The following is a 72089-nucleotide window of genomic DNA, read 5'->3' on the forward strand; positions in this document are numbered from 1 at the left end:
CATACCTTCTAATAACGAACCAACTGATATTTTTTGAAGTTTATATTGGAATATTTGATAGTTTTTGGACAACCTAGCTGGTATATGTGAAGTTTATGTGTAATATTTTCAAGTGATGAATCAAGAACTTTGTTTATTTGATCCACATAAACATCATAAAATATCAGCTGGTTCGTTATTAGAAAGTATGGTGTTTATGTTGGATTTAATTAGGATTATTGATAGGATGGAGTGATTATTGCAGACCACCAATATGATGGATTATTGTTATGAAATAACCCTATTCTTTAACATAAAGTTCGGATACTTTATCACAAAGCTCAGATTCTACACCGTACAACATATACATCTAATTGTATAGTTCATGAATTGGACCGGATAGGTTTACTTCATTGGTTTTGGGCCGTAATTTTTGTTGTTAAAGAGTCCGTCTATTTGGGTCAAACTACGCCTGAAGCTTTGGGCCGTATATTAGTTAATTTGTGGGTCATTTATTTGGGTCCATTGTTTTTCTCATTCATTTGGGTCCGTACATGTAGCTAATAACAATCGGTCGGACCCTGTATCTAATTCAACAACGCAAGATTCAAGATACAGTAATCGTGTTCCATTGTCCGATATCACTAATGGTAATTTCTTTTACCTTAATCGTATATTACTTTTGTTATTTAGTGGCACAATTTCAAATAATATGCATTAATTTTCATTTGTATTTTTGTACATTTAGTTCAATATGATTTATTACTTTTCAATAATAAATGGTAATTTTCTAAGTAATTTTATCATATATGTTATTTTCTAAGTAATTTTCTAAGTAATTTTACCATATATGTAATTTTCTATAGTTATGCTTCTTCGAAACATCGACCAATCTCGCGGATTGTGCAACGACACTCGACTGATAGTGACAGATTTGGGATCACGTGTGATTAGAGCAACAGTTTTATCGGGTAGTCATAAGGGCGATAAAGTGCATATTGCCCATATTACACTTACTCCATCTAATTCCAGTAAGTTCCCGGTACAGTTTGACAGAACACAATTCCCTGTTGCGGTGTGTTTTGTAATGACAATAAATAAGAGCCAAGGACAGTCACTAGCACATGTTGGGCTTTATCTTCCAAGGTCGGTTTTTACGCACGGTCAGCTCAATGTCGCTATTTCAAGAGTCACAAGCAAAAAAGGATTGAAGATTCTGATTTGCGATAATGATAAACCCGTGTCCAATAGAACAAATAACGTAGTGTATAAAGAAGTTTTTGAGAAGCTATAGTTCAATTAACTTATGATTGTACCCCGTAACAGCTTTTTGTTGTACTTATTTCTTTCCAATTTGTCTACTTTTGTTAAGTCTTATAATTTTGAGACTTTTTTTTTTTCTGTATTTCTAGAATTCCGATATTAATACTACTATGAAAGAGCATCCCTTATTAACAACTATAGAATTTGACAAACATTATTTTGAGAATAATAATGTGTGTTGTATTACTCAATTAGTTGAGAATATATACAACCTAAGAGGTAATTGCTAGGTTAACCAGAAGATTGATATTTCCTATTTTACATAAATATGCTCCTAATTATGTGCTAACCATATCACTAATTATGTGCTAACAAGATTACTTAGCCAAAACCGTATGTACACGCAATATTCGGAGAATATTCCCAATACCCCCCCTCAAGTTGGAGCATGGGAGTCGAAAATGCCCAACTTGTCGAGCAAAACCGTGAACCGTGGACGACCCAGAGCCTTCGTGAGAATATCAGCCAATTGAGATTGAGTGTGAATATAACATGGTAACACCACACCATTACGAATATGAGTACGAATAAAATGACAGTCAATCTCGATATGCTTTGTACGTTCATGATAGACCGGATTGTTGGCAATGTGCATGGCACTTTGATTATCGCAATGTAGTCGAAGTGGCTGCTGAAAGCGAATACCAATCCCTGCCAGCAGCCCTGTTAACCATAGGATTTCGCATGTGGCGGCAGTCATGGCTCGATATTCGGCTTCAGTAGAAGACAAGGAAACCGTGGCTTGCTTTTTCGTTTTCCAAGAGATAGGAGTGCCACCCAAACAAACGAAATAAGCAGTAATGGATCGTCGAGTGATCGGACAACTAGCATAGGCCGCATCACAGTAGGCCTCGAGTTTGAGAGCCGAATCAGCACGGAAAACAACACCTTGACCCGGATGTCTTTTCAAGTATCGGACAACACGCAATGCGGCTTCCCATTGAGTAGTGGTCGGCTTTTGCATGAATTGAGACAGAATATGGACCGAATAGGATATATCGGGTCTAGTAAGAGTCAAGTAAATAAGCTTACCAACCAAACGCCTATACCGCGCACCATCTTCAAGAGGACCGTCTTTGGAAAGAGCCAACTGATGTTTTTCATCCATGGGAACACTCGCAGGTTTACAACCAAGAAGACCCGTCTCAAATAATAAATCGAGAGTATATTTCCGTTGACAAAAAAAAGACCCTTCGAGCTATGAGCAACCTCAAGATCCAAAAAATACTTCAACTTTCCCAAATATTTCATATGAAAGCATTTGTGCAAATATGACTTGAATTTAGAAATAGCTTCACTATTATTACCAGCAATTACTAAATCATCCACATAAACGAGAATATGAATTTCAACCCCATTTTTGCGGAAAGTAAACAAAGAATTATCGGAAGCGCTCATAATAAAACCGTAAGAAGATAACGCTGTAGCGAGTTTAGCATACCAACACCTCGGAGCTTGACGGAAGCCGTATAGCGACTTGCGAAGACGACAAACTTTACCTTCAAACCCTTTACTAAAGCCAGGCGGCATGCGCATGTATACTTCTTCCGACAAGTCACCGTGAAGAAAAACATTATGCACATCCATTTGATGGAGTTCCATTTCTTAATGGCGGCTACGGCTAAAAAAGTGCGCACAGTGACCATCTTAACCGTTGGAGCAAATGTCTCAGTAAAATCAATATCTGCTTCTTGATGGTTACCGAGCACGACGAGCCGAGCTTTAAATCGTTCCACAGTACCGTCAGAATTGTGTTTAATTTTAAACACCCACATACACCCGATAGCAACCTTCCCGGATGGTAGATCACTAATCGTCCAAGTATTGTTCTTTTCAAGCGTATTAATCTCCTCGGTCATTGCCTTTTTCCAACGAGCACCCGTTGCTTGTTTAAATGATTTGGGCTCGATATCTCGAGTTAAGGCTGCAAGAAAATGACGGTGTGGACGCGAAAATTTATCATAATTCACAAAATGAGTGAGAGGATAAGGACTACCTGAGACGGAATTGGCGGAGGGTGACTCTTCCAAGGACGTGTTAATGCAATCCCAACTGACATAGTCTTTGTGATTCTTATTTGGAAATGTGTCTCGCTTTCCACGCCCCAAAACTTCATCACGAGAATTGTCACTGCCTATCTCAGTACTCGGAATTATAACCTCGACATTATCAGACCGGGCATCACTGTTTTCGACAAGATCAGAAGCAGAACCACTGTTGTTTTCGCTAGTTCTGTTCGTAGCCAAAACTGTGTCAGACCCATTGTTGTTCTCGCCATTTTTGACCCCCTCAACAGAAGTAGAACTACTCGCACCCCCCCCCCCTTGTTTTGTGCAGGCCCCGCAACCAGACCAGAAGCGGAGTCATCATCAGGAATAGACGAATCCGTTTCAGCAACAACCTCATCATGGGAAATCGACTGTGCTTGAGGCGAAAATGGAAACACACTCTCAACAAACTTGACATCACGGGACTGAAAATATGTGCCTGTCTCAAGATAAAAAAGATGTCAACCCTTCTTTCCGAAAGGATAACCAAGAAACACACACCTCCTACTATAACTATCAAACTTATCGGTCGGATGTAAATTTTTAGCATAAGCCAAGCATCCAAAAACACGAAGTAAATTCAAATTAGCCGGTTTACCAAAGAGAAGCTCGAATGGCGTTTTCCCTTCTAAAGCACGAGACGGTGTCCTATTGATTAGATGTGCGGCAGTTAAGACACATTCACCCCAAAAATCAGTCGGTAAAGAACTTTAAAATCGTAATGCACGTGTTACATTAAGAATATGGCGGTGCTTGCGTTCAACCCGAGCGTTTTGTTGAGGGGTTTTGACCATAGAAGTCTCAAAAATCATACCGTGCTCATGAAAATAAGGAATTAAAGGTTTAAATTTCGTCCCATTATCACTCCTTATTCTCTTAATAGTGGCATTAAATTGACAGAGAATTAAAGCAGAAAATTCTTTCATGAGTCGAGTCACTTCATCTTTTGTTTTCATTAAAAACACCCATACACTTCATGAATAATCATCAACAAGAGTAAGAAAATAACGCGACCCACAAGATTGATTCGGATCAAACGAACCCCAAACATCACAATGTAAAAGCTCAAATAAATGTTCGGCTTTATTGGTACTCAAAAGAAAAACGGACCGAGTTTGCTTAGCCCGAAAACAAATATCACAATGCGTATTATTATCCAAATAAAGCTTAAAATTCCAAAAAGACGAAAGACACTCCATTGCCTTTAGAGATGGATGACCTAACCGTTTGTGCCAAAGATCGACATTCCCCGCGTCGGCGATTGCATTAACACGACTTGGTACGTCCATAGGCAGATAGTAGAGTCCATCGGCGAGAACACCCTCACCAATCCTCGTCTTCAATGTAGGGTCCTGAATCACACAAATTGAATTAGTGAATTGGATACATAATTTTTGGGAAATAAGCAACTGTGAGACGGACAATAAATTGCATGTAAAATACGGAACATAAAGCACATTAAATAACACAAGTTATCATTAATGCGTGCATTGCCTCGATGAGTAGCTTTCAAACGAGCCCCATTTGGAAGTCCCACTGCAAGAGGAGTAATAGGAACATACTCATCTAATAGATTTAAACTACCGCAAACATGGGTCGAAGCACCTGTATCGACGATCCAAGAGACAGTGCGCTTACCATGAAGACGGATGTGGTTTGCATCAACCGTGGGCTCACCGAATACCACATTGGTTTGAGCAGACGTCGACCCACCCGCCGAACCACCGGAGGCACTGGAACGCGGCTCTCGACCCTCGGGATAACCATATTTCTCCCAGCAATTCGGTTCACTGTGACCCGGTTTCTTGCAGTGAGAGCATTTGAGACGTGTCTTCCCCTGTTTTGCACCTTGTACAGCGAAAGCCATGGCTGCTGAAGAGCGATCCTGAGTTACTTGTCGCACTTCCTCCTCCTGCACAATCCGGGAATAAACAGAGTCCAAGGACGGCATGTGAGTAATATCCAAAACAGTGGACCGCACCGTAGCATACACCGGAAGCAAACCCATTAAAAATTGACGAGTTTGCCTTGTCTCCCGACGTTCGCGCAATTTAACAGAGATATTGCACTTGCAACCGGAACAGTCACATGTGGGAAGAGCATCGTAGTCATTGACATCGTCCCAAAGCTTTTTCAATCGACCGTAAAACTCCATGACAGTCTCTTCATCCTTTTGCTTGCACTCCGAAATCTCCGACTCCAAATGATAAATCTTAATGCCATTACCACGAGAAAAACGGGTACGAATATCGTCCCATAATTCCACAGCCGTGTCCCGGTAAGAAATAGACGGACGAATCGCAGGATCAATCGTATTGAAAATCCAAGCAATCACCGTGCAATTGGCCGTAGTCCAATCATCGATATCTACAGAGTCAGCCGCAGGCTTTTTGAGAGAACCATCGACAAATCCGAGCTTCCTTTTCGCCCCCAAACCATTGCGAAAACCCTTGGACCATTCCGCATAATTAGAGCCTTTCAGCACGACATGAGTAATTTTGGCTGAAACTCCATCGGAATTGGAAAGAGCGTAGACGGGTTTGGTGATATGTGGCGTAGAAGGAGACTGAACAAGATCGCCTGACATTTTAGGGTTCGGTTTTCTTGAAACCTAAACCTGATACCATATAGAATTTGACAAACGTTATTTTGAGAATAATAATGTGTGTTGTATTACTCAATCAGTTGAGAATATATACAACCTAAGGGGTAATTACTAGGTTAACCAGAAGATTGCTATTTCCTATTTTACAGAAATATGCTCCTAATTAATACTCAAATTAAATACGAAATAAAAAAAACTTTTTCCTCCTCCTTCTCTCTAAAAAACTCTAGCCTCCATCAATTAAATCTGGGGCTTCCATCGATCATTGATTGATGGTAAGCCCCTCAAATAGTTTTATTTATCAATTACTAGTATGAAATATTATGAATTAATCAATAAAAGTCTCCCTTTTGGTGAGATCTGTTTTTCCGTCTCTATTTTCAGAGTTTTTTCAGTCCTTGTCTTTCTAGGGTTTAATATTATTATTGGAATTATAGATAAGAGCGGTTTGTTGATGATTCATCATACGACTCTACAATGGATATGCGTTATTCGTCAGCGATCTATGGTGCCAGTAGCAGGTAAATTTTCTCCATCAATGAATCAAACGAAGGATCCCCTTAAAAGCTACATGAAGAGAGCGATACAAGGACGAGCCGAATTGTCATATCATGTTTTGAGATCCGTAGTTTTACAGGAGAAATTTGTCCTTTGGTTTCTATTAGAATTGTTTTCGATTATACCTATCTTTGTTTTATTAATGAATTGATCTTTTCCTTCAAAAAAAAAAAAAAGAAATATGCTCCTAATTATGTGCTAACCATATCACTAATTATGTGCTAACAATATTACTTAGCCAAAACCGTATGTACACGCAATATTCGGAGAATATTCCCAATAACAACCCTACTTCTCAACCCTAAACGACAACCCCGTGCAATTTACACGGGCATAAAACTAGTTAAGTTCCAAACTCATACCACCCGAGTATGATTCCTGATTCTAAACTCATATCCGTGCACGAAACAAACATCCCTGAGTAATATTGGTATTCGAAGACCAACTTGCGAGTAATAAGTTTTGGTTCGATAGTGGCTCGTTTGTAGGATCTTCAAGCTAGAACATAGGGAGGGCAATCGTGCTAACGACTAACGGAGTACAATCACCAATTAAACGCCTGCTGTTCTTGGTCACTCGCCTACTGAACTTGGTAGTATCCTCATTCCTCCGAGAGATTTTTTACGGAGAGCAATACCTCGTATATCGTAGGTAGTTTTATTATCTGGGCTTTGCCCCTCTATTATACCAATAAAAAAAAGGTCGGGTATTCGGAGCTGAATGTCCAGTTCACTTTTACAAACTGATTCTGTCACTCGTACCGGATCAGGTCGGGTATTCGGAGCTTAATGTCACTCGTACTGAATCTTTCTACCAATATGTTTGCTCCTCTCTTTTTCTTGGCTCTTACCTCTTTACCTCTCCTGCCCAGTGCCCACCCCTCTTCCCATTTTCCTGTAAGTTTTATTTACCATCTGTAAAGTTTAATTTTTTGCTGTCTTTTTTTGGGTTAAATTCGTATTAAAGAAGTTAAATAAAACTAGATGGTGCGTGGGTTTTAGATTTTGGTAGTATTTGTTTACCTGTTTCTTGCTACTTTGTGTGTGATTCGTAGTTTGTTTAGTCTTGGTAATAGTTGATTCAAGCAGGCAGCTTTTTATGTTATGTGGATTGAGAATCATGGCTGAAACGGAGGTATTGTGGACGATAAGGAGGGCCGGCCATTCGGCCAATGTCAAATGTTAGAGTTGAGGCCTGACATGATTAAGAAATGAATTAATTTAGTTAAAGAGAGGAGTATATATTTTCTAATTCTTACTATGACTATTGCGTGGAACGGTGGAAGTAAGCCGAGTTTGGGGGAATAAACGATTTAATCATTTCGTATTGGATTTTGAATAAGAAAATGAGAATCGGGAAAATGGCTTCCCCCCCACCCCACCCAAATTGACTATTTTTTAATGGTGTTCCAACTTTTAGGCTCTTCCAGTTTTGGTTCCCGGTTCTGAGAGCCTACTTGAATGCCCTACAGGGCTGCGTCTGGGATAAGTCATACTCCTTTGTCCTAAGCATTTGTTTACTGTTTTTTTTTTTTTTTTTAATTCTTTGTGAGGAGTACCTTAGTCAAAGTTAGACAGATGATTGATACGGAGTGTGTAAGTTCCAATTCCCGTCCCTTTGTTTTGTACCGACCTTACACGTTTTCTTGACGTCCCAAAATAAAAAAGGATTATGCTTGTAACATTGCTGTGCTGGATTTACTGTCAGAATGTTTTTCTTGTAAACAAGGGTTTCGACTTGAATGATTAATAGTTAGTTAGTTACGACTGAGGTGAGCTAGTTTGTTGCTTTAGCTATATGTGGGAAAATTCTGGCCTCACTTTGCAATAGCCAATAGTTATTCTGCAAAGTTATAGTATTCGTGGATGAAAGCCTGTGTGAATTTGTTTAATAGTTAAGGTGAGAGGATGACAATTCTTGATTAGTTGTTGTCTTTATCTGATTGCAATTGTTCATTTATGGTGTAAGCATTACGCAAGAGTTGATGCCATATCTGATACAATCAAAATAATCATGGAAGTAACTAAATAAGCACCTGGTCTTTCCTAATAGGCTCAATGTTTGTGACAGGACATCCCAACAACGGGAAATGCATATAATACATAGGACGTTTTTAGCTCTGAAGTCGGATCCATCGAAAACCAGGCTTGATTTGACTCACAAACAAGCCCATGATGACATTACGGTTGTAAATGGCAATGCTTCATATGCACGAAAGTTGAAACTTGACAATTTACGGCAGATGAATCTATACGAGGACTTGGCACAGAATTTTACAGATTTGGTGTGGCAGCTTTATTCGAGGCAGATGGTGCTGTTGATGAGGAAGTGTTGAGGCAATTTGAGAAGTGAAGGACAAAGTGAAGGGGGCAAAGTTAATTTTTGCAGAAGCTAAAGAATCATATGATAATCAGCTAAAGATTCAGAAACTAAAGGACACGATATTTGCAGTTTATAAAAAGTTTGTTAAAGCACAAAAGAATGGCGCTATTGCGAGTCACAGTGCTGCAAAATCTGTTCCTAAAAGTCTGCATTGTAGCTATGAGGCTTGTTGGGGAGAGGATCGCTCACCCAGAGAAGTATAAGGATGAGAGCCTAAGCCTGAGATTGGCGATCCTACACTTTATCACTATGTCGTATTCTCCGAAAATATCATTGCTGTATCAGTGATTGTTAACTCAGTCATGAAGAATGCTAAAGAACTATGTTTTCCATGTGGTGACAGATAGAAAGATTGTTGTAGCGATGAAAGTTTGGTTTGTGATGAGATCTGTTAAAGAAGGGGCTGCCATAGAAACTTTTGATTTTTTGAATCCATCATATGCTCCATTGCTTAGACAGATTGAATCAGCGAAGTCAAGAACTCTTGCTGTGGAGAATCGCACTGAGAATACTACTAGAGATGACAACTCGAAATTTAACAACCCTCAGTTCTTGTTGATGCTGAGTCACTTGAGGTTTTATCTGCCCAAGATGTATCCTAACCTGCACTGTGTTTTACTTTTGGAAGATGATGTTGTCGCGCAGAAGGATTTGACCGATTTGTGGAACATTGACCTAGCGGGGAAGGTCAATGGGGCTGTTGACACCTGTTTTGGTTCCTTTCTTAGGTACTCGCACTATTTGAACTTTTCTCATCTTCTCATCAGGGAGAACATTAACCCTAAGGCGTGTGCTCGGGCCTCGGGCTTATGGGATGAATATATTTGACCCGGATGCGTGGAAGAATGAAAAGTGCACAGAGCTGTATCATAATTGGCAGAACTTGGTGAGCTCATTGTTTATAAATTGCAAATTTTCTGTGTAAGACCGTTGTATAGGCAAAACGATCCACTTACATATTTCCAACACTCATTTATGCTCGCTACTAACCATGTATGTTGATTATTTTGAATCCATTTCATATAATTGTACTCCCTCCATACACCAATGATCTTTCCACTTCTGTAATATACGTGAGGAGGTTTGAAGTGGGAAAATCATTAGTGTGTGGAGGGAGTATTAATTATGGAGATTTGTTGTCGTCTTCTTTTTAAAGTATTCTCTCCGTCCCATTTATTTTCTCTAAGGGTGTGTTTGGATTGAGGGATTTGAGGGGAAAGGAAAGGGAGGGAGAGTAAGGGATTTAAAATCTTTAGATAGCAAATGAGGGTGGAGGGATCCATTTTCCCTCCTCCAAGACAAATCAAAATCCCTCCACAATAGGCAAAATTTGGAGGGAAATTGTATCCAAACACCCACATCCCATTCCCCTTCCCCTTCCCTCCCGTTCCCTCCACTTTTGTTATCCAAACACACCCTAAGGGTGTGTTTGGATAGCAAAAGTGGAGGGAAAGGGAGGGGAGAGGAAAAGAGGGAAGGGAAAGGGAGAGAAGGGAAGGGGAGGGAGAATGGGGTGTGGGTGTTTGGATATAATTTCCCTCCAAATCTTGGCTATTGTGGAGAGATTTTGATAAGGCTTGGTGGAGGGAAATTTGATCCCTCCAAATCTCTCCCCCTCCATTTCCCTCCACCCTCATTTGCTATCCAAATGAGGGATTTTAAATCCCCTACTCTCACTCCCTCTCTTTTCCTTTCAAATCACTCAATCCAAACACACCCTAAAGGTCAACAAAAGTCAACTTGGACCATTAATTTCTCTAAGTTTATGTAGTTATGTAACTGAAAATTTACCACGTTTAGTTTATCAAGACAATTACATTCAGATTATCATTTTAAAGAATTTGAAGCTATGGAGTATTATATTATATAGTATTGTTTAGAAAATGTATGTCAAACGTCAAATGGTTTAGCCATCAAAGTTAGATGGGAAACAAAAGTGGGAGTGAGGTAATGCTATGCTAATTTACAATATTAAGCCCATCAGTGATTCATTCTTGTTTGCAGTTACAATCTTATTCCAGAATGAAGATCATACATTGTGGCAGTCAGGAACACTTCCTGCTGGTCTGGTTACGTTCTACTAAACGACAAAGTCGTTGGAAAAATCATGGCATGTAATTGGGCTTGGTTACAATCCAAGTGTGAACATGGATGAGATTAGAAGTGCTGCAGCTATTCATTTCAGTGGAAGCATGAAGCCCATGGCTTGACATTGCTATGAATCAATATAAGGAGCTCTGGAACAAGTATGTCGACAAGACATGGAGTTTGTGCAGATGTGCAATTTTGGCCTCTAGATGGTTTACTTCTTCTCATTGCCGCAATGAGGTAATCAGTAAGTGTTCTATATAGTGAATGATTCTTCTGAGTTAATTTACGAGTGAGTTGTACCCCAGTTTCGTGTCTGACTTGTAACTGCTACAATGAAGAGAAGTTTACTTGTGATAACTTGATTGTTTTTTTGTGCATATACTGTTTTCGTTACATATCATGAGCGAAAAAAGTGCATAATGAGACACACACTTTGAAGAGTTCACATGGAGAATGATTGTGTCTGTAGATAGGTGTCTTAATTCAGTACTCCGTAATATATAGGCAACTTTGATGTGTGACAAAATGTGCTCTTCCAAATTCAATCTTTACCTGCTGTTGTATTTGCTTTTAAGTTTTAATTTGTTTTTTTTTGGCACAAATATTATTAGTAAAATTGTTCCAGTTTTCTAAATTTGAGCTTGGAGACCAAAATTCTTTTAGTCCTTGTTCTTTTGGACTTAATTTTACTTCACTTTCGCCGAGTCCAATTCAGTCCCTATAAGCAAAGATAAGTTCAGGTCATTTTTTTTCTTGTTTTTCACTTCAGTTTGGTCTTGTCGTGTCCGGTTCTTTTAGTTCATCAGTCCGGTTCAGATACTTGGAAAAGGGATATTGTTGGACCTTTAGTCCTTATTAATTGTTTTGATAATGACAGTAATGATTTGTATGTGGACTTAATATATAAACATATGCGTGTAATTGTGTGCTTAAGTTTTAATTTAGAAAGGAACAATTACAATGACGCAAGCTTGAAGTTTGGACCAAGGAGGTACAACTTCAAATACATTTGATCGATGCATTCAAGCAAGATCAAGATTGGACATCAACCACGAGACTCAAGATGAGAGACTTGTGAAGAGACGATTCGTTTACTTAAGATCTACTGAAGATTAGATAGTATAGGTCGTCATCCGGTAATGGTTTTACTTTGTTTGATTTAAAGGTTAATGAAGTTATGACCTAATAGACATAACTTCATTGCTAGACAAAAATGATGCGTTAATTTTTGGAAAATATATTTTTAATGGTTTATAAAAATAAGAGAGTATTTATTTGGTTGGAATTAATTAATTAGAATTTAAGTTAAATAAACTATTGGTTTGTAATACGATATTTATATCGTCATGCAGCCTAGGGCTTTAACTAAATTCTATCTCGATTTGTTGCGGGCTTTAGAAGCAAGAAAGGACCGAAGGAGGCCTTGGGCCGGCCGAACCCTAGGGAGGCCGAAACCCTAGGTGGCCGAAAACCCTAGGAGGCCAAATCCTTCTTCCTTCTCTTCTTACTTGTTCATCAAGTCATTTGTTTCCAGAACATTCCTATGCCCTAGTTCCAGAATATTCCAAACCCTAATTTACTCTACTATAAATACTCTCATTCATTCAACATTAATTGTTAACACACACATCTACAAATTTCAAAGAGAGAAAAATATTTTAAGCAAAAATCATTTGAGCTTTAATTCTTATTTTCATATTTGCTTATACAAAAATCACGCATCAAATTTGTCAATCACTCGAAGAAAAATCGTTATAGGATATTAAATACACAAGGATAGTATACTCACTCGCATAACGTGAGATTAGTATTTGTCGTTGTATTTTTCTTATTAACGTAAGAGCAACCTAGAGTATTTAGCGATACTCAATCTGAGTTATAATCATATAGTTGATTATACGAGTGGATTGGTAATTTTTGTAATCCGGAGAAAGGTACTAAAAATTATTAATCGAGAATAGTGGACGTAGGTTTCGACTTGTGGCGAACCACTTCAAAAATCTGTGTGTCTTTCTTTCTCTCTCTCTTTATTATTGTTATTTCGATTTTGTACTTATTATTAATAATTTAATTAGTTGATTTTAATCAATAAAATCAAATAATTAATTTATATCATATATTTCGAAAAAGCGGTCATCGTTTTTAATACTCAATTCACCCCCCTCTTTCGTATTCGATCAATAGACTCCACAATTGGTATCAGAGCCTCGTGCTCTTGATAGCCTAACAACTAGAGTTGATCGTTTTTTTTGTAGTCTATTTATCGCCTTTTCCATTTGCATTTATTTTTTATCAAATGGATTCCAAACACCTAAAGTGTCCTATATTCAATGGGAAGAACTATGGTTTATGGAAAAATATGATGACCCACTTCATTAAGGGAAACGACTGGGAGTGTTGGTTGATTATCAAGAATGGTCCGAATAAGATCTTACTTGCAACCAGTAATGGCACTACCGTCGAAAAGAAAGAAGAAGACTATATTGAGGCGGATTATAAAAAGGCTGAGAAGAATTCAAAAGCAATAAGTTTATTGCAAAACGGTATGATTGCCACTGAATTCGATCGTTTCTCAACCAGTTCATCTGCCAAGGAAATATGGGATGGTCTAGAATTAGCCTATGAGGGAACCACTGTTGTCAAAAAGCAACGTATGACATTACTAATGCGAAAATACGAGCTGTTTGCCATGGAGCAAAACGAGTCAGTTGATAGCATGTCCTCTCGCTTTTCTAGCATCATCAATGAGCTAAAGAATTTAGGAAAAACTTTTGACTCCGAGGAAATTGCTAGAAAAATACTCAGAAGTATGTCTCGCAGATGGAGACATAAAGTATCTGTTATAGAAGAATGTAAGGACCTAACTTCATTATCCTATCAGGAGCTACTCGGAACCTTAATGGCTCACGAGATTACTCTTAATCAGGATGAGGAGGAAGTTGGCACAAGCAAAAAGATGGCCTTACAAGCTGAGTCTAGCAAGATTAATGATTCTTCAGATATTGAAGATGAAACTGTATTGTTTGTTAAACGTCTTAGGAAAAAGCCCTTCTTTCAAAATCAAAACAAGACAAATAACAAATCAAAGCAAACTCCCAAGAAAACGTTTGAGTCAAAAGGGTCTTTCTCTAACCCCGGATGCTTCAAGTGTGGTGATATTGATCACATGATCAAAGATTGCCCTACATGGAAGAATATTAAAGACAAAAATCAACGTGACAAAACAAAGAAGGAGTTCAAGCAAGTCTTGATGGCTTATTGTTGGGGAGACTTGGACTTTGAAGATGGCGAATCCGAAGATGAAGAAGAAAAGCGCCAACGTTTGTCTAAGTAACGTCGGTCTTGACCTATTCTCCGAAAGCGACAATGAAAGCAATGCTTCAAATCTTTGAGAAGTGTCTTGTTGGAAATTGATTGATTGAGGAGGATGAAGAGGTAAGTTTTCTTGAACTTAAAAAGCAAGTTAAGAAACTTTCTAAGGATAATTTAATTAAGTATTTTGAGCAATCCCTTGATCATTGTCATGAATAAAGTCTAGAGTTAAAAGACCTTAAGGAACAGATTTTAGATATTCTTTGAGGAGAACCAACTTCAAAGCCAACGCCAAAAAGCTCAAATCTAAAGTTATGGTCATTTGCTCCGGCTATAACTTCGGACATGACAAATCTTTGAGAAGAACGCTCTTGAATCAAAAGTTAAGGCTAGTGATGCCATAACTTCGAGCTCAAACTTAACATTAAGAATCTTCAAGCTAAAGTTACGGCTAGTGATGCCATAACTTCGGAGCTTAAACTCAACAATAAGCATCTTCAAGCTAAAGTTACTGACTAGTGATGCTATAACCTCTGAAAGTGAAGAAAGTCAATGAGATTTTAAAAGATGAGCTTAATGGCAAAGATAGTGTGGTTTAGAACACAAGAGAGAAATTGTATTTCTCTCTAAGCAATTGGATGAAACTAGTAATAGCATGTCCAAACTTAAGGAACAACATGAAATTGAGAAACGTATCTTAAATGAACGTTTTGATAAATTTCGTGATAACTTTGAGAAAGGTAGCTCTTCCAAGGATTCAAATGAAGATCATTCAAAATGCGAAAAAGAAATTGAGTCCTTGAAAGAATTACTTTTACATGCTCGAAAGGTTCATGATAAATGGGAAGGAAGCACAAAGGTTTTAAACTTCCTTACTGAACAATCCGATAACAACATGAAGATGGGACTTGGTCATGAATGCTATAGTCGTAGAGACCATGATAAATGCAAATCAAATCCTTCTGAAAATGATTTCAGAAAAAGAAAATACGTTAATCTTCCAGAATACTTGATTTGCAATTACTGTGGCTCTACTGGACATATTCAAGTCAATTGTGTCAAACTTGCTTGGGATAAGAAAAAGAATGTTGAAACTGTTAAGACTTGTGATTTCATAGTTGATGGGGCATATTCTGCACCGCTGACCAAGTCAACATATTGAGCAAGGTCAAAGATATCCACAGCAAGTCAACGGCTTAGGCAGCCTAGCCGATGCAGCCCATCGGCCTGTCAGCCTGGGTCTCGGCATGGCAACTTGCCAGCCGGGGCACATACCCGCGTACTCACATCCAAGACCCCTCGGCGGTGAGTCAACAGGGCCCGCCGGCCTGCCATAGGTCCCTCGGCCGAGGGGTAGATCAGTCTTTCCACCTGCTAGCCACTTGGCCACTTGGCCACTACGTGACAAAAGGTGAAAGTCTATAAATACTCCTCAACCTTCATTGAGGAAAGGATCCACAACTTAACCTAAGAAACACTATTCATCTGGTATTATCTTCCTTATCTCTCTACAATATACATTCAGCCAAGTAACAACTTATCCCTTAAGTTTACTGACTTGAGCGTCGGAGTGAGCACGCTTGGCACAAAGCCAAGCCCTCAGTTCGTTCATTGTTGCAGGAGAGGCCGAAAGGAACGATAAAGACAAGAAGGATTCAACTCAAGACATTATTCTACAAGCAACGGGTGGTAACGAATATCTGCTCTGGGATTACACCCGGAACAATTGGCGCCGTCTGTGGGGATACGCTACTAGAAGCTAGTCACATTCATTCCCAAAAAAAAAAACAACAAAAACCCACCCAAAAAGCTAAGAAGATGTCGAAACAACAAGACGCAGTCGTGACCGACGAAACCGCATTCTACCAAGATGATACCTTCAACAATTTCGAGTCGTGCGGCCCTCCACCCGCGGAGTAATCCAACCGGAGTTCGGGATGCCAATAATACCGGACACGCCGCTGCCAGCCAACCAGGTCACTATCATGGGACATGTGGTTGACATAGCAAAACTGAAAATGGTCCTGGACCTAATTAGTAATACGCCTGCTCACACTGTCACGCCGACAAGAGCGGCGGAAACCGTCCAGGAGACCAGGGCCCAAAATGTGACTCCGAGAAAGTTGAACGAAGCACTAGGAGAAGCTGACCCAGTCAAGTCGCCGGGGGAGCCCAAAGTGGGCGTGGTAGACCTAAGTCCTTCCCGCGCTCATGGGAGGACAGCGTCCCCGCAGCACGAACGAGGCTTACCCCAAAGGAGCAGAGGAGTCCGACTCGGCAGAGTTGGAGAAGAAGTCCGAGTCGAAGAAGGAGTCCTTCCCGCTACGAGGAGAGGAGCCGGATTAGGAATGCGAGGAGCCGATCGCCGCGTGTCGTTCGACACGTGGTCGACGACCCCTCTCAACGCCTACGTCCTAGAAGTCCGGGTGCCAACCAAGCTCAAGTTGCCACCCCTATCATACAAAGGAGATAGTGATCCAGCCGACCACGCCGAGGCTTTCGAGTCTTACATGTCGGTATGGGAGCGGCCGATGAGGTCAGTGCCGAGTTTTCCCAAAGAACTTTGCATGGGATGGCTCAAAGTTGGTACAAAGGGATTCCCGACGGCTCGGTATACTATTACGCCGACCTAAGAGACGCCTTTCTAGCCCAAAGACTCTTGCAACAAGAGAAGAGCCGTGGAGACATCGGACCTCCTAACTATCAAACAGGAGGGGGCGAGTCTCTACGAAGCTATGTGAAGAGGTTCGATGGAAAGGTCCAGCAGATTCGAGAAATTAATCCCGAATTGGCGGCCTTCGCGGCGATGAAGGGCCTCCCGAGGGGAGACTTAAAAATGAGCTCATCAAGTGCGGAGGCCGAGCTTGGATGCGCCGGGAGGATGGCCGACCGGACCATCAAGGTAGAAGACTATCACAAAACTGGGTAGGCCCCGGCGAGGCCGAGCACTCGACAAGAAGAGCCACCGGGAGGACAACCCGGATGAAAGACGCCGTGACCACAACGGGTCACGGTCCGATGAAAGACGCCGTGACAACAACGGGTCACGGTCGATGAAAAGACGCCGTGAGAATAATAGGTCACGGTCGGACAAATCCGCCCAGAAACGGGACTCGACGGGCGCCGGGTGGGGTTCGGGAACGTACCACCAGAGGCGGTATAATGATAAAACCCCTCTCGTCGTATCGGCCGCCGAGGTCTTCGCCCTGAGCAAAAACGAGGGCCGAAGTGGGAGAGACCCCCAAGCCAAAAAGTGACGGTGACACGAGCCTGTGAGTACCACGGCCACACCGGCCATTTAACCAACGATCGGCATCCGAAGAATGCCATTGAAGAGCCGATCCGGAAGGGGAGCCTCGGCAAGTACGTTGCCAAAGGCCAAAAGACCGACGCCGACAGTTCAGGTAAGAAATCCGTCTTCGAACGGATAGGAGTGATCCATGTTGTCATCGGGGCAACGAGAACGGAGGGTCCGCCCATGGGCACAAACGGCACCTGAACGAGCTATATCAGGCCATCAACTTTGTGCCCAACACACGGCGATCCTCGCTTCCAACATCCCCGATATAACCATTGGAAGGAAGGACTACGAAGGAGTCATCGCTCCTCACAAACGACACACTTGTAGTCAATTTGGACATATCCAACCACCTGGTCAAGAGGTGCCCGATTGACACAGGCGCGTACACGAACATCATGTTCAGGGAGTGCTTCCTCGGCCTCTACCGAAAGTCAAGGACTTGAGCCCCCGCACCAACCCACTATACGACTTCTCGGGGCGGCACTGGTACCACCGGGATCAATCGGACTCCGGTGACGTTCGGCGAAAAGAATGCGGCTAAGAATGTCCTAGCCGAGTTCGTGGTCATCGACGGCTCGTCCGCCTACAACGTTCTCATAGGCCGAGTCACCCCGAGTGAGGCCGACGCGGTGATGTCCATCGGGTCCTAACACCGATGTATGTCTCGGACGGGGAAGCGCATAAGCTCGTCTCCAAAGACGTGACGAGGTGGTCAACGTCCGGATAGCCGCCGCAGAGGATGCAACATGCAATCCCTCAAAGTGGCAAAGAAATCGGAGAAAGGGAAAAGTCTATCCTTACAACAGGAGGGCGACCTCATGGATGTAACTAGCGGCTGACTAGGACGGTGTGCCTTTGATAGGCCATTAGGACGCCGGTAATCTCGGGAATACTCTATGTAGCGGCGGAGGTGTCCAAAACAGCTGTGGGCACCCCGACGCATGTTTTTACCTAATGAAAAATCGTCCAAGTCTTCCATCAAAATGTTAATTTTCCCCCTAGTCACTAGGAAGCAGCAGACGCCGACACACACTGTCATACCGACAAGAGCGGTAGTCTTTATCGAAGCGAGATGTCGGCTCACTTTGTCATACCGACAAGAGCGGCGATCTCCATGAAGAAATAGGCGCCGTCGCAGTCACCCCAAGTAGTAGACGCCACGGCGGTCACCCCAAGAGGTTTGACGCCGTCGCAGTCACTCCAAGTGGTAGACGCCACTAGCGATCTCCATGAAGAAATAGGCGCCGTCGCGATCATCCCAAGTAGTAGACGCCACGGCGATCACCCCAAGAGGTTTGACGCCGTCGCATCACTCCAAGTGGTAGACGCCACTAGCGATCTCCATGAAGAAATAGGCGCCGTCGCAGTCATCCCAAGTAGTAGACGCCACGGCAGTCACCCCAAGAGGTTTGACGCCGTCGCAGTCACTCCAAGTGGTAGACGCCACGGCAGTCTCCATGAAGAAATAGGCGCCGTCGCAGTCACCCCAAGTAGTAGACGCCACGGCAGTCACCCCAAGAGGTTTGACGCCGTCGCAGTCACTCCAAGTGGTAGACGCCACGGAAGTCTCCATGAAGAAATAGGCGCTGTCGCAGTCACCCCAAGTAGTAGACGCCATGGCAGTCACCCCAAGAGGTTTGACGCCGTCGCTGTCACTCCAAGTGGTAGACGTCACGGCAGTCAATAACAAGAAGCGAATCTTTGGCTCACACAAATCACACACCGACAAGAGCGGCAATCACCACCAGGAAGCAGACACCTCGATGGTAACGACCACCGCAGGTGATACTCGCAAAGCGTTCAAAATGCCTCAGAAGCGTTAACACGATTGAGATACGCACTCTAGACCGCCTCGGCCAAGCCGAGGCGGAAACAAAAGGGACACTCAATTAATAACGTAAGGAGACAACCCAGACGAAGACATAGACGCTAAAGTACAATTGAGACGCTCAAATACTAGCGCAAGAAAAAGAAGTGAGGTAAAAACCTCGGCCAGGCCGGAGGCAGAAGAAACGAACTCTTATTAAAAATGCTCAACGAATTACAAGAAATTACAAGGATAAGCCAAAAGACAAAAGGTTACAGGTATCATCTCCCTATGTCTGTTGTTGCTCGCCATCAGCAGCGGTAGCAGCACCTTCTTCGATGGGCAACCCAGCAGTTCCCTTAGCAGCCCCAGCTTCAGCAGCCTCAGCCTTAGCCTCGGCAGCCTCAGCTGCCCTTGCCCACTCGGCTTCCTCCTTGGCCGCCTTAGCCTTCTCAGCAAGAGCTGCTGCCTCCTCGGCCGCCTCTTGCTCTATCTTCACCCTCACCGCCTCCTTGGCCTTCTCCTCCACGACCTTCTCCTTAGCTTCGAGCTTGTCGTCAAACAGCTCGTCGAATTTGCTCCACGGAAAGGAACCTTCAAGAGGGAAAAGCTCCTCAATTACTTCCCTGGCGGGCGCCGGCGGATCCGGGTCGGAGCACGGGTCGGGGAGCATTTTGGTTTGGAGCATCTCAATGTCGTCCTCCTTTTGCCCGATGATGGCCTCCTTGCTCCGAATCACCTTCCCCGGATCTCGAAACCGTTCCTAAATTCATTCCTCTCTTGGAAATAGAGGTCGGCGTGCCTCGAACGAGGTCACACTTCGCCAAAGCTTTTCAACTTCGGCGCGCAGCAGTCTCGACCTTGGCTCTCTCAAAGAAGGACCTCCTTTTCGGCGTCCTCCCCGAGCTTTCTCTCGCCCAAGAGCGCCTCCTCGGCCTCCCCCCTAAGCCTCTGCTCATTGAGAAGATCCAGCTTCGCCTTCGCGGCCACCTTCTTAGTGGCATTAAGCTCAAAAGCGGATTGAGCCACGGCCTTCTCCTGCTCCATGATACGAGCACCGGTCAGCTCGTTCCACCTCGCCAGTCTCTTGATCAACCTCGCGCTTTCCGCTACAAGCTGAGAGGGGGAAGCCTTCTGGGATGAAGAGCCAGTGGCGACGTTTCGATCACCGACTGCGGTCGGGAAAGGGAAACCTTACGGGATGAAGAGTCAATGGCGACGTTCGATCACCGACTGCGCGGGGTTCTCCTCCACTTGCTGCTCAACAAGAGCGGCGGCCGACAATGGCTGATCTACCAAAAAAAAAAAAAAAAAAAAGAGCATCAGTATCAACATACATAGGCATGCCGAAGAGCTGTCATCGGCGGCGCCTAATGAACCAAGCTAAGTCGAGCCACGGGATAGATCAATACCGTGCTTGGCCTTCTTGGCCGAAGGGCGCATTTCCTCGTCGCCAGCGGGAGCAACGCGGCGGTAAAGGGTCTCCGCTTTCTTTTTACGGACAAGGGGCGACCCCCTCCTCATCGGAGTCATCCCCATTGGAGATATAAACGATCTCCACCGTCTCCTTCTGAACAGGGGGGATGGAAGGCGGAGCCGATGTCGACGCCATCACCGCCGAAGGATTTGTTTTTCGCGTGTGGCGCGGCATGTTGCTTACAACCTTCGCACCGGGCCTCCACCACATTCAAACTTTTCAAATTTCTTTGGTCCATAAGATCATTCGGCGACGTCCTACGGTCATGGGTCAGAGCCTTGGGATGCAAGTTAGCAACGGTTTTGTCTTTGTGCAGCCCCATTCTCCGGAGGATATCCTCAGACAAATCCGGTCCAAAGTAGTCTGCGAAAGAAATAAAAGCAAGAATTAAGTAGAAGAAATAAATCGAGGTTCGAAGAACAGGGAACATTAATGGCGATGGGCCTCATACCGACCCCACTCACCCCGTGCTAGGTAGGTATGAGGCCGACATGGCAGAGCGGCTAATCTGAAGAATGATCGCGTTGGGGAATCCATTTTTTCGGCACCCCACCCTTGTCCGCTTAAAAAGCCTCATCGCCGACTTCTCATCCTCTTTAAGAAGGACCTTGGCATCCATCTTGAGCTTCTTCCGCCGACCCATCCGTCATGCTCCGCCTTAGTCTCACACCGCAAATTCACCTGGTCTTTGAAAGGAGAGGGGCGGCGGATAGTCATCCAAGCACCTTAACATACACCCACCGATCTCTCCAGTCTTTGCAAGAAGTAAGTTTGTCAACAGAGACAACCTTTCTCCGTGTGCACACTGTACCAACCGACGCGCCGAGAGATTGATTGGTGGAGATAATGAAGCGGCGGAATAAATTCACCGTCGGGGCCTCCCCTTGAAGAGACAAAGCCACACAAAGCCGACTATCGTCCTCATGGCCAACGGATGCAGTTGGGCCACAGCGACGTTCATAGCTTTAATGATGGCCATGACGTACTCATTCAGCGGAAATCGAAGCCCGTACTCCAAGTGTCGCATGTATACGCCGGTATGGCCCGGCGGAGGGCAACAGACGGCCTGACCCTCCTCAGGGATAACAATCTTGTATCCCCTGCCAAAGAAGAAATGGCCCTCGAAAAACTTCTCACCGGAACAACTAGCCAACTTATGGGTCCAAGCTCGGTCAACGCGTACCTTACAAACGTCACCGTGATCCATAACGTACTGCCTCCCCTCTTTGGGACGAGCCTTTTAAGCATCATCACCAAAATCGTCTGCGTCATCATCGACATCAGAGTCATCCTCCCATTCCTCCAAAATCCGAGGATCGACTTCAGGAGAAGGAGACCTAGGGCCCCCAGGCCTTATCAGGAGGGCGTCCAACTTCTCCTCCTCATCAAGACGCGACGGGGAACCCCCCGACGCCGGTTTACTAGGCCCGGCATCAGCAGAAGACATGTTTACAATAAAAACTTACAAAGTTAAGAAATTGGGAGGTTTGTTTGTTTACCTTGAAGAAAAACACTCGCCGGAGTAACAACTCTGAGAAATAGAAGACAAAGAAGCCTTTGAAAGTTTAGAGAGAAGAAAATTTTGGGAGAATGAAATTGGTGACCAATTTCACGGAATAACTGCCCTATTTATAGGGAAAAACCCATAAAGAAGGACCAATCAATGAAATGACCCATGAAGCGTCAACCAATCGGCGTGCGTAGACACGTGTCGGACATGCAACCACGGGATGTCAATCGTTGCAACGATCGAACGTCAATCAATGCAACGAGTGACCAAGCGTCTTCAACACGCCCATTCGTATCTCTCCGCCTATCCACCTTCCTCAACAAATTCCCAAGCATCGTTCTCCGCCGCCACATGATCAACCAAGCTAAGTAGCGCCGGCGGGGCAATCAAAAACAACCGGCACTCTCAACCCTGGTCTCGGCCAGCGTCACTTTCTTTTCCACATCGGATGCCCTTTACGCATCCATGCGGAGGGGGGATATGGTACGGCCTAAGAAAAGACCAGGCCGAGGTAAAAGAAGCTGCCGCAGAATAAGCCGATGCAGAAAATTTTTGTCAAATTACTTGCGCAGAATATACGCTCAAACGTACATCGGAGCCCATACCACGGCATAGACTACGCTGGGGGCAAATTGATGGGGCATATTCTGCACCGCTGACCAAGTCAACATATTGAGCAAGGTCAAAGATATCCACAAAGAAGTCAACGGCTTAGGCTAGCTTAGCCGATGAATGCATCCATCGGCTGTCACTGGGTCTCGGCATGGCAACTTGCCAGCCGGGGCACATACCCGCGTACTCACATCCAAGACCCCTCGGCGGTGAGTCAACAGGGCCCGCCGGCCTGCCATAGGTCCCTCGGCCGAGGGGTAGATCAGTCTTTCCACCTGCTAGCCACTTGGCCACTACGTGACAAAAGGTGAAAGTCTATAAATACTCCTCAACCTTCATTGAGGAAAGGATCCACAACTTAACCTAAGAAACACTATTCATCTGGTATTATCTTCCTTATCTCTCTACAATATACATTGAGCCAAGTAACAACTTATCCCTTAAGTTTACTGACTTGAGCGTCGGAGTGAGCACGCTTGGCACAAAGCCAAGCCCTCAGTTCGTTCATTGTTGCAGGAGAGGCCGAAAGGAACGATAAAGACAAGAAGGATTCAACTCAAGACATTATTCTACAAGCAACGGGTGGTAACGAATATCTGCTCTGGAATTACACCCGGAACAATAGTAGAAGATGATGTCTCTACTATAGATGAACCCAACGACAATGAAGAACGTAATAATGAGTTTAGATGAACGCAATAATGAGTTTAGATGGACTTATGAAGATGATGTCTCTACTATAGATGAACCCTAGGGAGGCCGAAACCCTAGGTGGCCGAAAACCCTAGAAGGCCAAATCCTTCTTCCTTCTCTTCTTACTTGTTCATCAAGTCATTTGTTTCCAGAACATTCCTATGCCCTAGTTCCAGAATATTCCAAACCCTAATTTTCTCTACTATAAATACTCTCATTCATTCAACATTAATTGTTGACACACACATCTACAAATTTCAAAGAGAGAAAAATATTTTAAGCAAAAATCATTTGAGCTTTAATTCTTATTTTCATATTTGCTTATACAAAAATCACGCATCAAATTTGTCAATCACTCGAAGAAAAATCGTTATAGGATATTAAATACACAAGAATAGTATACTCACTCGCATAACGTGAGATTAGTATTTGTCGTTGTATTTTTCTTATTAACGTAAGAGCAACCTAGAGTATTTAGCGATACTCAATCTGAGTTATAATCATATAGTTGATTATACGAGTGGATTGGTAATTTTTGTAATCCGGAGAAAGGTACTAAAAATTATTAATCGAGAATAGTGGACGTAGGTTTCGACTTGTGAAACTGAACCACTTCAAAATCCTGTGTGTCTTTCTTTCTCTCTCTCTTTATTATTGTTATTTCGATTTTGTACTTATTATTAATAATTTAATTAGTTGATTTTAATCAATAAAATCAAGTAATTAATTTATATCATATATTTCGAAAAAGCGGTCATCGTTTTTAATACTCAATTCACCCCCCCTCCTCTTTCGTATTCGATCAATAGACTCCACAGATATGTTATTTGTGACTGCTCTGTAGTCGTAGATGGTAGATGTGATGGGCCTTCAGTACTAAATACTTGGAAAAGCGATATTTTATTTGGGTTAACTAGTGATGGACATTGCTATCAAATTTAGTCAATAGTTTCTGGAAAAGATGGAAAACCGAGTGTTTTGCTTCCAACTTACCTTGAAAAGCCGGACAACACTTCAAGCTGGTTTAGAACGTTGTCGAGGAGACCTGAGATTTTGGATTCAAAAGCCGAAATTTGTTGAGTCTGTGGATTACTGTGATCTTGGTTGTGATGCACAGCTAGTTTTCCTGAATTTTTCTGACATCGGATGAGTTTCAGCAGAAAAGCTAGGCTAGTAATCTAGTACGTTTGGAACAAAGCGAGGATGGATTTCAACTTTTTATCAGAGTATTCTCAGGGTAAACTAGGGGACTAATACTAAAACTATAGAGTTATGTGCCGTAGGTGCTCAAGGCTCAGTGAGGTTGACTGACTAAGGCGCTAGCCAAAACGCCTCGATGTGCCGTAGGTGCTCTTACAGGCAAGGTACAATCAGCTAGGCACACTAATATGCTATGTCAATATTTGTTTCTTCTAATTCTTTTATCTTATGCTACTCTTTGACACATAATCCTTAATGTTTTCTCATTTACAAAACTGTTTGCCTCGTGTCTATAAGGCGTGTGTCTTTCCCTCGCCCTTGCGTTCTATTGTCTCGTCTCAGTGTGCCTCACACCTTAGTTTCTGAGAGTTCCTATTGTCAACATTCTGTAAGTTAGTGATGTGTGACGACATAAAGAACATAAATGTTTATGCTTGTAGTTAAATATGTTTGCTGATATTTTATATGTGTAGTGATGTAGTGATGATGTCATTGAAGTGGATTAGTTCTTCAGGACCTTTACTAGTTATGTTGCTTATATTCTGTATGCAAGTTGGAAGAGCTCAATAATATCAGAGTCCATGGGTTGGTTTACCAAGCCTACAATTTGTTATAAAATTTGTTCTCGCACATATTTGTCGCAAAAGTTCGGGTAAGATCATCTCGGATAATAGGGTATTTTAAAGTTTGGAGCAAGCTTGATAGACCCTTAAATTGTCCTGTTATAAAGCCGTCTTGCCAGAATCTAATAGAAGGTACAATTAATTTTTGTTGTTTTAGATGGACGGAAGATCATAAAGTCGTGGTTTATGAACTACAGGCAATGATATAGTATTGCCACGACCATAGTCGGAAGCAATACCCGCCACATTTGTGGCGTGATTGCGAAGATGACAACATTACACTGACAGTAGCACGAGGAGGGAGGAATCTGATCCATGGCTTACATCAGTTAACACTAATAGCATTGTTTGTCAGAAGTGATTGTACAAAGGTAGGCTGTATGTCCCACAAAAGTGAGCATTTCCTGGTGATTTAACAACTAGAGCATAAACTGTTGCATGAGTTGTTGTAATAACTGTGCATAAAAGAGTATGAGAATATGCTCTTGCATTTATCCTTCAAGTACAGCAGGAATAATCTGTCATCAAATACGAAAAAACTCGAGGCCGTCTATCCTGAGCATTTGTTGAACTTTTTTGTTATGCTGACACTTGCAAAAGGGCTTTTTTAGTTTTTAATTCTCTATAAAGGAACGGCTTCAATTGCACACAACTATTAGTACTACTTTACACATTATCAACATTTTGTGTAGGTTATGATGGTGATCCAGTAATGACTTGCTTTTATAAAACTTATCCCAATTTTGTTGTTACGTCTAAACTCTAATACTCTAATGTGAGACGCTTTTATGTATAACTAAAACTTTTTAGTGATGCGTAGAATGTTAAAGGTCTTCAATATATGTACTTCGTACGTCTTATACAAGTGTTTGTATTTCTTTTATAAGAGTATGTCATTTTACCTTAGACTCTGTTCTTTTCGGTTGTACGTAATTTAATGGAGCTGCCCTGAACGTAATTTAATGGAGCTGAACTGAACTGAACGGAATGAAGATGAGTTGAACTAAACGAACTGAAATTAAATTCAAAAGAACAGGGCCTTACACTTTATATAGGAAAAGGCTTTGTGTTATTATATATAGGAAAAAAAACTTTACAGATCTGTAGCCCTTTGTAATATAAATGAATTTCAGGGGAATGGTCGAGGGGGACATGGAAAATCTTTTCTTTAGATAACAAATTAAATTAGGCAAATGAAAAAGAGGAAATGAAATGATTTTCCCTTATTGCAAGATAATCAAAAGTCTTGTGACACAAAAGGCCTGTTCTTTTCGGTCGAAAGACGTTGAACTGTATTGAATATAGCTAAGTTGAACTAAATAAAACTGAGCTGAACTGAGTAAATGAGATGAACTGAATAAAGCTGAATTCAACTAAATATAACTAAGTTGAACGAGCTGAGTTGAACTGAAATGAGCTCAAATAAAATCAGGAAAAACAGAGCCTAAGATGTTAAAGAAAATAGCACACCTAATTTACTCTACTGTATCCTCACCCTAATCCCCTTCAAAACTTTCCTCTCCCCCTACTAATAGAATATATAGGATATACACATAAATGATATGACATTAAATTCTAGATAAAGGCGTGAGAAATCTACTAAATCGTTAGGTTCTAAGAATACAAATTGGCACAAAAATAAAGACACTAAGTTAACTAACACTATATAGGAATACTGCTTTTAATCCTCTAATAGATGATGTGATTTCGTGTTTACTTCTATTTCAAGTTTGGTGTCATTGCGTTGTTTTTGATAAGTTTGTTCGAGTAACATCAATTCGACGCCTTGTTTTGTGAAAAGAGACAGACGAATTGGGAGAAAGTTTTGTGTATGTATTGATGATGTTAACAACCGAATACAACGATGAATAAATACACGTAAAACCCTACATGACATGAAAAACCCTATGTGACATCGGCCCATATACACGTGGCCCATATATACGAAAATACAAACACGATAATATATCGTAACACCCCTCCTCAAGTTGGAGCGTGGGGATCAACGACGCCCAACTTGGAAAGCAAATGAGTAAACTGGCGCACACCCAAAGCTTTAGTCAATAAATCCGCCACTTGATCACTCGTGTGCACATAAACGGGACGAATCATCCCACAAAGTATCGCTTCACGCACAAAATGACAATCGATCTCAATGTGCTTAGTACGTTCGTGAAATACCGGATTACGAGAAATATGTAGTGCCGCTTGATTATCACAGTGAAGCAAAGCCGGCACATCAATGGGGACAGATAAAAAATCCAAGATACCTCGTAACCATTTCACTTCACACGTGGCAACCGCCATAGCACGATATTCAGACTCAGCGGAAGAACGAGAAACGGTCGGTTGCTTTTTCGTTTTCCAAGAGACAAGGGTACCCCCAAAAAATACACAATACGCTGTTAAAGACCGCCTAGTCAGTGGACAACTAGCGTAATCAGCATCACAAAAAACTGACAACTCGAGACACGAACCAGTTCGAAACAACAAACCTTGTCCTGGACTACTTTTCACATAACGAACGACCTTCCGAGCTGCTTCCCAATGCGAAATACGAGGCTCTTTCATAAATTGTGACAAAGTGTGAACACTGTAAGCTAAATCCGGGCGCGTGTTAGTTAAGTAAATCAAACGCCAAACTAATCGTCGGTAACGCTCGGGATCGTCAAAGAAACCATCAGTGGCGTTGGCCAACTTGTGGTTTTGGTCCATGGGCACTTGATCAGGTTTGCTACCTAGTAAACCGGTTTCCGTCAAAATGTCGAGTGCATACTTCCTTTGGCAAATGAAAATACCGGAGGAGCTTCTAGCCACTTCAATACCTAGAAAATATTTCAAGGTACCTAAATCTTTCATATAAAAGCAGGAACTAAGATATTCCTTCACACGACGAATCGCCTCCACATTATTGCCACCAATCACAAGATCATCGACATACACCAAGACATATACCTCAACTCCTTTAGACCGAAATGCAAACAGAGAATAATCGGATAGACATTGTTTGAAACCATGGGCTAAAAGAGAAGAGGATAGTTTTTCAAACCAACAACGAGAAGCTTGACGGAGACCATATAAAGACTTCTTGAGACGACATACCTTTCCCGGTGAATCAACAGAATAGCCTTGTGGTAAGCGCATGTAAACTTCTTCTTCCAAGTCACCATGGAGAAAAGCATTATGTACGTCCATTTGATGCAATTCCCATTGCTTAGAAGCCGCAAGAGCAAGAAAAATACGGACCGTTACCATTTTAGCAGTCGGAGCGAATGTCTCAAAAAAATCTACTCCTTCCTCTTGTCTATTACCAAGCACCACAAGTCGTGCCTTAAATCTTTCGACCGACCCATCAGCTCGCAGTTTGACTTTGTAGACCCATTTATTACCAATGGTCGTCTTACCTTTGGGTAAATCAACGATGTCCCATGTATCATTGCGAATCAACGCTGCAATTTCAACACTCATGGCATCACACCAACGATCGTCCTTGGCAGCCTCTTTGAAGGATTTGGGCTCTATATTAGCATCGACAGCTGCAGCAAAAGCACGATGTCGAATGGAAAATTTATCACTAGAAATAAAATGTGTCAAGGAGTACGGCGTACCTGATTCAGACGAAGGGGTGTGATCATTAGAAGAGGGGCTACATTCATCGACCAACACGCGAGCACTACCAGTGACATACTCGTCTTCACTATATTTCGACCACGGTACATGCGGTCGTTTACCACGGCCATAATCAATGGCATCACTTGAAGAGGGATTGGATACATTCTCCTCCGTAGAAATGGGCTGCTCGGATTCGGATTCAGGCGAGACCTGCGGCTGCTCGTTCACAACATCCGAATCAATACCGACATCCTCCAAAATTAATTCCCCTGCTACCTCGGAATTTAAATTTTCGGCCTCAAGTTGAGGGACATGGTGTTTGTTACTCACTGTAGTATTGTCAAGGGAATATGGAAATATATTTTCATCAAAAACGACATCCCTTGAAACGAAAAATTCTTTAGTATCCAAATCGTATACTTCCCAACCCTTTTTAGCAAAAGGAAATCCAACGAGCATACATCGTCTACTACGACTCCCAAATTTGTCACCATCTTTACGTGGATGCTTCACGTAACATAAACATCCAAATGTACGCAAATTATCATAATTGGGAATTTTACCAAACAACAATTCATAAGGAGTACGCCCCTCAAGCAACAAAGATGGGGTTCTATTAATTAAATATGCTGCACTTAAAATACATTCTCCCCAAAAATCGATGGGTAAATTAGCCTGAAATCGTAAAGCTCGAGCAACATTAAGAATGTGACGATGCTTTCGCTCTACTCTTCCATTTTGTTGGGAAGTACCTACACATGTTGTCTGATGAATAATACCAAGACTAGCAAAATAATCCCTCAAACAAGTGAATTCAGTCCCATTATCGGAACGCACCACTTTCACATCGGCATTAAATTGCCTCTTTCCCATAACAACAAAATTACGTAACAATTGGGAAACTTCATTCTTGGATTTAATTAAATAAACCCAAACAGCTCGAGAATAGTCATCGACAATGGTTAAAAAATAATGACTCCCGCAAGATGAAAGAGTTCGATAATCTCCCCATAAATCAACATGAATTAACTCAAAAATGGTTTTGGCTTTATTCTCACTACTATTAAATTGTTCTCTTGTTTGTTTTGCACGCATACAAACATCGCAAACTGCATCGAAATGCTTATTATTGCTAACGAAAGGTAAAAGACTAACTACTCTTTTCGAGGGATGTCCCAGCCGTGAATGTCAAATGCGAGCATCATCAGTGAGCTTTCGTGCTGTCATAGCTCTCGGTCCACTAGCTCATCCAATCCGCAGGAATCAATAGAAAAGGCAAATCCTTATGATACACCAGATCCGGCTTGGTTATTGATAGAGTGAATAGATCTGCCATTTCTTGAAATCTCTCTTCAGATTCAAAATCGTGGTGTAATGTGTATCCCCCCTTTTTGTTTCGATCATGGAATAGATTAAATAAGTAAAAAAATGAATTTTTGTTCAAGAATGAAATCTTATCGGAACTGTCCATATCCGGTTCATCCTTCGGAACCATATCACATCCCGGATCTGGTGAAATAGGATGAATTGAGACGCTATTTTGTAAATACGTAATTATCTTGAATATATTAATCATTTCTTTATTTTCCGATCGCCTGGAAGGGGCAAAAGAAACAACAAGATGTTTCTTCAACAATTTCGGATCTCTAGTGGGCTTCTCAGTAGGATTTGAACCCAGATGAAGTTCTGAACATCTGCCAGAGAAAAAAGAACGAATGGATCTTGTAGGATTCTCAAGAAGTTCTTCGATTTCTTCCGTTTAGTCCCTCGAATTAAATATAGCCGCCCTCTTTGATCACACTCCCCAATCGTCTTCATCGACACGCGGTCCTGTATAATACACATTTTATTAGTGAAATTCACAGTGCAATCAAGTTCGAAATTTAATTGATAAATAGATATTAAATTGCAATGAAATTCGGGGACAAAAAGCACATTCGTCAATCGCAGCTCGTCATTTACCACGGCAGAACCCTTTTTTGTTGCCTTTGAAAATTTACCATTAGGCAAAGTTATCGTACAAGGATCAATATCTTGTACGTCTTTCAATATTTCAAAACAACCCGTCATATGATGCGTAGCACCGGAATCAAGCAACCAAAAAAAATCATTGTCCGTCTTACCATTCATACGCGCGTTCGAACTAGACGCCTTGGTATGATTCACAAAGGCTTCCCATTTTTCTTTGGGTACAGTCACAAATTCTTCTTGGCCCTCGGAATTTCCATCATTGACGCGAGCATTATTAGCTCCTCTTCCACCTCTACCACCGCGACTACCTCCACGGGTCCTATCCCTCCATCCTTTCGGATATCCGATAATGTCAAAGCATCTGGCGCGGGTATGACCATATTTATTGCATTTATCACAGTGTGGTCGAGTAGCATCTCCTTCTCTGTCCCTTGCTTCCTCCGTACGTCCAACGGTCCCTGATGGTTGAATTTTTGCAGCAAAACCGACTGGGTCAGCTCTGGTTTCACCATCACGAGTCCCTGTCACTCGGCTTTTCGCCTTTCCACGGACTCCCTCTTCTTGTATCAAGATAGAGTAAGCCCTATTGAGGGAGGGCAAAGGTTCCTGCAACAACAAATTTGACAAAATGGTGGAGTAATCAGCAGCGAGTCCCAGTAGGAAGTCGTGTAATTTACCTTGATCACGCTTCTTTTCAAGCTGTTTATTAATTCCACATTTACATCCGCCACAATCGCAAATTGGGTCTTTATCATACTTATCGAGTTCATCCCAAAATCGCTTAAGCTTTCCAAAATACTCGACAATTGACTCATTGTCTTCTTGTTTGCAGCCTGCAATAGATGCCTTGACACGGTGTAGTTTCGGTCCGTTCCCAATGCTAAAACGCTGCTCTATGTCATCCCATAGCGTCTTAGCTTCTTCAACATACGTAATCGACGAACCTAGACCTGGTTCAATCGTGTTGAAAATCCAATTGACAATCATGGCATTCACCATGTACCAATCCTCTAGATCGTCAGAATCATCGGCCGGCTTCTTGATGGTACCATCAATGAAACCCGTCTTCTTCTTTGAACGAAGCGCACCGCGCTCGCATCTTCACAGCCCACTCATCATAATTATCCCCTTTCAATTCTACCACAATTAACTTATCGCCGGATTTGTCGGCGGTTGAAAGGAAATAAGGACTCAGTTTCTTTGACATATCGTCGGATTCAAAATCGAAATCCGCGTGTGTATCGTCAGACTCGAGGTTAGAATCTGCGTGTGTTTCTTGATCACCACCGGTGTCTGAATGAGATGACTTATCACTCATACGATGCTAGTAACCCTAGCTTTGATTACCATGAAAAGAGACAGACGAATTGGGAGAAAGTTTTGTGTATGTATTGATGATGTTAACAACCGAATACAACGATGAATAAATACACGTAAAACCCTACATGACATGAAAAACCCTATGTGACATCGGCCCATATACACGTGGCCCATATATACGAAAATACAAACACGATAATATATCGTAACATTTTGAACGGCCTTAGTGGTTAAGATTGTTTATGTCTCTAACGTCAAATCTGAAAGTAATTTCGGAATAGTTTCTTTAAGTTTGTGTAGGTTTTTCGATTGACCAATTTTGGATCGAGTCAATTTAATTCTGAATAGATTGGAAATGATTTTATTCCGATTTAATCCAAATACAATTTTGATGAGAAATTCAAATATACATCAAATCAATTTAAACTCGGCTCTTTTTACAAATTCAGCTTAAAAAACACACACTTAATCCTTATGTAAGGTGGACGACACAAGTATATTGTAATTACTTCTTCACTAATACGAATGATGATTTTTTATGATTAACTCGTTCTGCCTAGAATTTGTATAATTGCCTTTACAATTTGGAACGCATTCAACAATAAAAAAGCGTAATTTATTTTCGCAGTATGTATTTTACTCATTTCAGTACTTTTTACCCAATTCTAGTGTTTGGTTAGAGGTTTTTGGAATGGAGTTAGATACCCAATGGATTTTAATTCCATTCTAACCCTCTCATAACCATGAGTTCACTTATGTTTCTAACTCCATTCCATCTTATTACTACCTCTATATCTATTCCAGGTCGAACCAAACACATATGAACAGGTATGAGGTTCTAACTCCATATCACTATGGTATCACAATCCATTTCATACCCTTCCAATACTTGGAACCAAACTACCCTTGGTGAGATACTCCATTTGTCGGCAATTTTTTTTTTCTTTTTTAAATTGCAAAATTTAAAGCTGCATTATCTATCGATGCTTGCAATGTTTCTATTTGCTGCAGCTTAACCACCCAAGTGGCCAAGTACCCAATACCTTTATACTGCTTTTTTCTGGTACTAAATTAAATTGCTTTTGTACTGCATGAAACTAAATAATGCATTAATAGTTCTTTAATTCTGCGGTTACTTGTGGCCTTTACTTTGGAATTTTTTGTTTTGTTTTTTTCCATTCACTCCCAACTGCGTTTTAATTGTCTTTCCTTCGTTCCGTGTCGCCGCGTCACGCTGTATTGCTCTCCATATATAGATTATCGACAAATTTGGGTGGAATTTGAGGGGGAAAAAAAAAGAGTAAACTATCAGGAATGTACTACCGAGTACTAGAAATCACCGATCTAAATCCTTATAACAAACAAAAATCCTTGATTTAGTCCCATCCCAACAAGACTCACTAAAGACCCACATATACGTCTTAAGGTTAAAATAAGTCAAATATGATAAATAAGACAAAAGTGAAATGCCTAGGGAATAATAAGCCGTTTATCGTATCTAAACTAGTGGGTTATTATTCGACCCGCCTTAATCTTAGGACGGAGATTTTCGTGTTAAATGAGAATTTGTAAATCCCATAAGAACACGGTTTGGTTAGGGATCAAAACAAGACCAGTAACCAAACCGTTTTTAATGGTTTTAAATTGTTTGGTTAATCGATTAAAATTGTTGTAAACGCTTCAGTTTTTCAGTTTTTTTTTATTCGGTTACTGCAGTTCAGTTTTTTATGAACATTTGGACACCCTATGAACTATAGATCATGAATTTTGATATCTTCAATTCTAAATTTTTAGCTAGTAAAATACGTTTTCAAAAACTACAAAACAAAACTACGTGACATCAGTGATCATTTTCCCTCATCTATGTACGAAATTTGCACTTCCGCATATAACTATAAGCAAGGGTCAATATAATTCTTTATACGAGGGACTATGGAGCATGTAACTATGTACGGATGTACCTAATTAAATGCCGTAGAAGAATAGAAAACCCCCGTGGCATTATATATGGGGGCCTTAATGCAACGTCCTTTCCTAATCAGCATGCTTTTGTAAAATTACTACTACCTCGGATCTAATTCTAATCTCAGAAGCTAATTTAGATCATTAGGCCGATTCAACCATGAGAACAAAACAAGAATTTTCGATGAATCCCTATCAATAGTTATCTTTTTTCTGGTACGAGAATTTCAAAACAAAGATAACAAATAACCGGGAAATGATAAGTATTAATAGCTACTCTAAACTCTAATTATACAGTATTAATTACTCCTAAAGAGACTAAACACGAGAGCCGCAAGTACATAATTCTAGATTATTATTATTATTATTATTAGCAGAAGCAAATTTTGCAGTAGGTGCTGCAATATAGGTAGGTACATCATCTCCGGCCATGATCACCACAATCTTAGGCTTAGTGTCAAACTCGAAGTCAACACGGTCTCGTGTCTCGGGCAATACCCAGGCACCACCAGAGTCAGGAGAGGTGGGTCGCTTTCGATAGGAACAAACGAGAATAAGCAATGCCGTAGCAATTAACCCCATAATTATAACTAGTCCACCATATAGATATGGTGTTGGAGAATTCCATCTCCATGTTACTGCCAAATTTTCAACTGTTTTTGTATTTGTTTCTATCATTTAATTTTGCTGTTACTTTGTTTGTTGAGTAATTAGTAAATGAGTAATGCAGTTGAATTTAACAGGTATTCAGGGTTCTTGTGTGTATTTATAGGCATATACAAGCCAGAGAACTTGTGAAATGTGTTCAAGGAAATTAATTTGTTTGCTGTTTTAATTTACTATTTTACCCTTTTTACAAGGAAGATTCTCTATGATGCTTCTTTGATCCTTGGTACTTTTATGAGTTTCATAGGAGAGTATGACTTTTTTACTTAAAAGAATGCAAAAGTTGATCTCTTTTGATTAGCTCTATAATATAACAAAGCGTCTTGCTTGTGACGGACAATATCCGTCACAAGCTGAAGACCTCTCACAATAAAGCAAGTGGTTTGGCAAGTGGGAGGGAAAATGGAGCACTCATACATATTGCCACTTGCTTCTTGTGAGAGGGATACTATCCGTCTTCAGCTTGTGACGGATAGTGTCTGTCTTCAATGAGATTTTGTGATAATATAAAAAGGTTTTAGAATGTACGGTGTAATTCACTAACTAATGATATAATTAATAATCTGTTACATTTTGTTTATATGTTTAGTTAATTATGCGAGAGAAAAAAAAATGTTTTGAAAATAATTTGAAAAGGGAGAAATTTTCTAGTTAATTAGTCGATTAGTATATTTTCACTAAATAGACTATACAACCAGTTGTATTGGTTGTATAGAAAAGAACCCGAGCTTTAGAATTATTTAGTCGAGTTTAGACTTATAGATTATGAGCTTTGTTTAAAAGAATCCGAGCTCCATTATAAAAATATTGAACTTAAAAAATTATAATGAAACTCAAAAATAATATATAGGAGCTCAATTAAATTTTAATTTTTGACATCAAAAAATTAAAATATAAATAAAAACATATAAGAGCTCGAAAAAAATACACATAAGCTCAACAAGATTGATTATGGTTGTACACTGCTCTTGTACAACCAGTTGTATAATAGTATTTACTGTTAAAGATCGTGTCTGAGTGCCTGACACATACTCTCTCCGTACCAGACCAAAGGTAACACTTACTATAAACGGACGTACCACACCAAAGGTAACATTCCTTATTTGGCCCACAATATTACCAAATTATCCTTATACTCATTTGATATTTACACAAAATGCCATTACATACCCCACCTACTAACCCACAATTAAACCAACAATTACATACCCCACCTATTTTTCCCTCTTTACCCTTACTTTTTCCACATTTTCTTAAATACTCCACTTTTCCCTACGTTACCTTTGGTGTGGTACGGAGGGAGTACATGACATATCCAACAATGTAAGTTCATATAGCACATTTTCACCCGAAAAGTTAGCCAGTTCGAATAGTTTTAACTCATGAACATAATGATAGTATCTTCAATCTAATTTAAGCATCAATTCTTTCACTACTATTGAAGTGTTAAACGACAAATTAAGCATAGATAACCAACATTTTAAAAATCTCTTATTTAAACTAGTGAAAGGGAAAAGTGAACAATATTAATTAATATTAATTATGGTCTTTCCGATTCGAACCAGTAAAACTCAAGCACGAACTGGAATAGGAATCCTGAAAGCACTTGTACTAAAGGATACAGATCAAAATGTTTTAATTTCGATTTCAATCCAATTTTATAATCTAAATGGACTAATGAACACCCCTTAGTTATTAGCCATTAAGCTCCATGGAATCCCATAATGTATGACATAGGCCTTGCACACTTTACGTATTGTTGTGTGTTGTCTACTCGAAAATCTTTGTAACAATATTGCCGTTTGTAATGAATGTTGCTAGTGAATAGGATTAAGTTCATGTATACACTGATACAAGCCACAAAGACCCGCTTAATTCTTATTGTTAATTGTTTGGAATGGTTTTTTGGTGTCAAATAATCAGGTGCAACTGTGTGCAAGGCCATTATAATATATGAGGGTGGAAGATTTGAACTCGTAACCTATCATCACATTATCTTCATCTTAACTACTAAGTTAAGATCTCTTTGGCATTGTTTAGAATGTTTACATCTCTTGAACAATCTTTATCACCCATTCATTCAAGAGTTCAGATTGCTGTCATATTAATTAGCTTTTTAATTATTGAATTATGAATTTTTCTTATTAAGCTTAGTATTATTCTGAGACTTGACTTTTTTGTCGGAATTGCCACGTTGGTAATGTTCGCCAAAAAATGGAGATATAAGATATCATAAACACAAACAAAATAATTAAAGATAGTAGTTTTAAAATTAAAAATGCTTAAAAAATTTCACCAAAAAAAAACCTTAAATTATTAAATAAAGTTTGTGGTGCAACCACAAACTAGTTTGTGGAGTATTGTGTTAAGTATTCCTAATTCACTCGTCTCAAATAGACTTAACAAAACAATTCTATCATAATGACTATGATCAAAATTGACTCAACTCAATCCTAAAACATAGGACCGGAATTCCGAAGGATGCTACCCAAATTGACCTATTAAAATATAACATAGCAAAAGTGACTTTACATCTAAAATAAGTAATTTGAAACAAAAGCTTTACAATCACAACCTGACCTTCAACCACCTAATCCAACTTGTATTCATTAGCTTCATATCCTTACCTAACACAAGCTACAATCGGTCTGAAATTGAATGAACACAAAATGGTACTGAAAAATTAGACTTTGTAAAACTGACTCGAATAACCCTGACTCGAAAAACCTAACCCACGCCCGAATTAAAGGCTTGAAACCCAAATTGACCCGACCCTATTTAGCTCGACCCAAATATTTATCATTGTATTGATTGTTATCCCCAAATAACTTGATAACAATCCACCCGAAAATGACTTGAACCCGAAATAACCCGCTCCAACCCGACTCGACCTGAATTCTTTCAAACCTAAATTGAAATTGAACGATCCGGACCTAATCCGATTGGATCGTTTGCAAGGCAACACTAGTTGTAGAGAATATAACACAAATTGAATAAGCAAATAAGTTAGACAATAATATTCCCACTAATGGACAAATATTATATAATAAAAACATGTAGCACCTGGGATGAGAGAGGCTCCCTCTTTACATGGTCGAGCCGTCGCGTATGCTTTTCTAACCAATCAATTTAATTTTGGAAAAAAAAAAATATTGACATTTGGTGCTTTATGTGAACAAAATGTCCTTGTTTGTGTGATGATGACTTTACACTTTACACATGTATGCTGATGCTCAATACTGTTTATGTGCCTTTTACTTTGCCTTCAAATTAATACTCCCTCAAAAAATGTTACTAGTGGAACTGATGCTCATTTCTGCCTTTATTTGTTTCTACTTGCGTAGAAGCTTCAACCCCAATTCAACCACTCCCTCTTGTAAATGTTTATCAGTGGAAATGATGTGGAATATACTTTCTAGATATTGGGATCTACCCTCTATTTTCTCTGTTTTTACTAGCTAACAAGTCAATGGTGGAGGGAGACTCGATAAGAAAAAATCGTATGAAAAACTCGGTTAAATACAAGTAGATTTTGACGTAAGAAGTTCAGTTTGAGGACAGAGGGTGGATTAGTAATCCAGTCACCTAAAAAAATTTCACTATGATTTAGTTAATAAATTAAATCAAATTCGATAAGTTTTACTAAAAAGAAAATACTCCCTCCCAGTCACTATAATGTTCTCTCTTTTCCGAAACGGATTATTCAACTAATGTTCCCCTTTCTATTTTTAGAAACTTTTACTCTTATTTTATTCATTTCTCTCTCAGATCATCAAACCCCACACAACTCTTTTACTCCTATTTTATTACTTTCTTTTATATTTTGGCCCCACAATTCTTTATTTAACTACTAATAAGAGCATCCACAATGGTAAGCTAGTTACTACTAGCTTACCTTTGCCACATAAGATTTTCAAGCTAGAATATTTTTAAGCTACAAACTACTACAATGGTAAGCTACTAGCTTACTGTGGTGGCTTAAATGCACCATATGTCAACTACCTTCCACAACACTCTTTTAATTAATACATTTACTTATTTTACCTAGAAAATAAAAATTGAAAATATTTAAGTGTTGTTTTAATTGGTACGGAGTAGATTTTTTCTTGTGGGCCCATTTGAGCTACTACATGGAGCTACTAGCTCAATTTAAGCTAGTACATGTAAATTTAAGCTAGTACATGTAAAGTGCTCCAATGGTTAAGCAAGGAGTTTGAAAACTTTTTTATTTGCAAGCAAGTCCTTTTGCTTAACCATTGGAGATGCTCTAATTCATCCCTCTCTCATATCACCAACCCCATACAACTCTTTTACTCTTATTTTAATACTTTTCCTTAAATATTGTGCTCATATCAAATGAGAACAATATAATGACCGGGAGGGAGTAATAAATAATGTTGTGATACTACATTGTACACATCGTTCAACTTTTGTTTCATAACACCAAATTAGTACCATATATTCGTTTTACAACATCATCGAACTATAATTTTATAACTAAGTTACCCTTAAATCTAGCTACTACATACTTTTGAGGATGATATTTTGTATGGCCCGGAAAAATAAGTGCATCGATTTACATACAATGAAAAGTATAATTTGTATTACTACTCCTACAAATTTTCAATATGGTTTTATAATCTTTATTCATTAGTTATGGGGATTTGGTCCAATGATAAGATGATGGCACTCATACACTATCCTAGCTTTGTTTTTCTAGAAAAAAGACATGTTCCAATTCAACTACAAATATGTGTGCCTTATCGACTAATATTATGATTTTTAGGAGTACATATGAAAATAAAAAATTACTATGTAGTAATTATAGTAGACGTAAAACTTTGTCCCAATTAAATTGTAGCTTCAATATATGTCAATGATATGAAAACTCTCACTACAAAATTAGATTGAATCAAAATTGTGCTCAACTAAAAGAGATACAATTAATTAAATAACTCTAATTGAATCAAAATTGTGCTATGGCAGCACAACATCCGATAATTTCGTAATTTTGTCCAACAAAAATGTAAAAATGGTTAGCAGAATACGCGATGCCATTCCTACCCTCGATTTCTATTGCTTGTGCAGATGTCAAGTAGCTCACCTGGTATGACATGAGTTTAAATCTAGTTCGATTATATCAAAATTGTTATTCCAGCTTCCTATACACGTAAACAAAAAAATTACACTACCTCTTTATCAACATCGGGTGATACGTTGATAGGCAACCCTATGTATGTCGGAGCGTTGTCGCCGGCCATGATGACAACAACTGCATGCAAATATAGGACCACCTTGCTCTTTGGAGAGGTCCCCTGATTTGTATGATCATGGTCATCAGAAGAGGGTTGATTATTTGTATTAGAGCAAAATAGTATTACAAGTGCTATGGCAATTAACCCTAGCATTATGGTTAACCCACCAAATAAATAAGGAATTGGTGAGTTCCATTTCATTGTGATTTCCCTAGCTAGATGACCTTGATTGTGTTGTTTTACAAGCTTCAAATTAAATTAATTATTTATAATATAATATTAGTTTATGATTGAATAATTATGATAATAATAGATTAGTGATTTGAAATTGTTATGATTATTGGAAATGATGTGGCATAATAAGTTAAGAGTTAGTGGTATAGAGACTCATTTAAGCTAAGGGTTTGTTCTTATGAGCTAAGTTAACTCCCACCAACTCATAATGCTATTCCCATATCTTTTTCTTGCCGTATATAGCAAGTTTTTGTTAGTCAAGTTACAAGTAGTTATGTTGATCACAACCTCATGATGACACATTTACTAAATTTATACAACTTGGAAGACTAATATAGAGAAGGAAGCTAAAGAGAAATTGTCATTGTTCATTGTAGGTGAAAATTGGGACGAAAGGAGTATAATTGAAGATCCTGGCTTCAAAAATGCTATGAAGTACTTCATTTTCGTTACTGAATTTTAAGAATAAGTTTTGTTAGGTTTTTAGTTGCTTCTTAATCATTCATTATTTATATTTGATTAACATCATACCCTTCCGAAAATTTAAAAAAAATCCGAGTATACAATTGGGGCAGAAGGAGTACAACCTAAATCCCCCATATAAAATGAATAAATGACAATAAAATTAAAACGAGTCAATAGTAATCTATTTCAACTGGTTTTGCCATTGTTACCCCATAAAAGGAGTTACAAGGAACATCATGATCATAGAATTGAAATATGTCACAAATTATCGATTCAATCTTTTGTCAACTTATCTAATTAGCAGAAAATTGGAAAATACAATAAAAAAGATACTACAATTAGTCAAATGACTTAAACGCCATCAAAATTATGCTACTATTAGCATCAAACCCTTTAATTCCAAGAAAATTTACACCTTTTCCCGTAAAACTACAAAAATGGTAAAAAGTAATTAAACTAACAAAATTTGTTTTGTTTCAAAAGATGCCCCTTAGGCCTTAGGCAATATTAGCCTCCTACCTTTATAAACTTAATTATACCACATCTGGTTTTTCAGCAAGAGGTAGAGTAGAATTCAGAGCTCCACCAACATGTGATGGCAATAAGTTACTAGGCATGGCTATGTAAGTCGGCTTATCGTCTCCGGCCATGATGACGACAATTTCCGGCAAATCTTCGACCGCCTTGCTTTTCGTAACCATCCCCTTTTCCGTATCATCGTGATCGGAAGAAGGTTGGTTGCTTTTTCGATACGAACAAGCTAGTATAACAAGTGAGATGGCAATTAGAGCTAACATGAGGGCTAAACCACCAAATAAATAAGGAATTGGTGAACTCCATCTCATTATTTGTATGGATGAGGTGGTTGTGTTGCTTGTTAACCCCATTTCTCTCTTTTTTTTTTTTTTTTTAGTGTGCTAAGGTTTGTGAAGAACTTTGTGTGATTTGGTACGTATTTATAGTGCGGCTCGCTCAATATTAACACATGTAAATATGTACTCCCTAATAGTAAATGTAAATAGACTATGTTATATAAATTCAGTGGGCCAATTCAGGAAACTCATATCTTCCTTTTTATTAACAATTTATTTTTTTGGTGAAATGTGTACAAAAAATATAGACTAGTCTCTTCATTTAAGGATAAATTCTCGTTTAAAACGGGCATATTCGTCTTAACCTTAACACATGTTATGTATTATATATAAGACAAAAACAGAATGCATTGAGATTAGTAAAAAAGTTTGTTCATCTATGCAGGTGGGTAATACTTGACCCGTTTTATTCTTAAGACGAATATATCTGTCTTAAGGAAGACATACTAATAATCTACTATCGTTTAAGATACTTACTTTAGATGATTTAATTAAGGACAATTAAATGATTGGGGGAGTAGAAATACTCCTTTCGTCCCTGTCATTTGTTTGCCTATTTCATTTCTTGGTATTTCAGTCAATTATTTGTCTTTCTATTTTAGGAATGTCCGACTTTGATAGGCAGTTGGATCCTCCACATTCAATTTGTTCCATTTGCTATCTAATAGTTGACTTCCTTCTCTTTCCTTAGTCTGTGCCAAAACCAAAGTCAAACAAATAACCAAGAAGGAACTAAGGAGTATAATTTACCTTATACAACGACTAATTATTCTGAATTTCTAGCGGTGTCACAATTCCCTGAAATATTATATTAATCTAATACGGAGTAGCTAGTATAATATACCCGGCGTATATTGCTATATGTATGTTACTCGGTATATTAGCATAGTAATCTTTATATGAATTGATGGTACGAACTTATTATTATCGAGTGGGGCAAAATTCAATTTTTACTTTATTTTTCATATAAAAAGCAAGATTGATTCAGGGGTTATTGTCTATGAATGATACGGAATAGTCGACTTTAATGGGGTTACAATAGGGGCTCATCTCCCACTATAATATTTCCGCCACTAAATAAACATGTAAGCACTAACAACAGTTGAATGTCTGCGATAATATGGTATTGGTTGATCTACTCTAAATCTTTGCTAATTACTTTTGTGTTGCCCACAGATAATATGCGTATTTGCTTCAATTATTTTTATTCAGCTTTAATCCATAAGAGTATTATTAGTGACGACATGAAAAGAGGATTTGTGGGTGGTTGCATTTGTTATAAGTTTGACTTATTTTTGTTATAAAAAACACGCAATCTAATTTCCGAGAAATTGATTATCATTGGATATAATTGGTGGGTGAATAAGATAATTAAAATTTGCTTTGTTAATGTGAAAAATTATTAGATAGGTCGGATGTTTATGTTATCGTACACTCTACCTCACCAATGAAATTTTTTTTTATTTCGGCATATTTAGATTATGTTTAGTTATTTACTGTATGAGCAATGTTAATTTTAATTCTTTTTAATTTTAATGATTGAGGTGTATGATAACGTGGTTGATCAGGTGGATGTAATAAGAACTTCCCACGACCATGGTTTCGATTCATCCTAAACACTTCGTATCAATAAATAAAAGGTGAAAACTCAAAATATTTTTATCTAAACTCTCAAAACTTTTAGCGCATTAGCAATAGAAATTCTTATTCTTAAAATTATCACCAAAAACTTTATTTAAGGAGTTAATCTACTAAATCATAAAGTTGGTTCTTAATTTTAAGAATTGAGTTCTAAAATAAGAACTAGGTTGTTAAGCATATGTAAATGTGATGACCAATGACCCTGACACAGAAAATGTGAAGTATCTTTAAACTTTGTCTATTTCCAAAAAAAAAAAAAAAGTTTCTCTATTGTGGATTAAAGTTTTTAAATATTGGAAATAAATAGATATGATATGATATGAGAAGAACTTTATATAGAGTTTTTCTATTACTATTGCTCTTTAGAGTACATGCCACCGTACGACCTACACTCAAACTAACGTGATGCTTATTTTTTATTTCAGATAAATTTTACTTATTATTAATGATATAAGATTATAAGGGTTGAGAATTTTAAGTTTCTCATTACTTTAAATATATGTTTCTTTTAACTCAGTTATTTATTTAATTTTTTTATTTTTAGTGAGAGATAATTTAATCAAATGTAAATAAATGATCGGAACCAAAAGGGTAATGACAAAGGGAAATTTCCACATTCATATAGCTTTATCCGTAAGAAACTAGAAACAAAGTTGACGAAAATAGGGAGGAAGTCACAAGAAGTTGACAAAATATGTTGAAGCGTGGTCGAGGCGTCGCGTTTAATTTGTTAAACAACAATATCAGCCGTCCATTAATTGGGATGTCACGATTTTCTTGTCCCAACTTTATTTATATCAATCTGGCTGTCCATCATAATGAGAGACGTAATCTAAACGCCCCTGGTTCTTCTACACCGTACATTTGAAATTTGAAACTAATGAAGTCTAAAACACGCCTTAATTAGTCCTTACTCTGTATCAATGTAATGATTAACAGGGAGATATGGTAAACATAGACGGTATATAATTTAAATCAATTTAAATGGCCTTCATACTTCTTAAGTTAATGGATTGTACATTTGTACCAATTATACATTTAAGTACAACACACAAAAAGTAATCATTTTGTGATAAATAATACGGAGTACTCCGTAACCATTTTAAGGTAAGTAGTGAATCTAGTGACCACTTTAAAAAAATGATTTTTGTAATAATAGTGAGAAAATGGCCACTTTTCAATGTAAGATGATAGGTAACTACCTAGTCTTAATGTAAGACGATTTACACCATAATTTTTGTACATATAATCTAGTGAAAATTGTAAGTTACCACCTAGCTAGTATTTCCCGTATTTTACAAATTACCACCTTGTATTTCATTTATTACTAATTACCACCTACATTATAGTGTATATATCCCAACTCACACCGTATTTCAATACTTAGTTTTTACTTATTTTCCGAGTTGATTACAAATTAAATTTACAAATTACCTCAACTACCCTTCTAATTATTCATTTGTTGAATTAACACACTTTTTAGATGTAACTAGTTTTGGAGCCCGTGAAAATCACGGGATCGTTAATAATTTATTGTTTTAATCAGCTTAAATATTATGGACTATGAATGTTTATCTTCCAACAAATATTTAGGCGTTATTTTAAGTTCTCTTTATTGATTGAATGAATTAGAGTGTTTAGACCGACAAAATAAAATCTCAAAGGTGTTTCAGGTAGACAAGTATATATATTGTGATAACACAAGAGATGATAATCGTAAACAAAAATATGGCAATGTGTATAGGTAGTATAAATGAGGAGGGAAGCCAAAAATTCATCATTTAAGAAAAAAGTGATATGCTAAATTAGTAGAACGTATCTATAGAATATAATTAAAAGGCTACCCTAAAATGAGAAATAAACGCCACCTAGACAAAGCCACGTAGGATAAAAAAAGCCACCTAGATTAAAATTTAATGTGACGTAGCATATTTAAATGTGATGTTGCATATTTTTAATGTTACGTGGCGGATTAATGTGACATGGATTATCAATTTATTATTACATGACATTAATTTAAATCATTTATCTATAAATTAATTTAATTCACTTATATCTATAATATTAAAGGATATTATCATTATTCCTAAATTAATTTTGTATATTAAATATATTGTCTTCCAAAATTTATATAACCCATACAAATTTACATCAAATTTCATAATTTATAATTAATATTGACATTTTAATTGAAATTTTTGTAATAAAACATGTTAATAAATTTCATAATTTATAATTCAAATTGAATTTTTAATTGAATTTTTTGTAATAAAACATGTTAAGGAATTAATTAAACCTCTTCATATTTCTAAACACTCACCATTTTTAACATTTTTCCTATTTAATTCATTGTTTTTAAATTTTTTGTAATAAAACCTGTCAGTAAATTAATTAAACCTCTTCATATTACTGAACACACACTATTATTACCATTTTCCTATTTTTTTTTTTTTAATTAAACATGGTAATAAATTGATTAAAACTCTTCATAATACTTAACACACCCCAAATTAATTAAAAGTTATTCCTATTTAATTAATTTTTGTAATATAATATATTAATAATTTTATTAAAACTCTTTATATTACTCAACACCCATAATTTTCATTAATATTTTGTCCTATTTATTTCATCTCTTGAGGTCCTCGGCAATAAATTATCTAATTTAATAATACTACAAAATAAATTAAAAATTAAATTAAAATATGGGAATTTATGGTTGTGTAATGACTATAAAATCTATAATACCTATAATAGCTTCTACTCACTTTATTTATTTAGAGTATGCCTATTTTTCATGAGTTACTAAGTTGTGGATTGTATTTTATGGTTTAATTTATTTATTTGATTATATTGAGTATTATTGTCGAGTATTATTATTGTTGTTGTTGTTGTTGTTGTTGTTGTTGTTGTTGTTGTTGTTGTTGTTGTTGTTGTTGTTGTTGTTGTTATTGCCGTGTCCAATAAAGTATATTTTAATTTGTTATGTTGTTGGTTTTATGAATCGTTTGATTTATATTTGAATTCATGTTTTCCAGATTGTTTAATTTAAGTGACTTACATGTGACAATGTTTTGATTCATTTGTCAAGTTTTTTCCAGGTTGATGTTTTATCTTTTGGGCAATGTATTTTTTATATAACTTTAAAGCACCATGAAACGTATGTGAATACAGATAAGGCAAACCATCAGTGTGTAATTTAAAGAGGGAAGAAATACAAAAGGCACGAAACTGAGGTAAAATTAAAGGTAAAAAAACGTAAGTTAGAAACTGATAAGTAATGGATGATTGTTGATCTCAAAATAGAAGTCTTATAATATTTCTTTTAATTTGTTATTAAACGTATATTGTGGTGTAATTTTACTATATACTTTCCCATCAAGCTATTTGAATTTGTATTTTTGTATTCACGAGTATAATCATCTCTAACATATATTTTTCTTTTTCATTTTATATGAACAATTATCAAGGCATGTAATAAAAGGAAGCGAAAGTGAACCTTCGGATAAATATTAAATAGTATGATTTCTAAATTCTACTTCGTATGTTTTTAAGTTTATGTGTTTTTTTTTTTCAAAACAGGAATAATACATAAAACTTACTCTAATAATTTCATAAAAAAAACAAAAAAAAAACTACTCTCATAATTAATGAAAAATCTTTAAAATTTCACAATTTACTTTTTGAACCACCATGACAATAATTAATCATTTTAATTATGTCATTTCCTCTTCCAATTTAAGTTTTCTCCAACTCCCACCTTTTGATTATTTTTCTATAAAATTTAATCTACTTTTTTAAGTGGTTTATGCTTTTTTAACCATTATAAGATGATCGTTGATCTCAAAATGGAGATCTTATAATATTTCTTTAAATTTGTTATTAAGCGTATATTGTTGTGTAGTTTTACTATTACGCTTTCCCGATCAACCTATTTGAATTTGTATTTTTGTATTCATGAGTATAATCACCTCTAACATATGTTTTTCTTTTTCATTTCATATGAACTATTATCAAGGCATGTACTAAAAGGAAGCGTACTAAAATGAATCGAAAGTGAACCTTCAGATAAATATTAAATAGTATGGTTTCTAAATTCTAATCCGTATATCTTTAAGTTTATGTGTTTTTTTTTTAAATCGGAACATATTATTTTATAGTCTTTAATACTATTTTTATTTTTATATAGGATCGTGGACATAAGTATAATAAGAGATGGATTAAATTCTTAAAATAGTAATAAGGAACTTAAAAAATTTTATGAACCTTTTGGAATTCAAATTTAGGGAATATATGTTTTTAGATTATTGAGCAATAGAAATGAAAATTTAATTCGTAATACATGGAGTAGATACTGACCATACCGTTGAATCGTATCTAATATTTTTATATCGATATAATAAATGTTTTTCGGATGTAAATAATATTTGAAGCATGCACGTGGTGATATGACTTCAAAGATATTTATATGGGAGGGTTGATGGAGAGGTCTGGAAATAATTTGGAGATGACTATACTGAGGTATTGAGTTTACAACCTTATAAGGCGTCATTGAAGATTTTTTCATATGGAATTTATTATATACAGATGGTTTCTTAATTTTAATATTTAAAAAACTCACTTTATTATATTGTGGAGTAAAACACACGTATATATAATGAGTCGTCTTTGTCATTGCTCCGTTGTCAAGTTTCTCAAAATTAGTAGCTACCACATTGTCACTTGCAAGATTCGATTTAAAAAAATAAACCAAAGTTGTCAAAGAAATAAAGTATAAACTAACTAATTTCTATGTATTTCAAGGCTGTATATTTTCAAATGGATCAACAACTAATTGCTCGAACAAATATTAACAATACGATAAAATATCAAAACTAAAACAGATAAACCCGTGAATTTCACGGGTCACAAACCTAGTTAATTATTAATAGGTATAAAGATGAGAGAAAACTAAAAAGTTTATTACATTTAAATTCTTTTGTCACATTAAAATTTGTCATTTTAGGTACCATTTAATTAAATTGTATAGACTTATTCATAGATGAGTGAATGAAATCATTGCCATGTAACTATAAATTGATAATCCACGTCACAAAAAAATTTTCATGTTACATTTAATTAAATTTGTCATTTTAAGTACCCCTTTAATTAGATTGTATAGATTATAGATGGGGTTTTAGGGCCGCCGCATGAAACTTCATAGTGAAAAGTATTAGAGAATATATTATCATATAAGAAAGATATTATTATGGATACCATGATAATATCCTATAGAATATTAGGAATATTCTTGGAGTACCCTCCAAGACAGTTCACTATATATTGTAACCGATTCTATCATTAATAATCACCTCATTCAGTTCATTATACTGTCTCACATGGTATCAGCCTAAAAACCGATCCTTTCAAAAACTCTTCCACTTGCTCCAAAAACGTGTTTACTCCGCCGGCCGGAGATGGTCGTCTTATACCATCTCCGGCAGGTATCTCGTTCATAAATCGGCCGTATGCACCTTTCATTAGTTAATTAATTAGTTACTTATTAGGAGTAGTATTGTTTTCTTTAATAAAGTTGATCTAGGAACCCTTCACCCTACCCATAAGGCCATAAACCCTTTTCCCCTTTCCCCTGCCAATCACAACTACCGTCATTAATACCCACTAAATCCGATACCCAACCCATCCCTTCAACCCGGCCCATGCCAAACCCTAACTACCACTACCCTTCCCCTGCACCACCCGATCTATCCCTCCATTCCTTACCCAGCTTCAGCCCTAATCTTCACACAACCCAGCCATGAAACCACCTGTCACCGGACCACCCTTCCCCGACTAGACCACACCCCACGCCCGTTACCCTTCCCCTGCAGCCGACATCAAACCCTTATTTATAATATTAGGAATACATTTCTCACCCCTCCTCCTATCGTATTTCTTGTTGTTGTGCCGTAGAGGTCGCTGATTTGACTCCGATTACGCAGCCGCTGTAATCTCATACTTGCCGTAGTCCCCAGTTGCTAAAACAACTTCTTTGCTATGTTGTTTCGACAACCGCCACCGTCCTAAAACTCGCCGCGTCTTACCCTTGCCTTCTCCCTGTCTCCTCAGGTTCGCCCCAGCAACCAACTCCGCCTCATGGGCCGGGTGATATGACTTTGCCGGCTACGGCTCGCACCGCCAACCATGACTGCCTCGGGATCGAAGTGCCTCGACGTGTGCTTTGTCTTCGGTTTAGTAGTATTGTTTTTATTTTATTTGTACGTTGAGTTTGTTTCGGCCCTCATCGTTTTGGTGTTTCACGAGTTGCTACGGCCCTCGTGCACCATGTTTTATTTTCTGTTTTTTTTAGTCGGTGTTTCACGAGCTGCTACGGCCCTCGTGCACTTTGACGTTTTAGTATTGTGTCTCACGAGTTGTTTTGGCTCTCGTGCACAGTTAGTTCGTGTCATTATGTGTGGCTTTTCCAAAGACAAGCGCAAGGTACACATCCGGTGAAAGCGTAGACAAATATCAAGTCGGCTCATCTACAACGGCGTCATCAATTATATCTTTTTTAGTCCAGTCGAAGCGTCCGTCAACTACCGTTTCGACTGAGGGGGTGTATTAGAGAATATATTATCATATAAGAAAGATATTATTATGGATACCATGATAATATCCTATAGAATATTAGGAATATTCTTGGAGTACCCTCCAAGACAGTTCACTATATAATGTAACCGATTCTATCATTAATAATCACCTCATTCAGTTCATTATACTGTCTAACAAAAAGAGTTGTATATTCAACTAATAAAAAGTTGCTTAAGGTAACATTTTTAAATTATGTGAGTATGTATCATACTCCTGCAATTTGAAAACAAAAAATAAAAAAAAATAAGATTCTAATTAATTCAATATACAATAAAGAAAAAAGTAAAAAAATATTATAGTTATCTATGTAAACTTTACATACCAATTTTTGGAATAAAATGGAAATTTTGATTGTTATATAATGGTGAGGGGAAAGTAAAAAGATCATCATTAAATAAAAGTAATAAAGTTAAATAAATAGGGTAAATTGATGACTAAAGTTATGAGAGGGAGATAAAAAGTTTGAATCAATTTTTTTTAATTTATTTTGTATGTTTGAGACTTTATATTTTTTAATTTTTTTTTACTAATAAGCATGTGACACATGATAATAAAAATGATTTTTTTATAACACATGGCTTAGTGAGATGACTTATATTAGTGAAATATTTAGTCTTCCCCTTTTATAATATTGTACTTTACATACCAATTTTTTGAATAACAGGAAAATTATGATTATTGTTATATAATGGTGAGGGGAAAGCAAAAAGATCATCATTAAGAAGATAATTAAGTTAAATAAATAGGGTAAATTGATAACCAAAGTTATGGGAGGGAGATAAAAGGTTTGCATCAATTTTTTTTTTTTTTTGTTTGCAACTTATATTTTTTAATTTTAAAAAAAATTATGAATGAGGTGAAATATAAGGTTTTGTTTGTCATGTTGAACTCAAAGCTGGTAAGAATAGAAACTATACATATATGAAAATTAAAGGGTTAAACAAATAAACAAAAATGGAAAAATAAAACAATAGGCGAAAGTAGTAACTTACAACATAACAATAAAACGTTCACATCAAAGAAGATCATGACATTAAATCCTATAAAACACAACAAAATAAAGAGGTTAGACTTAATTTACTAATAGAAATGTTAAGAAAACCATAAAAAAAATCAATACCAAGATATACACAAGAGATGTGTAATTTCACTTAAAGAGATGAAGTATATATATATGAAAAAAAATGTTATAACATTCATTAAGATTAAGAATTCAAGAGTAAGATGAAAGGTTAAAATTAGGTTACGAACTTACAATGAATGGGAGAGGAGGAAAAACAAAAGTGGAGTAAATGCATAATAAAACATCTTGAATGTGTTATTATTATTATTATTATTGGAACTTAATTAGACATGAAATATTATACTCCCTCCATACCAATCCAAAGCTAACATTGACCAAAATGGCACTATTCATGGTCGTAGGGAATTTTCGAGATTATTCTTAATCTATAAGACAAAATACAGTCATGTGAGATCTTGTTTGATTTATCGTCATGAATGCTACAAGTATATCAATTTTTTATAATTTTTAATAATGTGTAACTAACGATATTCACGTTGCAAAACGTGTCTCGACAAGTGTGAAAAAGTCAATGTTACCTTTGGATTGGTATGAAGGGAGTAGCATATTAGGAGGTTTTTGAGAGTTGTCACATGACAATTAAATACTACTTAAGTTGGTCTTTTAATGATATTTTATAGATGATTTAGCTAATCATTTAACTATACTGTATAGATAGAAATATATTTCAACGCGGACATCGGCAATCCAAATGCATTTTGGCAAAAAATTTGGGGAAGATGATATTTTGAAAATTGTATATGTAGTTGATTCATATGTGGGTGGAGTAAAAGAATAGGGATTACTAATCCGATTTTGGTTTTTTTAATGAAGGAAAAAATAGTGGATTAAAAAATAATTTATTGCTAGGTTACTTTTAGTCGATGTCTACGTAACATTTATAGTCTTAGGTGGCTTTTAGTCGATGTTTACGTGACATTTAATAGGTGTTTCAAGTAGCCTTTTAATAAAATTTTATAGATTAGAGTGACACGCGGATTAAGATGTGGCATTGCGAATGCATACGTGGCTTTTCCTTATCCTAAGTGGCATTGTCTGCGTGGCTTTTTAAGGCTAGCCTTTTAATAAGATTTTATAGATTATGTAAACCCATTCATTCCCTAATATTGCATTAAAGAACACCCCTCATCATTAGTTAATTACTCAAACGTGAGCTAATAAACCCCTAAATTGACATCATCACCAAATTTAACCAACCCTAAATTGATCGTTACTAAAATTCAACAAGCAATTTCAAGTACATCTTCTTATTTGTTAAACCTTCATTGTTGTATCTTTCGTGTGCCTTGAAGATCATCTCAACCTCTACATAATCCATGTTCATTTTAATATGATCAGATTTGAGCTTGTTGATAAATAGGAAAGCCACACTTACCACTTGCCAACATTTAAAGGAGTAAACTGACCTCCATTTGCTAACATTAGCACTATATTTTTGTTGGAGTATAAATCCACTTGTGAGTCTCACATCGGTGAAAAATAGAGAGATTGTCTATCTTATAAGGCCTAGGGGTGTTTCTCCCATTGCCAATTGGTTTTGGGAGATAAGAGCATTCTTGGACTTGTGAGTTAGACTTCTCTCCTCCACCGCGGGTAAGGCCAGACCCATCTCGTATTTATTAATTTTGAAGGGAAAAAAAAATACTAATCTTCAAATTAACCCAGAAATTTGGATTTGGCTACAACTAAAGGCGTCAACTTTGGACTTAATTTCGTCAATAAACACTACTTTTGCCATAAATCTCGAACAAATTAGGACTTTTACAAACAAATTATCATGTACAATTAAAGAATCAACCCCTAAATTAACCCAGAAAATTAACCCTAATCAATGAAATTAATACTAAACCCAAAAATTACCTTAGTTGGGAAGATGATGAACAGGAGGAAGGAAAAGTTAGCTGCCGTGGGGAGAAGATGAAGACAGGAAGGGTTGAGGCAATGAATTTCACTAATTTGAATTAAAAGAGTTGAAATATGTAAATGGGGTTTATGGAGTGAATTGGGGGTTTAGTTAAGGTAATCTTAAGTTTACTTAGTAACCGACTCGAAAAATAAGTAAAAACATGATCGGTATAGAAATATGGTGTGAGTTGGGATATATACACTATAAGGTAGGTGGTAATTAGTAATAAATGAAATAAAAGGTGGTAATTTGTAAAAAACGGAAAATACTAGGTGGTAATTTACAATTTTCACTATAATCTAGTATATGTATAAGCAGAGTTACATTTGAGTTGGTTGTATTACTTTCGAAGATAAAATTCCTTTTGCCTAATGGCCTTACTCCACCATACTAGATTTCAGAGTAAGTCTTTTGAGAGACGATTGATGTACGATAAATTTATTATGAAATCATTTTACAATTTAAAGTAAAAAGGATTCTGCAAGTAATTAAATAGATACAAATACAGGTTAAAAATAAAATGTATAGGCTTATTATGAAATTAACGTCTTTTTGAAATACGATCAACAATTAAAGAGTTATGAAAATCACATAAAGTGGTACAGAATATTATGAGTAATTTAGTGAGAAACTACTTCGGTCGAATTTTTCTCCTATATTTTTATGCTACATTTTAATGTATCTAGACTAATAGTATTCAATTTAAAACTAGTTTTGTTTTGGATTTTCAGATCTAAAATGTTTAATTTAAATTTCACTTTTAACTTATGAGATCAAGTGTGCAGTTAGGAGTTAGGACGGAATGTATAAATGCACAAAATCTCATTATAGACGGCACATATTCATTTATAACTAAAAACGAACCAAATACAATACAACATTCCTAATAAGACAAGCAATAAGTAGGGTGGTGAGGGCAAAAAATGTCACCACTTTCAAATTATTTGACCCGTCTTTAACTATAGACAGATATATTCGTTTATAGCAAGATTAGCTGATATAAATGTATGTTAACATTGTATAGAATTATGGAATTCAGTACCTCATAACTTATGTTGCAATGGTGATTAGTTTTGTACTTAATGTCCCCTAACATTAAGATACAGCCAAATGCTATAACAGTAATTTTTGTCCTTTTGATGAATCTTAAGGACAAAAGCAACAACCCTAGTCCTACTTACCAACTTTACAGACTTTATTTTAAATTTTAATATGAATTGAGTAATGGGAAGATAAATCAAACTTATAATCTTAATATTCCTATCAAAATCAAACGAATCATCCATCTTATTGGCGTTTACATTGACAAATACTTACGAGTATATCGCTTTCTAGCAACAATATTAGGTCTATCTAGTAACGGTTCGAGTTGAGTTACATTGATTGAACTATATAAAAGCCAACAAAAAATTTCCTTATCGCTCGGACTCTAAATCGAGATATCTTCTCAACTCAATAAGTTTAGGGTTATTTCATATGAATACTCTATACTATTGGTCATCTTCTCATATTACTCTGAACTACAATTTAACTCAGAATAAACTCAACTTTAAAGGTCCTTATCTTAAAATAGACTCACTTAATTTATGACCTGCTATAGCAAGTTAAGGATAACGTCTCACTAGAAATCAACCCTTTATCCAACCTAGCATCACCTAAAGGCAGAGCACCACCATGTCATCTTCTCCACAGCCAAAAACACCACCCAAATATTTCCTCTCCACTGTCTCACTACCTATCAACTATACGACTACTCCGTCGTCGCCTTAACCTCCTCCTCTTCCACCAATTCTATTTCCCTACCTCTTAAAGCAAAGTTCTAAGAAACTAAGATTAATAAAAAGGATTTATTATCCTCTATGATTAGTTGGTGACAAATAAAATTCAAAACAAGATTCGAGATCGATGATCAAATTTGGCTTGATTAGTACAACCGAGCAGCCGACATAACTCATGAAGTTGGGAACTCCGCCGTCGACCCGTCACCTTCACTTCCTTCCTCCACCGCGGGCTGCTGGAATGGTGATGCAGTGGAGGTTCGCGTCGTCATGGTATTGCGGTGGTCTTGTCGTGGGATAGCCTGAGATGCAGGGGAGACGTGGCTAGTGGCAGCGGTTGGTGGTGTTGGGTACGAGCCATGGTGGCTGCGAAATAATGATGGGCTTGGTTCATTGTGGTTTAATTTAGGGAAATTGGGTATTATTGTTTAGTGTTTTAATGGTGAACTTAAGGGAATATTAATGGTTAGTGTTTTATAATGGTGAATTTAAGCGACACATTAAGTGGCTATGGAGTTTGGAGGTAAGGGTAGGGATGAACAGGTGATGGTGGCTGATTGGTATAGGGAGGAGGTCAGAGGAAGAGGGAGGATAATTGTGGGGTCTTAATTTTTCAGTAAAAAACAGGCTGGACAGGTAGCCAGTGATTTAGAGCAGTATGAGAAGAGGGGTGTTATTGTATAGTTTATTCCGAGTTAAATTGTAGTTCAGAGTAATATGAGAAGACCACTAATAGTATGGAGTATTCCCATAAAATAATCCATAAGTTTATGGGTAAATTAAAAAGAAATAATATACTCCTTAATAATTTTAGCTTTATTACATCAATGAATCATCAAATGATGTTAAATTAATCTGAAGATACCTGTGTTCTAGGAGCTCCTATATGGGTTTAACCACAAACTCGAATTATAAATATAAAACGGGTTAACACCGTGAGACTGTCTATTTTTATTAAAAAAAAGAAAAAAAATGAAAAAGACTATTTATTTACTGCTAACAAATAAGTTATTTTGTTACTGATAAGTCCATAATTTATACTTTTTTACCCCATTATTTAGCTCCATTTTATTTGTATTATGCACTAACTTTAGTTTTAATGAGCTAATATTTGCTTTATAGTTCCATTTGTTTGTTTTGTCATGTTTTGTAGGTATATAAGCTTTTAAGAGCTTAATTCTACAACATTTGCAAGTACTAGGAGCATAAACTAAGTGGCTAAGCTAAGGAAGATAATGGACTAGCATGGATGAATTGCATGGATTATCAATGCCAAATTGATGGACCAAAATATAGATATGCAACAAAAAGCAAAAGCAAAGTCAAGCCCAAAGAAATGAAAGTCCAAATTAGAGTAAGAGGCTAAGAGCATTGGATGCTAGGAAGCTTTAGATGCTAGGAAAGTGAAGTAATACCGGGTGATTAAGGAGCATTTAAGTGCGAGCATAGAGATTCTTCAAGGAATTAATCAAGAAATTAAGGGAATTAACCCGAGTAATCACGCCCCCGATCGGGGCTGGCAACCCCGATCGGGGTTGGCTCTCTCTCGGCTTCTTACGTTTCACTTCCAAAGTCCTATATAAAGGGACTTGTATGCATCCAAGGATCATCCTATTCTTACGTCTTAACACTCTATTATAGCCTTAACCAATACTTCTCTCAATAGTTTTCATATTTAGTTTACAAATTGTTAAGCTTTCCTTAGTTTAATCTTTCAACATTTTGTTCTACATTCAAGTTATAATACAAGCATTTTCCTATTCAAGTTCACTTGATTATTTGTTCTTCTCTACAAGTTCATTTCTATTAAGGTATTTCTATTTCTAGTTTACGATTTTACATTACTATTAGTTTACGCATAGTTTATCATTAGTACTTTATTTACATTACATTAACATTATTTCTATTACATGTTATACCATTTAGTTTATATAATTCCTACAATCATGTTTAGCATTTTTTACAATATAGTTTATAATTTACACTTTAATATGAGTAGCTAAATTTCCTAGTCTAGGGGCTAGGGTCTCCATGCAAAATCAAATATATAACATGTTAAAATAGGTTGATAATAATATTGTTCAATTGTTTCTATCACATGTTTGCACTATAATGTTTAATCTTTGTTTAAGGCCTTATTCAATTGATTAAGTTTGTTCATTCATTCTAATGTCGAGAGGCACGAAATTGAATTAGAGTAAAGTATGTGTAGTAGGACGACCTAGTCATGGACGAGAGTTTCTCTAGGACCCGGTTTATGGTTGACACTAATGCCGTAAGGTGGGTGTCTCTAAACCTAAACAATTAACAATGTTTTTAATACCAAGTTTAACATAATTATATATTTACCTTTGCATGTGTGAACCGACCCTCTTAGACTCCTTTTTATTATATAATTTACATCATAATTTTTGTTAGTTACCAAACCAAACAAACAAACCCAAAACGAAATCGATCGTGATAGGAGTCTTCTTATAGCATTTCACAACGCAATTCTCGTCTCCTTGTTTTCGACCCTTATTGCTACATTCATTTGTTGTCTAGGATAATTATCTTCGCATAGGTACACGACAAGCCTATCAGTTACAAAATTGTATCATTATCTCACAATGTAAAGCCGTCTACATTCTACACAATCTTATCTTTATAAATACGGAAACATTTAAAGCATCCATATTCACCCACATTATCAAATGCAGTTTTTTTTAAACAATAAATGTAGGACCCGCAGCAAAGAATATGAAATTAATTTCTCGAAAACCACTATGTTTTGTTCGTAAATATTTACGTTTATGTTTTTTACTTAAATATAAATTATTACGGAGTAATAAATAAAGCATAATATATATCCTTATTTATCTTATGATCTTAATTTATCGGAATTATACAAAACTATAGATTATACAATCACATACAAACTATGTAAAATCATAGGTAATACATTTACATTTTCTAAAATATTACCAATATAATCTGAACAAAGTATAAAAACAAAAAACAATTATTATTGAAATTCGTTTTATTTTTTGGTTGATAAAATCTGTAGAAAACATAAAAATAAAATAAAAACGCATTCCTTGCCAAAAAATTCATAAAAAAAATTAAGACAACGAATTTAAAAATTGTAGAAATAAAATAAGAGCACAAAATTTATTCCGTCTTTAACCTGACTGGTACATTTGCAAACAATAAATCAAATGGTAAGTGTGCAAACTCTTGCAGAAAAAATAATTATAATGATATTAAAATATTAATAATCGAAATATATGCAAAAAAAAAACATTAAATAAAAAGTGAAAATTTATTAAAATAAAAAAAGTAAAAAAAATACTCATTTCTTGGTGGAAAAAGTTTTAGAAAATACATTTCAAGTCACAAAAAAAAAAAGTGAAAAAGTACTTCAAAAACAACAAACATTAAATGTAAAAGTACAATTTTTAATAAGACTGAAAGACATCACAATTATTGAAGCTTAGTGTAAAAATAACTTACAAACTATATAAACAAACTAAAATATCGTATAAAATATTACATGCAAAAAAAATAAGGATTAAAAAATCAATACTCGGAAATACTAAATCTCGGTCTTCATTCGGATAATATACAATACTAAAATCTCGATCACAATTTCATATTATTCTTCAATATTTACTTATCATGTAATTGCACGGTCATCCAAAACAGGTTATAAGATTAAAATTTGTGATTAAAATTTGACAAAAATAATTTTATGAAAAATTGATCAAAACATTGAGAGGAAGTATAGTCTTATAGCTATTAAATTGAATGATAAGATTAGAAATTTGCAGATTTTTAAATAAAACGGGTGATAGTAATCAGCGAGATGACGGAGGACTAGAGTTGATGAGGGACCAAGTAATGAAAATATGAGATGAAGTTATTATTGAGAGAGGGGGGGGGGGGGTGGCGGGCGGAAAGACTAAGATAGTGAAAGTGGATTGAATTTGGGGCAACTATTAGTGAATGAGCACTACTACAAATCCAGGCAACTACAACGCCCCTTCAACAACGATTATTCACGAAAATCACAATAGACGTTGTAGAATGTATGGCGCGAATTTTACTAAAATGAATTACAACGGGTATGGTTATAAAAACCGTTGTTATAAGTTTTAACAACGGGTTACACATGCACAACTGTTGTTAATAATTTGGCGCAAAATTGACGCAAAGTTAGTGAAAAGTAATCACAACGGTTACTTTTGGAACCCGTTGTTAAAACTTATTTGACAACGGTTGTTGATTTACAACCGTTGTTAAAACTTATTGACAACGGTTGTTCTTTATAACCGTTGTCAATACCTTCCATACTATAAACCACACAAACACAAGTCTGCTACAGCCACAAAACACAAACCTTAATACACAAACACAAACCCAGCAGACAAACACAAACACAAACACAAACACAAACACAAACACAAACACACTTTCTCATCGTCTCTTTCTCTCTTTCTCATCGTCTCTTTATCTTCTCTCGTCTTTCGTTGATTTCATCATCTAATTATCAGGTAAATCTCGCCGTCACTGTTGGTTTCATCGTCTTTCACCGTCATTATTTTCTTTTTATTTCTAATTATTTCATTTGCATGTGTATGTGTTAGTTTTTATCGACCATTATGTTATTTCTTTAAGTATTATTCGCTTAATTCGTTTTTCATCGTCATTATTCGCTTAATTAACAAAGATGAAGCAAGATGATAGAGAGGAATGCCGATAAACATAATTAATATATATATATATATATATATATATATATATATATATATATATATATATATAATAAATACATAAATAACAAAAATTACATTAATAAAAATGCAATTCTTATATTTTCATAGAGGGTCTTATTCTCCTCTATGATATCCGTCCTCTCCTCCTTGGCTATTTGGAGGTTCCGTTCAGCAGTTGTTATATCGTCATATAGCTGCAACTGCTGCTGCTCCGTCAAACCATCTTCTTTGGCGTCCTTCAGAATGGATCGAGCATCCGCAAGGTAGCTCCTGAAAATTTCCTCAATGTGGAGCAACCGGCGGATGAAACTGTTGTTGTTCTCGATCATGGTAAGAGTCTTAAGGATGATATCATTCATTTTGTTGGAGTTTGGGGTTTGTTTTGAAAGATTAAGTAGGGTTAATTTATTTGGAGTTTGTTTTAGCAGTTAGGGTTTGGAGATGTATATAGTGAGATAATGGAAATGTTAGTTGAGATAATGCATGTATTTATACTAAGCAATGTGTGGGCTGAGTTATTTTTTAATTAATATATATGTTAGGAAGTTGTGCCATAATCATCATCATATCTCTCAATGCTGCTTCAATTCTTATTACTAACCCTTCTCATTCCATATTGTCCGTTCATATGCACAGTGATGGCAGTAATAATGCATGCATCGGAATTATAACGGGCCGTAATTATGCATGCATCTAGTAATATTTAATTTTTTTTTATTTTTTAAGAATAAACAACAACGGTTATTTATTAAAAAACCGTTGTCTTTAGTTATAACAACGGTTTTGTATATTACAACCGTTGTTATAACTTTCCCCCCAAAATTGAGTCACACTTTCCACAACGGGTTTTTATACTTAAAACCGTTGTTAATAGTTTCAACAACGAGTTCCTTAAGAAACCCAACCGTTGTTAAAACCTTTTACAACGGACGCTTTAACAACGTCCGCTTTTTTATATAACAACGATTTTTAACCGTTGTTATAGCCTGTATCTGTAGTGGTGGAGGGAGTGTATGTATATGTGCAAAAAGTTGTAGGGTTTATAATATGGACGTATATGAGATGAATGAGTCAACTCTAATATTATCGTATAACATATGGATCGTAAATGTATGAGTTGACCCAAATATATGTGGGCTCTTTTTATGAGTGAAAGAATTACACAAATTTCTTAGTTAACACGGTTAATATCCGTTTTAATCTTAAGACGAGTCAAGTATAATTAGAATAAAACAAAAATAGAGTGCATAGAGAATAACATTAGATATGTCTTATATATACAAGTGAGATGGTATTTGACCCATTTTAATAATTAAATAAATGTATCCATTTTAAGGGATACTTGCTCAAAAGGTTATGTCTTTTTATTTGGTTCGGATAAATTTTAAATCATTAATTCGATTTGTGATGATTTTGTTTTATTTGATTGGTATTTAGCAGATATGGTACTAGCATTTGGGCTGATTTAGTTACGAGGATTTCATCCTTATAAAAATATAAAATTTAATACAACAATGACGTGACATTAAAATTATATACTCTGTTCGTTTCAGATTTTGCATTTGCTTAAAATTCCCCTTAGAAAGAATAAAAGAGACAAACAAAGGATTATGACAAATGGAGTAATATATTACGCATATTATAATTCAAATTTATTTTCGAAATAAGCAACAAGGAAATCTTATTTATAAATAAATATTTGAGTATTTGTAATATATTTAAACGGCTGATATTCACTATAACAAAACTCTTGAATACCTATTTATTTAGTTAAACAATTGAACAATTAATCATGTGCAGTTATATTTGCACAATTTTAAAAGTTTAACACGATATATCATTTTTATTCAATGTCATTCAAATTTTAATAAAAAATATTATGACTCATATATTCAATACATGTTTAAAAAGGCAACCCGTGCATTTCATGCACGGAACTAAAACTAGTAACTTCTAAATCACCTATAACTGTATAAATGTCTCGTGCTGACAAATACTTTTTGGGCTTGTGAAATTCAGGTAGATTATACTTTGTATATGTCTCCTCTTTATGATTGTCCCATGGGCCATGAAATTTTAAAGTTTTTAAAGTGTGTGTGTGTGGGGGGGGGGGGGGGGGGGGTGGGTGGGTGGGTTACCCCGCTCACGGCCAGAGATTTTAAAGTTTTTGATTAAAATTTTCTATTTTTTTTTTGCGTTTTCCTTATACCATTATTAGTTCATCCTCGTTAATATTTTTTGCCCCTATTGAGATCAATTCCTGACTCCGCCGCTGCAGATTTGCATGAGTTCAACCCAAAAGTCGAGAACCATAAAAATTTGCATGGAAATTTGACCAACAATTTCCAACAACAGTGATAATAAAGTGTAAATCGGAGGAAGATAATCAAATTCCACTATAAAACTTTTGCAAAAGGTAAGCGCCCCTCAAGATCATTCATACTTGAAGACTTTTAAGCAAGTAACTTAACCATTGGAGTTGATCATGTAAATTAGGTTTGTTTAAATAATTTTGAGTTAGTAGCTTTATTGAGCTACTTCCTTGAATGGACCTACAAGAGAAATTAACCACTAAGAAAAATAATTCTCCATTTTTAAAGTTTTAACTAGTTTTGGAGCCCGTGAAAATCACGGGATCGTTAATAATTTATTGTTTTAATCAGTTTAAATATTATGGACTATGAATGTTTATCTTCCAACAAATATTTAGGCGTTATTTTAAGTTCTCTTTATTGATTGAATGAATTAGAGTGTTTAGACCGACAAAATAAAATCTCAAAGGTGTTTCAGGTAGACAAGTAGATATATTGTGATAACACAAGAGATGATAATCGTAGACAAAAATATGGCAATGTGTATAGGTAGTATAAATGAGGAGGGAAGCCAAAAAATCATCATTTAAGAAAAAAGTGATATGCTAAATTAGTAGAATGTATTAATTATTAATAGGTATAAAGATGGGAGGAAACTAAAAAGTTTATTACATTTACATTCTTTTGCATTGTCACATTAAAATTTGTCATTTTAGGTACCATTTAATTAAATTGTGTAGACTTATTTATAGATGAGTGAATGAAATCATTGTCATGTAACTATAAATTGATAATCCACGTCACATTAAAATTTATGTTACATTTAATTAAATTTGTCATTTTAAGTACCCCTTTAATTAGATTGTATAGATTATAGATGGGATTTTAGGGCCGCTGCATGAAACTTCATAGTGAAAAGAGTTGTATATTCAACTAATAAAAAGTTGCTTAAGGTAATATTTTTAAATTATGTGAGTAGGTATCATCCTCCTTCAATTTGAAAACAAAAAATAATAAAAAATAAGATTCTAATTAATTCAATATTTAATAAAGAAAAAAAGTAAAAAAATATTATAGTTATCTATGTAAACTTTACATACCAATTTTTGAAATAAAATGGAAATTTTGATTGTTATATAATGGTGAGGGGAAAGCAAAAAGATCATCATTAAATAAAAGTAATAAAGTTAAATAAATAGGGTAAATTGATGACTAAAGTTATGAGAGGGAGATAAAAAGTTTGAATCAGTTTTTTTTATTTTTTTTTGTATGTTTGAGACTTTATATTTTTTAAATTTTTTTACTAATAAGCATGTGACACATGATAATAAAAAATGAATTTTTTTATGACACGTGACTTAGTGAGATGACTTAGTGAAATATTTAGTCTTGCCTTTTTATAATATTGTACTTTACATACCAATTTTTTGAATAACAGGGAAATTATGATTATTGTTATATAATGGTGAGGGGAAAGCAAAAAGATCATCATTAAGAAGATAATAAAGTTAAATAAATAGGGTAAATTGATAACCAAAGTTATGGGAGGGAGATAAAAGGTTTGCATCAATTTTATTTATTTATTTATTTATTTATTTAATTTTATTTTTGTTTGCAACTTATATTTTTTAATTTTAAAAAAAAAATTATGAATGAGGTGAAATATAAGGTTTTGTTTGTCATGTTGAACTCAAAGCTGGTAAGAATAGAAACTATACATATATGAAAATTAAAGGGTTAAACAAATAAACAAAAATGGAAAAATTAAACAATAGACGAAAGTAGTAACTTACAACATAACAATAAAGCGTTCACATCAAAGAAGATCATGACATTGAATCCTATAAAACACAACAAAATAAAGAGGTTAGACTTAATTTACTAATAGAAATGTTAAAAAAACCATAAAAAAAAATCAATACCAAGATATACACAAGAGATATGTAATTTCACTTAAAGAGATGAAGTATATATATATGAAAAAAATGCTATAACATTCATTAAGATTAAGAATTCAAGAGTAAGATGAAAGGTTGAAATTAGGTTATTGTGGACAGCGGGCCGCCCACGGGGGCGCTTGGGTTGGAGAAGAGAAACAAGCGTTTGCATTTTTGTATGGAGTCGCCACCAATTTTTATGGGAAATTGGAACCGTTCGAATACCTCGTGTCATGTCAAGACACAAAGTAAAGACATAAACACTAAGCAATCGTTACCCTTAGCATTCTATGTCCAGAATGACTCTCGCGAATGCCAATGAACACGGGTGCTCACGGAGATCTGGAGTAAGGGGTGAGGGTACGTATTAGGAAGCTCTTTTGATCGAACACCTAATCCCGCCCGCCTCGATAGCGGCCTCTACTAATGATTAGGGACATCATTTATACTCGATATATCGTCGGCTATATGCATGCAATGCAACATCCAAGTTTTAATCCTAACTTGTGAGAATTAATACTAAGTCGGTAAACACGTAATTTAGCATACAATTGGATCGAAGTAGGATTTAATGTTGATTACATGTGAAAATATACAAATGATAAAAGAAATACAATAATTATGAATTACAATAATGAAAATTACATTAATTACATCGGAATAGGCGATTTATGTCGAAAATACCTTTAAAACGGATAATTTGAGAAAAAGAATAAAAGAATAAAAGAAAGAATCAAATAAATTAACGAACGAAACAACGTGACAATACGATTAATAGTTAGTTATACGTAAACTAATTATGCTACGTCAAGGCAAAAACAGAGTTCAGGGACAGAACTCAACCAGGAACAGGCGCAGCAGAGCTGCGTCCTTTGGAATAGGTGCAGCAGACGCTGCGTCTGTTCCTTGGCTCAGTTCTGGTTGTGAAGCCGTAATTGCAAGCCGTTAATGTCGATTGGTAATTTTAACGATTAATTAAATTATTTACTCGGATGAAAGTGATTAATAGGTCATTTAACATATAAATGGGTCGTGAAAACAGTAAAACATGAATAAGACGGAATTGAACAAATTAGCATAAGATGGATTAATGATAGAAGTGAAAAAAAATATTAATGAGTGAACAAATTAAATCAATTAAGTAGGTTAGATACAATGGATTAATGACGAATATGCGATGAATATGACAAATAACAGATGAAAACTATATCAAAGACGAATTCCAGAAATCCAATATTGATGAATTGAATCTCTACAATCCGGAATTGAATTTAATGACGAAAACCCGCAAATATGAGATTATTTAGGATTTAAGTCGGATTTATGATGGATAAAACATGTTAATGATGATGATTATAATATACATGTGAATTATATGCTATGATGATGAAGAATTAACAAACAAACGAAACAAACAAAAGGATTTTGACGAATAACAGAGGACGAACGAAGAAGAAAGGAAGCCGAAACTGCGGCAGCCTCACGAAAGGCGCAGCAGGTATTGCGCTCTTTCGAAGAGGCGCAGCAGTTGCTGCGTCCTTTCTCGACGGTTATCTACTGGAAATCCGTAAAAAGAGGTTTTAAAGCATGGTTTTAGAAATCGGTTTTAATGGTATTTTCGACATAAACCTTACAATTGATGATACAAAAGGTAAATACAATAAATAAATAAGGATTATACACCCTCAGACTTACATGTTGACGAAACGAGAAGGACTAAGATATCGATTAGTGATGCTCGACGCGAATGCAAAGAAAGTGCCCTCGTAAGAGGAAAACGATTAAGTAATTAAGCTGATTGATGTGTAGTTGGTCAAATTGGTCGGTCATGCAAACGGGGAGGCTGGTACTCAGAAGGATCCGAGCTTACGTGGTCGAAAGTTCAAGCACGTAGACGCCAAAAAGTAAGAACAAAGTCTAGAATGCAAAGGGAGAAGAGAAGGGCAGACACTCGCGTGAGAAATATGAGGAGCGAAGGCTCCTATTTATACTAATCGCGTGAAGGAATTAGGGTTTCGGAGACTCTTTGGAAGTGAATCTCGGAAAGATATGAAAAAGATACGAGAAACACGCAGAAAAGGGCCTGGGAAGAGGCGCAGCAGCCACTGCGTCTCTTGGAAGAGGCGCAAAGACCGCCGCGTCTGTTTCCCAAGTGGTTTCCTCCTGCGGAAGAAAGATTTCCGTGTTTGAGTTATGGTAGGACGGAAATAATTCGGTTTTCCTTAATATCTTATGTGAATATTACGGGAAATTGTTTACTAAAAGATAAAATTTATGAAATATGGAATAGAAATATCGGAACATTCGAACATTCGACTCGGGATTTAACGGTTATCAGAAAATGGAGACGGTTTTAGGCCCGGACTCCGAATGTACTCTAATTACTGTCAAAACGACCATATCGGCACGTAGATGACAACTAAGAGGTAGACATTAATATTTGAGCAATCACTTGACGATAATCTTACGAATTGTCACAAATCGTTCCGCGTACCAAACATGCGGCCCAATCATCACTGGGTGGTTTGCGAGGGGTGCAGAAATGAGGTATCTACAGAGCCCCCACTTTGACTGAGGCTTGGACAAGGCGAAAGTTAAAGTATAGCCATCAGGTCAATCGAAGATTACAACCTGACGACTATGGCGACGCGAGGCGGCTCAAGGGGTCTGAGCCAAGGACCTGTCGTCGGGAACATTTTAGAGTCTGTCGACTATCGGGGAGGGTCGTTTAAAATCCATTAGACTACGTAAGGAGGCTCGCCAGCCATAAGAAGAGACCATACCTGAGACTTCTTCTCGAGATGCTTCTGGAGGTGCGTAGGAGCTAAGGTTAAGCATAGGAGCTAAGGGTAAGACCTAAAGGATATATAAGGATTGGTGCTAGGGTGTGGGACCCTAAAGGAAAGCATCGATGGGAAGGAGGCCTAAAGTAAGTTCAACTTAAGGGTAACCGGAGGTTGGGTATAGGAACTCTATAGGTTTGGGAACTTCTGGAGAACGACATCTTGTCGAACTCCGCGGGGAAACACGAGATATTGCGAGTAGCAGGACACAGGCGGGAGCTGCTCAGAGAAAACTGCTTGGGTAGTCTTCGAGAAACGATTACGAGTAGCAGGACACAGGCGGGAACTGCTGAGGGGAAATCTGCTTAGGTAGATGTCAATCCTCACATCTTGAGAGGGACAGTACATCCGCTTACTCTCGCTGGAGACATGATTGGGAGTTATTCTTCTTGTCATGAGAGGGAAAGTATATCCGCTTACTCTCGGTGGAGACATAATGAAGGTGTGTCGAATTCCGTGAAGGAATAAATGCTCGTTGCGACAAGCAAAAGGTCTTGGAAGGAATAAATAACGTGCGACAGTCTGCTGCTGGCTTAGAAATACGGGCTGGAACGAAAGAAAATCGTCAAACGGACCAAACGAATAAAATAGCATCGGGGAAGAGGCGCACCAAAGATGGGCCCACAAATAACGAACTCATAACGAATTTTTGAAAATTCGTATGGAGGGAACACAAGGAAGAGGCGCAGCAAGAGCTGCGTCTCTTGGAAGAGGCGCAGCGCCTGCTGCGTCTATTCCCCAAAGTGGTTTTTCTGCGTAAAAACGCGATGAATCAGAGGTTTATGTTCATTTGCTCGAAACACAAATCATACAATTTCTCTCTCAAATCTTCACCATTTCCGCCAAGGTTTGATCCAAAAGCTTGCATTAATCATGACTAATCGAGGTATGTGTCTCAATCTTGCATTAATCGTCCATATTCGTCCAATTTTGAGCCGAAAAATCTAGGGTTTATGACCCATTTGATCGAAATTTTGGGGCTTTTCCCCAAACGCATTTGCCTTGTGAAATTGACATTTAGAAATGGATAGTAGGTAGTATCAGGAACATAACCATGTATTTGTCTTGGATCTTCATCAAGTTTTGAGCCTTTGAGTGAAATTTGAGACGGTTTTACAGCTAAACCGTAAATCGCTTCGAAAATAGCCTTAGGAATGCCCATTTGCGATGAAACTTGATATTTGGGATCCTTGAATGATGGGTAAACTTTCTACCATCTCGAAATTTTGGTTTGTGACAGCTTTTTCAGGACACTTTTCTGGGGCATAATCGCCATTATAACGAAATGCTGCCGAAATTTTGACTCGAACCCGGAACTAGGCTTCAAACTAGACTTGACTTGACCCAAATTACCACATTAGTGATCGGGTAGGTGAAAATAGGGTCAAGGATGGCGAGAAATAAGCGGTTTCAGGGCTTCGAAGGCTCGAAAATCCCTTAACCAAGGCTCGTCGTCACGTGACGCGGTCTAAATTTGCTTTAATGTTGCAGGTTGTTAGAACACACTTGGTTGATGATGCCAAGTTTCATTGTTATTTAATTGTTAGCTTCTTAGTTATAATGTTTAGCATTTGAAGCACTCAATGAATTTCCAAAAATGGTTCAAGAATGATTAAGATGAAGTTATGACAAGAAATCCCTTAGCCTTAGTCAAATGTTGTAAACGATTACAAATGCTTAGTGATTGAAGAAATCAAATGGACTCTCAAAGACGGCTTAACATGATCAAGATGAAGTCAACAAGAAGTCAAGACAATGATATGATCCTAGCATTAGTCGAAAAATGTAAGAGTAAGTGTAACATTCTCATTTACGTCAAGTGGCTGCAAAACCATGCAACGATTGTAATCGCACCTTGTGGTTTTTGATACTACCGTATGGAGGAACTTTTATTCGAAAAAGTTTAAGTGTCAAAATCTTTACAAATTTCATATTCTCAAAGATTTTACATTTGAATTATCCTAGTTTGAAAATAAATCTGAAAAATCAATTTACAAATCTCACATGTTGACTCCTCTAAAGTTGTGCATCTACTTTTACATAAATGGAAAGTTGATTTAGTCAAGTACTAAAGCACTCTTCCATTTGTGGTAAGTTGTCACATGTTGAGTGTTTGGGGTTTAGTTTTCTGAAACTTTAAGTCACAAATTCACATTGATTAAACCTCTAGATTTGTGCAATTACCTTTTACAAAAATGGTAAGTTGAACTTGTCAAACTTTTAAAGCTAGAAAAGTTTTTTGCCATTTTGGTAAAGTGTCACATGTTGAGTGTTTTGGGAAGAGTTTTCTGATTTTGATCAATGACTTGTGCTCCAAGCCTATAGCCTAACACTTACCATCACTCAAAGGCTATCTATTTAATATTGGATTAATTAACCTAAGTTGTACTACTTAGATGATCAAATCCACTATAAATAGGGTGCCTTTGCTTCATTTATTTCTCAAGACTTTTATGAGCATTAATTGTTAAAACTCTTTGCAAAACATCAGTTCTTGTTCTTCAACTTATTTGCAAAATTGTTTTCTATTTTAAAAGTCTTCAAACGTTTTTCAAAAGGGCTGTAAATCTCCATGTATCAGTTCGCTGCACTGTGGCATATGAGCTTGTTCCATGATTCTTGTGTTTAGGTCTTAATTGTGATCTCCATGTTCATTAAGTGAACGATTGAGATTTAAAGATTCTGTAAACCTGTGAGATAGAACTTAAGTCTTGAAGCGGAGTAGCTTTGAGCGAGTGAAAGTCTTGAAGCGGAGTAGCTTCAAGCAAATGCAACCGGAGTAGGTTGGCGAGTTATTTTCATTGTAAGGGGTTTAGTTGTTTGAGTAAATTTCTAAACAAGCAATAAAATAACGGTTGGACGTAGGCCTCGGAGTAGAGGCTGAACCAATTTTTTAAACATCGTCTTGTTTGTTCATTTACTTTTACGTTTGTTCTCCTTATTTATATTGTTTATCTCGCAATCTGTCTGTGTCATAGTGTTCAATACTGTGTCTCAGACATGCTGATTGATTCAATCTTGTGAACTTAAAACGATTAAGTATCTCAAGTTTTCAACTTAAAAGAGATTCACTTAAGATTTTCATTGCTAATAGTATTCAACTTAAAAAGTATTCACTTAATATCCTCATTGTTAAGTTGAAGAAAAAATACTCTTTTATTCATACTTTTCTGGTCTATGCAACAGTCGACTTTACTGTGACATATACTGAGCTGAATTCGTGTGTATATACTTCTAACTCAAATAGTTCTAAGTATAAACACCTCTATCAGTTTAGTCTATTATCCTAAATTTCAAAGAAGCTTAATTCAAGCTTAAAAATTTTAATTGGACACCTAATTCACCCCCTCCCCCTCTTAGGTGTTCTCGTCCTTGACTCTTCAATTGGTATCAGAGCCTCGTGCTCTTGTTATTGGTTAATTACCAAAGAGTTGATCCTATAGTCATGGACGGGAAACATACTAAGCATCCTATCTTCATTGGGGATAACTATTCATGGTGGAAAAATCGGATGGAACACTATGTTAAGAGTAGAGCTTATGAGTGTTGGTTGATAATCCAAAAAGGGCCCCTTGCTATCACGGTTACTAGTGCTAATGGTACTAGTGCCCCAAAAAGTGATGATAAGTATGTCGAGGCTGATTATAAAAAGGTCGAGAAAAACTCAAAAGCCATGTCCATTCTTCAATATGGCATTGGTGAGCAAGAAGTAAACCGGATTTCCGGATGTACCTCTGTGACACCCTCATTTTTATCGATAAATAAACATGTAAATTCTACAGAAAAACTGACAGGATATGTTTGTAATTGGTTCGACTAGATAAAACCTGTAATTTTAAAAACTTTTCTAAACCATTCACAAACATTTCCAAATGAAGAGTGCCAAAACCCGCAAAAACTAACAAACTAATTTACATAACATCGCTAAAGTCGCGAGAATAAAGTGATACAAACCAAAGTAAAAGAGGGAGACATATGTCCCTTCAAAATATAAACACAACCATAAGTTTAAAGGTTTACTACAAAATATAACCAAACTAGGTCCAAGGTTCTTTTGCTCACTAGCTCGTCCATGTACCCCTAATACACTGTGACACCCTCATTTTTATCGATAAATAAACATGTAAATTCTACAGAAAAACTGACAGGATATGTTTGTAATTGGTTCGACTAGATAAAACCTGTAATTTTAAAAACTTTTCTAAACCATTCACAAACATTTCCAAATGAAGAGTGCCAAAACCTGCAAATACTAACAAACTAATTTACATAACATCGCTAAAGTCGCGAGAATAAAGTGATACAAACCAAAGTAAAAGAGGGAGACATATGTCCCTTCAAAATATAAACACAACCATAAGTTTAAAGGTTTACTACAAAATATAACCAAACTAGGTCCAAGGTTCTTTTGCTCGCTAGCTCGTCCATGTACCCCATCTAAACATCATCAACCTGTCAATCGCATTTTATACAAACACGAAAGCCACAATTCAGTGGGGAGTAACTTCGAGTCCTCCTAACCACGAAATGTCATATTTAATATAACATGTAAACAACATCATAAATAATTTAATTATCGAGTATTCTAACATATGAACACTAAACGGACCAATTTAAGCTATCATGTGAAACATATAACAAACGGTAATCCAAACTTTATCCGGCTTACATCTCACCTATTACAATTCATAAAATCACCATACAAGAAAGGGCAATATATCAAAGACAGGCATAAGTTCTTAGTACGGTCAATAGTCACTCTGTAACTCGAGTCTATACCACGAGGTAGGGAAGGTAATCGAACTGGTATCTTGGCTCAGAGGTTCTATCAAAACATGGCCAAGACACAACACAACCCTAGCCTAAAATCTGCGCAGACCTAGACATGCGGATACACACCACCGCACCCAAGACCCACAATTTTTTTTAAAACAAAGTGAGTAACCTAAGGAGTCCACCAAAGGGTTGGCTAGTACTTAAGCTGACCACTTACTCTCAAAATAAGTAACGAGGTCATGCCCCAACTTGGATATAATCCCACCAAGTCAGGAACACAAAGGCTATTAAGCAGTGAACATATACTCGTCAAAGACTATAAAGACCTATCTATGACAAACACAACAACCTGCAAGAAGTATTTAATACCAAATTCCATTTCAAGCAATATTAACAATATTAAAGGTTTCAGGGAATCTAAGGCCGTTTCTACAATATAAGAAACCACTCAAATCAACCAACAACACATGTGAACTAAAAACTTAATAAATGGCCTAAAACAAGAATAAGGCCGATTATCCAATTCATACAAAATTTCATCCAACCG

General features: G+C 36.9%; 1 pseudogene; it reads left to right on the top strand.

Moving 5' to 3' along the window:
- Positions 1–6432: 6432 nt before the first annotated feature.
- LOC141626773 (putative galacturonosyltransferase 9) lies at positions 6433–26173 on the top strand (annotated as a pseudogene).
- Positions 26174–72089: the final 45916 nt, after the last annotated feature.

Source organism: Silene latifolia, chromosome 2 (genome assembly GCF_048544455.1).
Source record: "Silene latifolia isolate original U9 population chromosome 2, ASM4854445v1, whole genome shotgun sequence".
In the NCBI taxonomy this organism is placed as follows: Eukaryota; Viridiplantae; Streptophyta; class Magnoliopsida; order Caryophyllales; family Caryophyllaceae; genus Silene; species Silene latifolia.